General features: G+C 38.0%; 5 protein-coding genes and 1 long non-coding RNA gene across 17 annotated transcripts; 1 reads left to right on the top strand and 5 right to left on the bottom strand.

The window, feature by feature from the left end:
- Positions 1–3,408: 3,408 nt before the first annotated feature.
- Positions 3,409–9,019, bottom strand: LOC123875382 (holotricin-3-like). Of its 5 annotated transcripts, none has more exons than XM_045921177.1 (3): positions 8,942–9,019; positions 7,850–8,120; positions 7,557–7,801 (listed from the first exon to the last, which is right to left on the bottom strand). In XM_045921177.1, exons 1-3 carry the CDS (start codon positions 8,948–8,950, stop codon positions 7,725–7,727), a joined length of 357 nt encoding a protein of 118 aa, XP_045777133.1. In that variant the 5' UTR covers positions 8,951–9,019; the 3' UTR covers positions 7,557–7,724. The 5 variants fall into 5 exon arrangements, with proteins under 5 accessions (XP_045777131.1, XP_045777130.1, XP_045777133.1 ...); XM_045921176.1 differs by having other exon boundaries at positions 7,557–7,885; positions 7,919–8,120; XM_045921175.1 differs by lacking the exons at positions 7,557–7,801; positions 7,850–8,120 and adding an exon at positions 3,409–3,862 and having other exon boundaries at positions 8,942–8,953.
- A 3,578-nt stretch (positions 9,020–12,597) lies between these two features.
- LOC123875377 (glycine-rich cell wall structural protein-like) lies at positions 12,598–30,009 on the bottom strand. Of its 6 annotated transcripts, XM_045921163.1 has the most exons (3): positions 29,213–29,257; positions 28,976–29,130; positions 27,767–28,640 (listed from the first exon to the last, which is right to left on the bottom strand). In XM_045921163.1, the coding sequence occupies exon 3, from the start codon at positions 28,638–28,640 to the stop codon at positions 27,792–27,794; it is 849 nt and encodes a 282-aa protein (XP_045777119.1). In that variant the 5' UTR covers positions 28,976–29,130; positions 29,213–29,257; the 3' UTR covers positions 27,767–27,791. The 6 variants fall into 6 exon arrangements, with proteins under 6 accessions (XP_045777122.1, XP_045777123.1, XP_045777119.1 ...); XM_045921166.1 differs by lacking the exons at positions 27,767–28,640; positions 28,976–29,130 and adding an exon at positions 12,598–13,249; XM_045921167.1 differs by lacking the exons at positions 27,767–28,640; positions 28,976–29,130; positions 29,213–29,257 and adding exons at positions 12,598–13,249; positions 14,865–14,953.
- A 1,996-nt stretch (positions 30,010–32,005) lies between these two features.
- On the bottom strand, positions 32,006–39,831 carry LOC123875383. Its single transcript, XM_045921178.1, has 2 exons — positions 39,745–39,831; positions 32,006–32,329 (listed from the first exon to the last, which is right to left on the bottom strand). The coding sequence occupies exons 1-2, from the start codon at positions 39,777–39,779 to the stop codon at positions 32,056–32,058; spliced, it is 309 nt and encodes a 102-aa protein (XP_045777134.1). The 5' UTR covers positions 39,780–39,831; the 3' UTR covers positions 32,006–32,055.
- Positions 39,832–41,768: 1,937 nt separating this feature from the next.
- On the top strand, positions 41,769–43,176 carry LOC123875847. The gene is made up of 3 exons (XM_045921896.1): positions 41,769–41,786; positions 42,100–42,445; positions 42,899–43,176. Exons 1-3 carry the CDS (start codon positions 41,769–41,771, stop codon positions 43,174–43,176), a joined length of 642 nt encoding a protein of 213 aa, XP_045777852.1.
- A 5,587-nt stretch (positions 43,177–48,763) lies between these two features.
- On the bottom strand, positions 48,764–64,901 carry LOC123875429 (sericin-1-like). Of its 3 annotated transcripts, none has more exons than XM_045921244.1 (3): positions 64,819–64,901; positions 61,868–62,629; positions 48,764–48,857 (listed from the first exon to the last, which is right to left on the bottom strand). In XM_045921244.1, the coding sequence occupies exons 1-3, from the start codon at positions 64,831–64,833 to the stop codon at positions 48,828–48,830; spliced, it is 807 nt and encodes a 268-aa protein (XP_045777200.1). In that variant the 5' UTR covers positions 64,834–64,901; the 3' UTR covers positions 48,764–48,827. The 3 variants fall into 3 exon arrangements, with proteins under 3 accessions (XP_045777200.1, XP_045777201.1, XP_045777199.1); XM_045921245.1 differs by lacking the exon at positions 48,764–48,857 and having other exon boundaries at positions 61,719–61,926; positions 62,098–62,629; XM_045921243.1 differs by lacking the exon at positions 48,764–48,857 and having other exon boundaries at positions 61,719–62,629.
- LOC123875430 lies at positions 49,013–51,367 on the bottom strand. The gene is made up of 3 exons (XR_006798138.1): positions 51,325–51,367; positions 49,177–49,203; positions 49,013–49,026 (listed from the first exon to the last, which is right to left on the bottom strand). It is a non-coding gene; the product is annotated as an uncharacterized LOC123875430 (long non-coding RNA).
- Positions 64,902–66,958: the final 2,057 nt, after the last annotated feature.

Here is a 66,958-nt window from a genome sequence, read left to right as displayed (position 1 = left end):
TGAGATGATGGTGAGGTGACGCTCTTACGAACGCGCAATATCGACGCTCTAGATATGACACCCCGTAACTGCATAAATTGGTCATTTTTATGTTTTGTTGCAAACATTTCCATATCTTTGTAATTTCTCATCTTATTGGTGATATCTTATCGGTACAGGAGACTAAATGCACAGAAAACTGATTGTTAGACGTGACTTTGACGTGGCTATGGAGTCCATAGCCTATGTCCATAGTATGGATATAAGTACGATTCATGATCAAAACTTAGATACAATGATAAAGAGACATGTTTTATTTTCAAGTTCGTAAACTTTCATAGTTTAATGATTAATGGGTGAGAAGGTAGAATTTAGTACTATGCGCTTATAATAGATGAACATTTTTGTTTGATCAAGGTATACAATACCTTATTTATCTTTAACCCCACAGGCCCGCAAGATCTCCCCAATTACGAGTAGCTTCGTCGATGATAGTAATTGATCTTTCATGTATTTTGTGTCCTGGGATTTGCGTGAAAATTACAAAATATGTGAACTGCAGAAGAATGTACTGCACCTGAGAAAGCAAAATGATTGTTACATAGATAGTATAGATAGTTGTTGCGTTCAGTTCTGTAGGTTCGTTAGTACGGGTTACCTAGGAGAGATCACTTTAGTGATAAGGTCGCCCTTTATTTAATTAAGTGTATCATAATATGTATATTCTGTCTTAGTAATTTTGTAACAATAAAGTTGTTTAAATAAATAAATTAAATAAATAGATACTTATTTTTCTTTTATTACGTTACAAGTGGTAGTAGCCAGTAGGTACCTAAGTGATGATTTTAAGGGTTTCGTAACTCAAAGGGAAAAAAGGAACTCTTATGGGATCACTTTTTTGTCTGTCTGGCTTTCGGTCTATCTGCCTGTCCGTCTGGTCGTTTCTATCAAGAAAAACTATAGGGTACTTCACATTGACCAAGGATCATAAAAAGCAGGTAGGTAGGTATCATAGTTAATTCGTAATTACAGTACAAAAAAAATTAAAATGTATTTTCGATAAAAATTATTTACTAATTACTACATGGCGCAGTCCATCATTAAATTGCAGTGTTCTACATAAAAATATTAGGTATACCTTGTACGATGGTACGGAATCCTTCGTGTGTGAGTACGGCTCGCACTTGACCGGTTTTTTGTGAATAGATATTAAAGTTGTTCATATAAAAAATTCAACTTACTCTCTTCATAGCGACGAGCTAAAGTGAAAAATGAAGGATATATTTATAATCGAAGTCATTTATACTGGTGTGGAGATAAAATACCGCGAGAGAGATGAGTGTATTTGATTGATTAACGATGACACTAGGCGATGCATCAGTCCTGATGGTTCTTTTTAATCCTGCTGTCCTGATGGGACAACGTAAGGGTAGGGCGTGCAGGTTTTTTTTATTTAGATATAAGTTGGCCCTTGACTGCAATCTTACCTGGTGGTAAGTGATGATGCATTCTAAGATGGAAGCGGGCTAACCTGGAAGGGATATGGCATTTTTTTTTTAAACCCATACCCCTTTGGTTTATTCACGGCATCGTACCGGAACACTAGATCGCTTAGCGACACGGCTTTGCCGGTAGTGTGGTAACTAGCCACAGCCGAAGCCTAAAACCAGACTAGGCCAGAGACTTAGAAATTATAAAATTCCGAACCTCTGCCGGGATCGAACCCGAGACCGCCCTCTAATAAGACCACAGCGCTTACCACAGCGTCAAGGAGATCGTCAAATCAGGTCATAAAGGCACTTAACAGCAATCCTAGTTGAAGCAGCTCATCATTCTTATTTTACCTTAGGTACTAGCTTACGCCCGCGGCTTCGTCCACGTGGGCTACACTTTCGAACCCCTATTTTGAATTTTCAATAATCCTTTCGTAGCGAATGTTTAATCTGCACGCCTAGCCCTGTCCGTCCAGCAGTTAGTTGTGCCACAGGGGATGCGTTGATACATCAGTCAGTCAGTTACTTACCTTTTTCTTTTTAACCGACTTCCAAAAAAGGAGGAGGTTCTCAATTCGTCGGGATCTTTTTTTTTATTTTTTTTTATTTTTTATGTATGTTCCCCGATTACTCAAAGACCCCAGGACCGATTTGGAAATTTTTTTTTTGTTTGAAAGGGTATACTGTGCAGGTGGTCCCATATAAATTTGGTGAAGATCTGATGAATATCTTCGGAGATGGAGAACAGAACTCCTCAATGGATAAGAGCAAATTGCTCGCGATCAGTGTAATAGCTTAGTAAACAGTAGGGTTTTAACTGGGCATAGCATATTATAGTACAGTGGGGCCACTAAAAATTGTGAAATAAAAAATTTTCAAAAGAAAAATAAAACCGACTTCAAAAACCAAAAACACTAAAAAGTAGAAAATAATTTTTGTTTAGCTACACATGTAATGTACCTAGGTATGAAGTCGGGCGAGCTTCACTCTTGGATTTCTTATTTTGTTTTAATATGCTCGCTCGACTTCATACCTAGGTACATTACATGTGTAGCTAAACAAAAATTATTTTCTACTTTTTAGTGTTTTTGGTTTTTGAAGTCGGTTTTATTTTTCTTTTGAAAATTTTATATATTTAGATTAGCTGCAAGTAAATAGGTTAGGCTACCTACTTAAATATTGCCTTACCCTGGCTTCTAGCCCTATGCACATCAATGCATAAGGCACGGGGCATACGGTATAGTTCCAAAAGCGCATACTTATCTAAGTCATGATCGCTAATAGTTAGCTAGGTCTCATAGGGAAGTTCAGAGTCACTCAGCGGCTGATGCAGAGAGCTCTGTTTGGAGTTTATCTACGTGAACAAATCACGTCCGAAGGAGAACCAGTATAACCGGCATAGCTCAACGGGTTGCGAAGCTGAATTGGCAATAGGCAGGGCACATAGTTCCAAAAACCAACAGACGTTGGGGTCCCATCATGCTAGAATGGTGACCTCGTATTGGAAAGCACGGCGTTGGAATAGTTTCCACTAGGTGGATGGATGACATCAAATTAGTCGCAGGGAGCCGTTGGATTCAGGCGGCGCGAGACCGTGGCGTTCCTACAAGAGATCTATGCCCATTTGTGGACGTCTATCGGTCTAAATACATCGGCTTCCTAGTCGGAGGGGTCAGGGGTTCGATCGTGGGCACACGCCTCTAATTGTATTTGCCTTCTACTAAGAGCGGGCTCCGTACGGACTCGTTTGACTCGCAACGCACTCCATAACTAGCACTTTCAGTGCCATTTGAGCCAGGAATACCAGGACTGTAAATTGGGCCATTATGGAGGCTATTTTACTACCAGGTACCTAGTGCATAAATTGCGATAATAATTGAGTGAAATTATTTAATTGATGAGTAGTTACTATCGTTGACAATAAAACAAATACAGGTATAATTAAACTAGAATTTTATTAAAAATATTAAAATCATCACAGAAAATTTGTTAAAGGACTATCTTGTAATTTGAATAAATCATCGTCCCCAGCCACCTCCAAAACCACCTCCAAATCCACCGCCGAAACCGCCACCGCCACCAAAACCGCCCCCGTGTCCACCGCCGAAACCACCACCAAAACCGCCCCCGTGACCACCGCCGAAACCACCACCAAAACCGCCTCCGTGACCTCTACCACCCCAGTGACCTCGTCCGCCGCCCCAACCTCGTCCGTGGCCCCAGCCATGACCACCACCCCAACCTCGGTGTCCCCATCGAGACTCGGCGGTATCTAAGCTTTCTGTGTCCGTCTTCGTCTTAGAGTCATCAGTGTCAATCTCCAGTGCTGGGTAAGGCAGAGCTGTAGCGTACGCTATGCATACGCATGCGATTAGGCCGAGATATATTATCTGCAAATGAATACGGGTCATTTAATTAAAGATATCTAGTTTATGCATTTATAGGTATAATTGCATATAGGGATTTTCTTTCCTTGAGCTTTTGATTGAATAGAATATTTTTATTCAAATAAACTTTTACAAGTGCTTTTGAGTCGTCAAAACAATTTACTACTGGTTCGGAATGCCGTTTCTACCGCGAAGAACCAGCAAGAAACTCGGCGGTTGCTCTTTATAAATTAATCACATTGCTTTATATTTTATGAGGGCCGTACGTTATATTCTTAGGGTACATACGAGTACCTACTACCTACTTGTTACACAAAATGTATAGCTCTCAGAATCTTACGGTATCGCTCAGAAATGCAAAATCTCACACTGCATCGAGTGTGTTCTTCAGGCTACATTATATGAAGGTATAGATGGGTTTTGCTACGTAGAGATGAATGATATATAAATGAATAAAACTGTAACTGGACGATTTCAGTACATTAAATATATTTTGAAAATTTTAATGGGAAGAAACATTATTATTAATATAGACCCCAAAAAAAATGTACGAGTAATTACTATTAGGTACAGTTAGTAAACAAAAGAACAGTAAAAATATATGTAGTAGTATAATTTATTTGTAATCCCTTTGTTAGGAAAGTCAACGGTATATCCATAACTGTATCACTGCGATCCGAACATTCATCATATCCGAACAACGGCTGAACATTCAGTTGCCCATTAGATGGTTTAGTTACTAATTGTAAGTTTACTGATTTGAGAAGAGCAACTGCTGAGTTTCTTGCCGGTTCTTCTCAGTAGAATTTACATTCCGAACAGGTGATAGAGTCACAGATGTAGCATAATAATTAAGATACACTAAATGCCCTACATGAAGATTCAAATATAATTTTGATATAAGTAGATATTTGATTTTTTATAAAGTCAAATTGAGTGAAAAAGTTGAAAAATTCAAATTCAAAAATATTTTTCACCTGTGTGTAACCGGCCAAGTGTGAGTAAGACTCGTGCACCGAGGGTTCCGTACTTGGGTATTTTTTCCTACATTTTGCTCAATAAATCAAAAACTATTATGCATAAAAATAAATAAAAACGGTTTTATAATATAATGGTAAAGTCCTTTCATTTGATACCCCACTTGGTATAGTTATCTTATTTTGAAAATTGAAACACATTTAATTTTTTTTTAAATTATGTAACCACTAATTCACGGTTTTCGGATTTATTCCTTTACTTGTGCTATAAGACCTACCTACCTGCCAAATTTCATGATTCTAGGTCAATGGGAAGTAGGTACCCTATAGGTTTTCTTGATAGACACGAGGGAAGGATGGACGGGCAGACAGACGGACAGACAGGCAGACAACAAAGTGATCCTATAAGGATTCCGTCGTTCCTTTTGAGGTACGGAATCCGAAAAATGAATAATGTCCCTTCTCTGAAAAACACTACTTATCACACACACAGAAGAAGAAAAAGATGATTGTTAAAAACTTGAATCCCATCCCGTCCCCACTTTGTGAGATCAGCTGTTTCACTGCAAATTTTGTTTTATTTAATTTTGATTAAATATTTTTGAAAAATTCAAAATTACTTACAATGTTCATGGTTGCAAACGGAATACTGTTGTGGTGGTTAATGGTTCCAGCCTATTTATACAGGTCTACGAACACAGCTCTTAACTTGAGAGTTGTGACTAAGCCGATGAAGGTAAATAACCTGGCGACAAGCTCATCTTAAGTTAATACGGAATACATATATTATTATAATACATGTTTATATGTAAAAAACCGTTTACTTAATCGCAATTATAGCACTGCAAAGTCCTTTGGCGTATATTTGCGGTTTTTATTATTTATCTAAAAGTCTGAGTAAGTTCCTAGTAAAAATAATAAAACACGTGGTCATAATAACATCTACGTCTATCTAAAATTTTATATATAACAAGTATTACAAAGAGGTTTTGTAAGTTTGAATTGGTAATCTCTGGAACTAATGATCCGATTATGAAAATTCTTTCATTGTTAAATAACATTATCCTCGAGTAATATACGACGTAACCCCAGAAACTCTTCGTAAGCTTCGCTACTTACTTGCCTACATTAAAAGCGATCAACTCATAATAATGACTACGGGAGGCGAGCTTGCGATTACCTTTTCCCTTCTTGACTGGTGGTCTTCTGGACTTGACTTCTAGACCAAATAAAAGAATATGACAGAAAAAAAACAAAAAAAAACTCTGTAGGAGTTTCTGTTGAAGGTGGGTATAGCAGAACATGTTTACCTATAGTATTAATTAATCATTTTATTAAATCAATCATTAATCAATCACTTAGGTTATAAATTATATAATGCTGATGAAGTCGACGGCAAAAAGCAGTATGAGATAAAACGTAAGTTAAGTAGGTATTATATGATAATTAACCTAATTACTGTACAAAATCATCCCCGCGTGGCTGTATAATTGGCTGAGTTTTCGCACAGAATAAGTACCAACCTAGCTAGCTAGGCGGATCCTTAGCGCCTAGTCTCTGAATGCCGGCTCAATGAACGCAGGATTTTCAGTGATAGCAAGCGTCCTTTTGAACATAGGTAATTATACTGAAAAAGCCTATCATGGTAAGACTGTCCATAAATTCCTATTTCCAAATGATTCTCCATTCCTGTGTGGATTCCTCCATACATTCTGTAACTACTCATTACATAATATTGCTCCCCTTCGATTAGAAGTTTAAACCAACTACCTACTTAACGACCATAACTTTAAACGGTAATAAGTAATAACAATAAAATTATTGATTTTTGATGACATTTTTTACCCCACTAATTACTATGCAAACTATCTACCGTATAGGTAAGTGTTTATTTATTATATGTTATGAATTCAAAAAATATCGTAGATCGTGGTCGTAAGAACAATAAATGTTTCAAATAAAACACTTTCGTGTTGCGCAGCCGTGTAAAAATTAAAACGTCGCGTCGCGTTCCTGTTCGAGTTCGGTTCCGCGCACGCACGTCTGTCTTACTTTTCGGAGCGAGGAAACCTGAGAATTTACCATTATTAGACCTTGCATCTTACTAAATTTCATGATTCTCATTTTGATTGACTTTGCACAGTTCGAAAAAACCGTAATGTAGACTTAAGTTTTTGATATAAATTTCCACTAGATATCTCCACATGTACTTGACAAAAAATATCTTGATAGACATACAGACAGACAAAGACACGGACAACGAAGTGATGGGTTCCTATTTTTCTTTCTGAGGTACGGAACCTTAAAAATGTTTGTGTTTGTTTATTGTTACCTATACCTACGTTCGGATATCGTTCACGATCTTCGGATTTTTTCTTTACTTGTGATATAAGACAATGCTACTTTCCATTCTTGGTCAACGGGAAGTACCTACCCTTATAGCTTTTGGTCCCCTTGACGGGTCTTGACAGAAAGACAGACTGAGAACAAAGTGATCCTATAAGGGTTCCTTGTTTTCTCTGGATATACGGAACCCTAAAAATGGTCAAGATGTTGACAAAAGATCAAAAAATCTAGCCAGTGCAGCAATTTTTTAAATTGCCCTAGTAGATTCAAAGATATCCACTGATAAAAATGTCTTGAAACAAAATGCTTACTATCGTTTCTATCTATATTTATATTGCTTATACAAGAAAATAAATAAAACAAAATGCTTATTTGTTAATAATTTCGCCTATGTTTGTATTTTATTTTATAAGTACACGCAAATAAATATTATCAGATAAAAAAGAAAACAATTTACATAATTGAACTACCTATGTTTTATTCCAAAATAAATCATCACAGAAAAATTCAGGGACTATCATCAATCTTGCAACTCGTTTAAATCATCGTCCGTAACCGCCTCCGTAACCACCTCCGAAACCACCTCCGTAACCACCGCCGAAACCACCTCCAAAACCACCTCCGTAACCACCTCCGTAACCACCTCCGAAGCCACCCCCGTAACCACCTCCGTGACCACCTCCGTAACCACCTCCGTGACCGCCTCCGTAACCACGTCCGTGACCACCTCCGTAACCACCCCCGTGACTATACCCAGGTACTACGATAATGTTGTATTGCTTTCGATAGCCGTGATGATGATTTTCAGCGGGAACTAGGATCTCTTCTTCTGTGTTGAGCTTTGCATCATTGCTATCAATTTCTTCTGGTGCTGGGTAGGGCAGTGCTGTAGCGGAGTATGCCATGCACATGCACGCGATTAAGCCGATGTACAATAACTGCAAATTAAAAAAAAAACATTAGACTATCTTCAACCTACAAGGATAAGATGAACGCCCGTATACGCATACCTCAAAAGAAAAAAAGGAACCGATATGGGATCGCATTGTGGTCTGTCTGTCCGTCTGCCGTGTCTGTCAAGAAAACCTATAAGTGCGAGTCGACTCGCGAACGAAGGGTTCCGTTCCGTACCATTGTACAAGATATACTTACCTGCCTAACACTTTTATGTAGAGCACTGCAACTTAATGTGATTTAGTAGGTAAATCAATTTATATCCTATAGGTTTTCTTGACTGATATAATAGATATACATGATAGATGGACAGATAGACAGACAACAAAGTGATCCTATAACGGTTCCTTTTTTCCTTTTGAGGTACGGAACCCTAATACGCAACAAATTGAGACCTCCTCCTTTTTGTTGTTGAAATGTTGTTTATAACAGGCATTAACGGTGAATAATTCTGATTTATTTTGAAATGTTCAAAATACCCAAGTAGGTATGTAATGTAAAATATAAATAATATGATATTGCACAAGTGTACATTAAAAATTTATAACACCCCCGACAGGTGAAGGTTACAGAAACTAGAAAAGAGCTGATAACTTTCAAACGGCTAAACAGATTTTTATGAATTATAGCTAAGAACACTCTCGATCAAGCCACCTTTCAACTTTCAACCAAAAAAAAAACTAAATTAAAATCGGTTCATTAGTTACGATGCCACAGACTGATACACAGATACACACGTCAAACTTATAACACCCCTCTTTTTGGGTCGGGGGTTAATAAAATGAAATGATATAAAACTACTCACAGTGTTCATGGTTGTAAATGGAATAATGTTGTGGTTGTTGGTGGTCCCAACCTATTTATATAAAGGTCAACGACGCACCTGTAGCTTGCGAGTTATACTAATTCCAAACGAGAAAATAATCTGGCGTAAGCTCATCTTAGGGTTAGTACAGATACAGCAAAATCCGCGCGTGTGCAAGCCGCACGGATTTTATTTACATGCTAGAATCCCGTGACTCTCTCTTGCGGTGGCCGCGCGGTTAAGAAAACGCGCGTGAGCGAAAATGTCACCTCTTCTCTTCGCTGCATAGGTATCGGTATTTTGTGGATGATAATCAACATCAAACAATATCATCAATCTATCACCACGAGTCCGCTCTAGAATGAGAAGGATTTAGGACACCGTTCACCACGCTGGCCTAGTGGGAATTGGCAGACATCCCACACCTTTGAGAACATTATAGAGAGCTCTCAGGCATGCAGGTTTCCCCACGATTTTTTCCTTCAACGTTGAAGATACCTATTTAATTGCTTAAACCTAGTAAAGTTAAAAGTACGTGCCAGGGATCCAACCTTAAACTACGTGAATAGAAGGCTAACAACTAGGCTATCACCGCTCTCGTTATTTATCTGGTACATGTTATCAATATAATATTATGAGTCTGTATCATCCTAACTAATATCATAAATGCGAAAGTGTGTCCGTCTGTCTGCTAGCTGCCCATCTGTTTAACCGTTTATGACAAAAGTTGGTACAGAGATAACCTTGCACCCCAGGGAAGAACATATGCTGATTTATTCCAGAAAATCAAAGTTCCCGCCGAATTCTTACAAAATCTAAATCTTCGTGGATGAAGCCGCAGGCATCATCTATTTGCTAGTAGCCATATTACTTATTATACCGGAAAATCAAAAAGTTCCCACGGGATTTTTAAGAAACTAAACTGACGCGGCTGAAGTCGCGTCATCTAGTAGTTAATAAAGTTGGCAAACTAATAAAATCAAAAAAAAATTAGGGTATTTACTTGAAGAAGAAATAAAATGATTGTAATTTAACAGAACTAATCTCATAGTGGAAAGGACCCGCATACTTACCGCGCTTGTCAAACAAGGCACATTTTTATCGCCGTTCAAACCGCACGGTTTGCATCCACTCGTTTTCATAGTCTGTACTGGGTTTTAGGTTAATGCCGTGCACACACACATGTAAAATAATTGCTTAATCGTAATTATAGCTTTTTTTGCGCATATTTGGGGTTTTTGTTTTTTTTTTGTGTTTACCATAAGGCTGGTCGCTTACCACTATTACTACTTTGGTCATCGATCGGTTCTTTTCAGCATTTTTTAGCAGTGGGTAGGTATCGAGATTCGATAGGTACCGAGGCCAGGTACAGTCTGTGTGAAATTCCGGGATGCCATAGCTTGCTTCTCCTCTCTAGCAGGTCTAGTAGGTCTGCGTTGCTTCTATTGCCTCTGTACTAAATTTCATATAAATCGGTTAAACGGATGGGCCTTTTAGAATCCCGTGGGAACTCTTTCATTTTCTAGGATAAAAAGTAGCATATGTCCGTCCCTGAGATGCAAACTAACTCTGAACCAAATTTCATCAAAATCGGTTAAACTGGTTGGGCTGTGAAAAACTTTCAGACAGACAGACAGATGGACACACTTTTGCATTTATATTAGTATGGATTTGAGAATTTCATAGCGGCTGTAAACAAATTTGAACTTATTTTGCTAGATACTTAGATAGACTAAGTGTTTAGGCAACAGTAGCCACTGTGGGCCCAGCCTAAAGTTTTAATTAAAGATGCCCTCTTGCTAGCCATTAATAACCGTTAACAATGGTTATTAATTTTTTCTGTTCAAATCTGTCAGATTCTTATTAAAAATTGATTAAGTTTTTTTAATAAATTAAATATGTATTAAATATTTTATTAACTTAAGTATTAGAACAAGTTTAATTCGTATAGATATGAACGGTTTTTCTTGGTTTTTGATCAGTTCAGTGTCGTCAGTTCAGCTTGTTTTTGAAATGACTGTGACACACAGACTGACGCACCACTGATCGAAACCAATTTTTTTGCTACAAGGCCTTAAAAACTTTCCTTACTATAGAACTTGTAAAGCACCGGTCTTTGCCTTCGCTTATAAATTATATTCATACTAGGTATAACAGCGTTGCTCTGAGAAAATTACTGCGATATGTTTATTTATTCTGATGCCTGCGACATCGTTCGCGTGGAAAATCCCGTGGGAGCTTTTTAATTTTCCGGGATAAAAAGTAGCCTATATGATAATCCAGGGTATAATCAATTCCATTAATCATGAGCTTATGAATGACTGATGAAGCACAAATTATCCAGATATTTTGTTCAGCAAACAACTGAGACAATAGATGAACAAGTTATGATGAAGATAGTGACTAGCGAGTTAGATGATAGGTGATCTCATGATCTGATGTTATATGATACTTAATTCGGAAGGAAATATTATATTCCGAACCAGTGCAGTGTTTGATGCTCATACGACTACCCAAAAGCGCTTCGCAAAAGCTTTTTTGATACAAAACTTCCTATTCTAATATCTTTGTATGAATAAATGCTTAAATGAAATGAATACTTTTTCAAGGTGCATGAAAAAATCTTCTCAAATGATTCACTAATCTTGTGTTTTTCTTTATGGTTTTTCCATTCAAAACATTAAAATGTTAAGGAATAAGATAAGTGCCTATTTTTTGTCTGTCTCTGTTGTGGTTTACATTTGAAAATGTTTTTAAGGAGTCGAATCCACATTGCATATTAATTACCTAATTATGGTTTAAATTTTACGATTCTTTGAAGTGCTTAGTGCACTGAATTTAGAATGTATTATAATATAATCTGGTGAGTACTAAATTTATAGGTCTGCGACTTAGTCTGCGTAGATTTAGGTTTTAGAAATCTCTTGGTAACTCTTTGGTTTTCTAGGATAAAAAGTAGCCTATGTTACTCTCCAGGTCTTTTACTATATCCAAGCAAAAATCATGCTGATCTGTTGCTTCGTTACGGCGTGGTTAAAGAATAAACCAATAAACCCAGAAACAAACACAGTTTCTCATTTATGATAATACGGCACTGGTATATTTTATAGGTTTTGATGTGATTCCTATACTCGCCTTTCTACATAACATACTTACCGTAAAGCAACTTCAATTCTGCATCCGTATCTCGTCGAAATTATAAGGACACCAGCGAAGAGATTTGAATCCTCGTTCCTGGCTTCAGATTTCCTCTTCACTTTCAATATAGGTACTCATATGTATTTTCAACTGCTCTCAAATGGTATTGAATTCGTTCGATTTAGGTGAGAATAAAATACTTATATTACCCGAATTTTGACTGTTTAAAATTCGGCAAACCTGATCTTATCCGATTTTCCTTTACCCTGCATTTTTTTGTTTTTTTATGCTTCCTTTTTTCTGTAGCAGATAACTAAACAAATTCCATATCAATTTATGGAATTTGTTTATTTATCCGATGGATGAAGAAATCAAAAACAAATCGGCTAGGTACTAGTCTAACTTGAATTATGAATGTTAACCTAGACTTGGTTTCATTAAATCATTAGTGACTATATATTTTATTTATTAGTACACTCAACAATGAAACTATTGGTTATTAAAGGAAACAATTTAGGTACTTAGACTATATTTTATTTCAAAATAAATCACCGCAGAAAAATTCCGTCATTTCACAGAATTACTAGCAAGAATATTGGGATTATTTCTCCAAGTTTTACTAAAACTAAGAAAACAGGGAAGGCAGTAGCTTCTCGCTAAAATGCGTAAGAGACACTATACGTGGCCCATACGACATTGTTTCGTGAACTGACAATGAAATTATGATACATATTGTGACAAACCCAGAAGATCTAAAGCGGCGGGTAAATCGCGTCACTTACGTGTTTCTCCGAGATGGTTTCTACGATTTGTAAAGCTTTAAGCAAACCAAGGAAAGCATTAGTAGTAATTCTGGGAAATGCTTGAAAAATTATTTATTATTAGCGAACCATTGGCAATTTTGCAAAATTTAAATCACCGTCCCCAGCCTCCGTGACCTCCACGACCTCCGTGACCTCCGTATCCACCTCCGCGACCATAACCGTGTCCACCTCCGCGCCCGCCGTATCCACCTCCACCGCCCCGCTTGTATCGGTTCTCAGCGGGAACTAGGCCCTCTGCTCCTGCCTCGAGATGTGCATTGTTGATATCAATTTCCTCTCCTGGATGAGGCAGTGCTGTGGCGTAATACGCCATGCACACGCACGCGAATAAGGCGATACACAATAACTGCAAATAAAAAAGAACTGTCAGAATCCTTTCATACTACCTAGATTCCTCCTAAATTGATGGCACTATATAACTAATTTTGAATTATAAACCTAGGGAAACGTACTAATAGGTATAACTAATTTTGAGTTAGATAGGTATAACAATCAATCAAAACGAGATCATTAATGTATTACGTTTTACGTTGAAAATTAATTAGAGGTTGCACAGCGCGTAAATGCAGCCAGTATTTGTGGCATCATTCTACGCGGGCATGGCAGTCAAGGACCAAAACCTTGGGCTATTTGGGTGAATCGATAAAAAATAATCGTTTCTATACACTTATTTTTAATTTTCAAGGGGCTCTCCAAACCATTTTTGTATGGAACTCATTTTCACTTAACACATATACCTATAAGCTTTCAGGAAAAATACGAAATGTTATGAATGTGGATAGTTTACTAGAATAGAATCGCGCACGGGTTTGCAACGCAAAATGTTCTTCCAAACACGACACACCGAAACGTAAATACGCTTCCCAGAGCAAAGATACGTTTGATAACGAATTAACGAGTGTACATTACCTACTTATATCGATATTATAATAACGATCATCTAAATATATATAAAAATTAAATTAAAAATTTAAAAAACCCCCGACACATAAACCTCTAAAAAGTAAAAAAATAATAGGTAAGTATGTATGGGCCCTTTAAGAATAGTATAAATAGTAAAGTTTTTATCCAAGCGCTCATTGCGCCAGGGGACCGCTACCTATCGTAAACTATGAAAGTCATCTGTTGTAGAAAGAAGTCTTTAGCGGTCCCTAACTAACTACTCGTCTTTAGCGGTCCTTTACTAACACTACTCAATTGTTCATATTTCCTGTGTCAGAAAATACGTAACCTCTGGTGGTCCTGGGATAAAAGTAATAAGAAAACCAGAAAAGAGCTGATAACTTCCAAACGGCTGAACCAATTTTTTTGGATTATAGCTAAGAACACTCTCGATCAAGCCACCTTTCAAACAAAAAAAACTAAATTAAAATCGGTTCATTCGTTTAGGCGCTACGAGGCCACAGACAGATACACAGATACACAGATACACAGATACACAGATACACAGATACACAGATACACAGATACACAGATACACACGTCAAACTTATAACACCCCTCTTTTTGGGTCGGGGGTTAAAAAACAAAACTAAGTGACGTACTGACTGACTGATCTGTCACACTACTCTGTCACACTGTCTGGCTGTTTGAGCACAGCTCAAAATACTAGACGAAATGTGGCATGCAGTTAACTATTATGACTTAAGTAGACATCCACTGAGAAAGGATTTTCGAAAATTCGACCTCTAATGACCGCTTATCCCCGCGACTTCATCCACGTGGACTACAAAAATTTCAAACCCCTATTTGATCCCCTTAGGAGTAAAATTATCAAAAACCCTTTCTTAGCGGATGTCTCTACACCATAATATCTATCTCTATGCCAAAAAGCCCGCTCCTTAGTTAGAGCTGGGCATTGATAGATCAGTCAGTCAGTCAGTCACCTTTGCCATTTATATATTTAGATTCAATATTTTTATATAATCATAATGTAATGATACTAAGTTATTAGTACTCACAGTTTTCATGGTTGCAAACAGTATGTTGTGGTTGTTGGTAGTTACAACCTATTTATACATGTTTACGACGCATATGAAGCTGCGAGTTGTACCTAATTAATCCTAAACAAGAAAATAATCTGGCATAAGCTTATCTTAAGGCTAGTTCAGACACGGCGAAAGCCGCACGGATCTTATTTAGGTACCTACATACGAAACTCGCACGGCTGCTTCTTAGAGCACCGTCGTCGCATAATATGTCGCACTCTCGTATTGTTTGTCATGGCCGCATGCGTTTGAAAGATATGACGTAGTACGGAACTCCACCTTTGATCTCACACGTCGACGCAGTCACTAAAAAACAATGCTATGTAGGTTTTTTAAGCGTTGGCTTCATTTCGCACATGGCTCGTGACACCAATACAAGCATGGGCATTTAAGTGGAAAATGCGTTGCTTTGCCTTTTCATTAGAGAGGCCCATTGCCTTTTCACTAACAATATTATCACACGATACGCGATATCGCGGTCCTGTATCGAGGAAATAAATATTACAATTCAATACAATAAAATACGGCAATACGGCATTCCGAACCAGTGGTAAATTATTTTGACGATTCAAAAGCACTTGTAAAAGTCTACTTGAATAAAAATCTATTCTATTCTATTCAATGTGTCCGGAATCAGCAAGTTCTTGAAATCCTGCGATACCAGAATCGCGATACAGTATTGATAGTGTAACACTCGCCTTACTGTGAGTGTGATTTGCGGAAAGGGTTTGCAATTGCTTTTGCGAAGATCGCGCATTTCAAATGTGAGATGGGGTGTATCGCTAGTCGCTAGCCCTCTCTCCTCTCCTGCATATTGCTTATTTTAGTCGTATTCCTTCATTGCTGAGGGTCGTGACTCGTTTCCATTAATCACATAATGGCAGGAGTTCTCTTGGGATAATAATGCGGTGGGTTCCCAGATCCTTCCGCTGGATATTGCTATCATCCTTCCGATGCATATTGCTATCATTGTATAAATACCTACAGCGCCTATCTGTCTGAACAAGGATTTGCCACCGTTCAATCGCGCGGTTTGCATCCATGCGTTTCTCGTATCTATTCATCATACCCACATGTAAATTATAGCTCTAAGTACAAAGAATTTTTTGCGCATACTTGGGGGTTTTTGTTTCTATTCTGTCTGTCTTAAGGCTGGTCGCTCATTTGCTAAATTCGTCTGAGTGATCGGATCCTTTCGACGCGCCTTATTTTTGTAGCTTATTCCATCGAGAAATTCAGCCAGCAAATGAAAATATTTGACAATTTCATGGCGGCTGCAGAGAACGGCTTTCGAACTCATTCTTTACCTACGTAATTTGTTATTAAGATAAAAAACTAGATTTCAGACGATAGAAGCCATTGTGTGTCCAGCCTAAAGTCTAAGTATTAATAAAGATATCCCCTCTCTGTATTAATTTATTATTATTAATTTTTCCTGTTCAAATCGTTCTTCACGAGTTCATAATTCCTTTGTAATAGGTGGATTCCGTTGAATCTAATGTATGGAACGGCTAGTCCGAACAAAGAGTGTTCTATGAATCTGTTAAAATTACTACGTTACAAGACATCAATTAAGTAGTCGTAACTAGGTAAGCAAAACGAATTGCAGGGTCGCAATTAGGTACTACACACTATAATAGATTCATTTGACTATGGCAAAGCACATAAAAGCAATGAAAACTATTCAAAACACGTAAAAGTAGTATAATGATAAGTTACTTATTCCGATAATCTGTTACCTACTCTTATTTTATTTTTAAATCTTGGTATTTAAGTTATTTGGTGAGGTAAACCCTAGGAGGAATTAACTCGGTGAGGAGATATTTACCTACTAGCCTGACATGAGCCGAAAATTGCTGTGTTTGAGAATTCCTTTAGCAGTGTTCAAATGTCGGACTGTCAAGATATGACGTTACAACAGCTGATGGAGGACTTCGTCTGTGTTGGTGTTAGCTGGCGGGCGTGCTCTGCCTTTTTGGAGTGTTTTTTTTTTGTTAAAATTGACTGGAAAGCGCTCTAAGGGGGTGCCGTGCGTATGTCGGCGAGCGCCGGCACAGACGGGGTCCATACTAAATTGTTACAAATAACTACAAACTTGACATTGGCTAATCTTTGTAAAGCTAGACGAAAGAGAGAAAAAAAAAGAACAGCTGATGGACGGAGATCTTTTAGGATCGTGATCCATCTTTTTCTACTTGAGATTGATTTACCTATTCTAATCTATGTTATAGTAATGAAATTATAAGCCAAAGTGCCCGCCTGGATAGGTGTTGACCGCGAAGAAAAAGATATCCGACCTATGGGAAAGCTGGAGGACACATAGTAAAACACTGGATGGAGAAATCGACTGGAGTAGGTCCGGACTCACAAAGGGGTTTAACTTGTAGCTTTGATGATAATGAGGGTGATAAAGGAATCGCTTGAAAATCGGAATAAAGAAGCTTGACAGAAGAAAAGTATTTGTTTTTTATCTAAAAAAGATAATATAAATACTTAAACGGTTTTAAGTCTTATTTTAATTTATCGTACTAAAACACTAAAGCTATGGTTTCCTCCAAAAGCGGTGCCGTTTTTAAGCGGACGCAATATGATGACTTCAAAAAGACGGCCGTAAACATGTGGAATGTTCGAAACTGCATTGACCGTTTTATTACGGTGAACAGACCGCAAAGTACGTGTCAATGGTTGAAAATGGACGAACTTGATTTAGCGTTACTCGTATATTTGGAAGATGAACAATCATCAGAAGACGAAAATAGTCTAGTCTTTATGTTTTACATTATATAGCACATCATAAACCCGCACAAAATCAATTAAAATTTCATCAGCCTCGCTGGTCCAGTTGATGAAACTCATTTTGAACAAAAAATATTTTAAAATGGCACGCAAATTAATATTACGCTTGAAAATACCTTCACCGCTATGAAAAAAACGTTGACAGACTCTTCGACACCGCCAAGACGGCCGTCATGCAAATGGCGGTACCGCTTTTTGACGTTACGGTGTCAATTACCGTTATCTAGGAAACCGCGCCATATTGTTTACATAGACAACGTTCTAGTTACGTCATTCACCGCTGTATTACGGTCGCTACATGATGGCTCCGCTTTTGGAGGAAACCAGAGCTTTAGAGGTTGTTGTACTGATTATAATATATTTAGACTCATTTTAATTCTAAGGCTACCTGACTGAATTAAATGAAATGACAGTCATAAGGATTTTAATAACCGTTACGGGTAAAATATAACCATAATAATTTAAAAATTACAAGGCATTGCGAGTAAACCCAGCAAAATTTATTATTAGATATAACATACTTATAGGAATTTAAATATTAATAATATATTCATTCACAGTTAAGTTTAGTATGAATGAGAATTTGCATATCAATACGGCTACTATTGGATACGTAGTACGTACTAGTAGGTAAGTATAGTAAAATTAATAATACATGTATGTAGGTGACCAAAATTGTGACGTAATTCTGTAACTTTATTACTACTTCTATTTGGATACCTGCTAGTTGGTAGGTATAGTAAAATTAATAATACATGTATGTTGATGACCAAAATTATATCGTAATTCTATGCTTTATGTCGTCATTTTATTACTAAGTATATTTCATTTCCGTAAAAATATATGCGTAAAAAAAAACTGTTTTAAAATGAACAGGTAGAGCCCTTCCATAATCTATACACCACTTGGTATAGTTTTCTTATTTTGAAAATTGAAACATATTTAATTTTTTTTTAAATGATGTGACCACAAATTCGCGGTTTTCAGATTTATTCCTGTACTTGTGCTACCTGCTAAATTTCATGATTCTAGGTCACCGGGAAGTACCCTATGGGTTTTCTTGACGGACGGACAGACAGACAGACAGACAGACAGACAACAGATAGCCAGACAAGAGATAGACAGATAACTCTTAGATCCTATAAAGGTCACGTTTTTCCTTTTGAGGTACGGAACCCTAAAAATACCAAAATAATTATGTAAAAGTTCTAGTTGCGGTTGCCAATTATTATTTCCAACTAGAACTTTTACTAGAAAAAAAATCTAATTTAATTTAATTTAATTTGATGACTATAACTTTTATAAGTACAATTTGGGTATACCCAAGTTTTAGTTGTTTTTGTACGATTTAATTTAACGATAATTACTTAATTAATTCTAAAAACATTTTAATGTGATAAACATCTAGGTACCTACAGTTAATATTAACATAATATTGTCTGTAATATTCCAAGAAAATAGTATGATGCTTCTTTGTTTGTGTTTAATTTATCAATCTTTGAATGTAAAAGGATTTGTTACGATTTAATTTGCCTGTACCCATGCCTCATCCGCCTCATCCGGGTAAAACTTGCTTTAGGTCCAAATAGGTAGTTACGATTCTTATAGAATCTAGATCATCTAGAACATATTCGCAAGCAGAAATTTGTACGTAGTCAACATTCATATTAAATTCTGTAGAATAGGCAAGTAATCCCTTGCGAAGCTTGAAGCTTGTTGTTTGATGCTTCAAACAAGGAGCCACCTATCAGGACTTATAATTTTTCATTTTATTTTTTTACGAGCTAAGTTGCTACTTAGCTCGTAAAAAAATAAAATGAAAAATTATAAGTCCTGATAGGTGGCTCCTTAAACTACAAAAATCAATAAGTACGTAATATGAAATAGACAGAAAAGTCCCTGGCTCACTCACCGATTGATTCAACGCCCAATCCAAACTCTTAGATCTAAAAAGCTGGCACAGATTACTTTTATAATGTAGAAAAGGAAAAATTGCGGTTTTTTCCAAATTATCACGAGATAGGGAATAAAGAAGAAATATTATGTGAAATGAAATGAATTTTTGTGCATTATAAATATCTAACACTAAGTGCCGATTTCACCAACGTCGAGTGACGTTTAACCAAGGAATAAATTAGGCGTAAGGTGATGCGGGGCTATTCCGTCGGCGGGGTTATTCCAACTTTTGCCTGTAACTTTTATACTTTAATGATTTATCACAAGTGGCATCTATGAACGGATAGCGAAAACTCTTTTTCTAAAATTGACATTTAGATGGCGCTGCTAAAGCGTTAACTGTTTGGCCGACAGTCATGTTTGTTTAGGACGCCATTTTTGACAAGTGTAGTGAAAATTAAGCTCCACGGATTTGGTATCAAAAGTGAGTAAAATTTATCATTTTCTATGGTTTCTATGGTTAAGGGACAATTTAAGAAACAGGAAATTATTTTGTGCTATTCAGTTTTATTTTGCGCTTTGTTTTTACGGAGATATTTGATGCGACATAATAACCCCTCAAATTCTAAGATGGGGGCTATTCCAACAAAAATGATATGACATAATAGCCCCACCATTTTAGTACGGTATTAAAAAAGTCAGTGATGTGCTAGTGTCGATAAAATAATGATGAATGTTTATATGGGGCTCATACAATCTGATTTACAGTTATTAAATATTGCATTTTCTAAAATTTATAAAATATTATTTTTTTTTACTTATTTGGGGAGCACTGTAATGTATTAGCGAAATAAAGTGAGTCAGATTAATTTTATTAGACTACCTACTCCTTTACATATTTTTTTACCCGACTAAAAGAAGGGTATTACCCGTATTAGAGTTAGACATTTTCGGTTTATTAGACCACGATTTTTTCTGCAACTACTGATTCGATTTTGATAAATGTGGTGTCATTAGCTTTGTCTTAGCGGCCCGATGGTCCATATCTATATGATGTCATGACGAATTCAATATGACGGATATGACATTCAAAAGTATGACAAGAAAAAAAAAGTGAGAGTCGTTAGCATTGTCTTAGCGCATCTTGAGTGTTTTTTTATCTATATGACGTTACGACGTGTTCAATATGGTGGATATGACATTCAAAAGTATGAGAGCAATAAATTACGTATTTAAAAAAACTAAAAAAATTATTCAAATTATTTTTCTAGTTTAACGAATCCGTTATTATGAAAAAAATTACAAAAATAAGAATAGTAAGTATTTAGTCGGGTTTTAGTTTTTGAACTTTATCTTGTTTACTTACTGCAATCTTAGATACCTACTTACTAACCTATGTTCTCTTATTAAGGTGAACTAAACACCTCTGCCCGACCTGACCCTTTTAGTTCGCCTTAAACTTAAAATTTAATTAGGTTTTTTATGTCTTAAGTTGGTAGAATTTAAGTAAGTACTTATGCTCAACAAATTAAATATACGAAAATCACTATGACATGGCTGTTAGTTACCTCAAATACTTTAAGATGTTTGTTCATTACTTCATGTCTCATAAAAGGTATAGTGTTATTTCGTTATTAAGAATATTAAAATAAAATAAAATAAATAAAATAAAATAGCCATTTATTCTACTACCATTAAATTCATTACATTTTTTAAATTAATTACATGCAACATTCTTATTCCTTTAAAGTTATTATCATTAGTCATAATAATTAAGTCGTCATTATTATAAGAAAAGTCCAACAATATCATAAGTATTACTATATATCATGTTTCAATGTTATCTAATGTCATTATTATATTTATTTATGATTGTTTGTCAGTGTATTTATAAAAGTGGTATAACAAATATTGTAGTGTACGTAGGTGAGATAGTATAATTGGTTTTTTATGGTAGAAGTCGCCCTTGGGCGTAGGCCTCCCCCAGTTCTCTCCAAGTCCGTCTCTCTTGTGCGCTCCGCATCCATAGCGGTCCCATGACTTGTGCAAACAAATCTGCCCAGCGTCTTCTGGGCCTTCCTCTTTTCCTTTTTCCATTCCGTGGTAGCCATTCTGTAAGTATTTTTGTCCATTTGCTATTGTTCGCTCGGCTAATGTGGCCAGCCCATTTCCATTTTAGTAACCTTATTTGCGTGATGACGTCGCTAACTCCCGTTTTCTTTCGGATCTTATGGTTGTTAATCTTATCTGATAGTTTGATACCTAACATGCTCCTCTCCATTTTCCTTTGACACACCGCAATTTTCTCCTCGTCTGATTTTCTGAGTGCCCATGTTTGGCAGCCATAAATTAGGCATGGCAGTATGGCGACATCATATAGTTTTGCTTTTATCCTAATGTTTATGTCTTTATTTTTCATTATTTCTTTTAGGCTCCAATATTTCTTCCAAGCTAGGGCGATACGTCTTTTCACTTCCTTCTCCGTTCGGTCATCAAATGATACTAATTGTCCAAGGTAAATATATTCGTTGACAATTTCTATTTCTTCCCCTTCTATGATAAAGTGCTGTTGCTTGTCACCGTTTGTCATTACTTTTGTTTTTGATTTGTTAAGTGATAACCCTACTTTCTTGCTTTCTCGAGCTAATTCTGATATCATAACATTTAGGGTTCTAGGACACTCTGAAAAAAGTACGATGTCATCCGCGAATCTTAAATGGCTCAGATATTCGCCGTTTATTTTTATTCCCCTGTTAGACCAGTCTATATTTCTGAATATCGTTTCCATTACTGCCGAGAATATTTTCGGGGATAACGGGTCCCCTTGCCTTACACCCTTTTTAATTGGAAATTCAGGTCCTATTTTTTCTAGTTTAATTTTTGCTGAGCTTTTTCTATATATGCTATGTAGTACTTTAATATATTCTTTTTCAATACCCTGCTGTTTAAGTGATTTCCATATTTCTGAGTGTTCTATTGTATCAAATGCTTTAGTAAAATCTATAAAGCAAATGTATAAAGTAATTCCGTATTCTTTTGTCTTCTCTATTATTTGGGATACAACTTGAATGTGGTCCGTAGTAGCCCAACCCTTACGAAATCCTGCTTGCTCACGAGGTTGGTTTTCTTCAAGGGTTCTCGTGATTCGGTGTAGTATGAGTTTTGCGAATACCTTATATAAGTTTGTCATTAAACTGATCGGTCTATAATTAGATAAATCACTTTTATCTCCTTTCTTGTGCAGAAGAATAGTTGTTGAATTCGACCACTGTTCTGGAGACTTTCCTGTTTTTAATATATTATCATATAATACTTTCAATGCTGGTTTTAAGGGTTCACAGAGAGATGTTAAGAGCTCGTTGGTTATATTGTCTTCACCCGGAGTCTTGTCTTTTTTTTGTGTGCTTATTGCATATTCTATTTCTGATAGTAAGATGTCATTAATGTCAATTTGATTATATCTCACGTAATCGTTATACTCTTCCCAAAGGGAGTTATCTTTTTCCGACGAATATAACGATACATAGAAATCTGTCGCTTCCCTTAAAATGTCTGGACGTCTACTTAGTTGTTTGCCTGTCTTGTTTTTTATGTTTGCTGCCCATTCTGTTGTACTTCGTAGTTCTTTGTAAGCCTTTTTAATAGCTCCTGACTTTTCAATAAATTTTTCGAATGTTTTTGTCCTGTGTAATTTTTTGTCTTTAGATATGCTTTTGTTTATTTTCTTGCTTATTACTGTTATTTCCTTTCTTATTTTACGTGTTCGTTTTAGTTGATATAAAGCTTTCCTCTCTATTAGAAGCTGATGTGTGTGCTCACTTATTTGTGATAGTTTTTCTGTCTTTTTATCAGAAAAATCTTTTACAACGTTATTTATTTCTCTCACTAAATTATTGTATTGTGTTTGGACTACATTTGTCTCATTTACTGCTTTTAGAAATAGTTCTTCCAAATGTTTTCCGTCTTCTTTCGTCAGTGTTATTAAGAATATTAAATTTAAATTCAGAATATTGTTTTAAAGACTACGTAATTTAAGAAAGAAACTATAAAATTAAGACTGTTTAGTAATTTAGTTACTATTTATGTTACCCTGTTTTAAGCGGTACAGCGATATAAGTTCTGAAGACTACTTGATTTGCCTCATTAGATATTTAATAATAAATATATTAATTTTTACGTAACCTATCTAATTTTGTTTTTTTTTTTACTATCCTACAAACAATTAACACCGCTTTTTTAATACACTGACTATTGCTACAAGAGTACTTGGTGTTAAAACTCCTACTATCAGCCGTTAAAGTAAGATAAAACTTTAATTCAATAATTTGAAACTGATTAAAATTTATCGAGTTATTCGGCACATCACTAGCATGTATGGAGGCGCGGCGTAATAGCCCCATAATTTACAAAAAAAGATTTTAAAGGAATTTGAAACCTCCTACCTTATTTTAAAACTTAGAATAGTATGTATTCCGCTGTGATTCTTATGTACCACTAAGTATTACCTAAATAGAATCATAGATGGCAGAGACACAATCAAAAGTCGGAAAAGCCCCGCAGCGGGGCTATTCCGCCGTTTTCCAGAATTCAAATAAAAATTCCTGGTTGTTACATATAGGCATTGATTTTCTACAAAAGTAATACAGTGTAATCATTAACAGATAAATGATTTTTATGATGCACTTACTCATTTGTTGTTATTGCTTTCTTTAGTGAAATAGCAAAGATTTGAATTATACACGTCACTTTTTTTAGGCGGAATAGCCCCGCATGACCTTAACATAGGCGTAATGACAGTTTTTGTATTGAAAAACTGCCAAAATATCATTTAGCTACTCTCGGATAAGACCTACTTTACGTTGGTGAAATCGGCTCTATAAAAATATGTAACCAGCTTATTCCCACGACTTCTTCCGCGTGGACTACAAAAATTTCAAACCCCTATTTTATCCTCTTGGGAGTAGAGTTTTCAGAAATCTTTTCTTAGCCGATGTCGACGTCATAATAGCTATCTGCGTGCCTTTCACGTTCTGTCCAGTAGTTTGAGCTGTGCGTCGATAAATCAGTCAGTCACCTTTTTCTTTTATACATACTCGTATATAATATTTAGATATCTTACGACTATACCTACTAAAGGCTTAATAGACCCCAAACGGGTTTGAAACTAATCGGCATACTACTAATCACGTGAGTCAAGCCGTAAGATATTAATGAATTAATTTGTTTCATGTAGATCTTGTATCAGATAAGTGACACAACATGTTTTGTGTCACTTATATGATACCAAATAATGCGCGCGACTTCGTCCGCGTGGATTTAGGTTTTTAAATAATTCCGTAAGAATTCTTTGGTCTTCCGGCATAAAAAGTTGCCTACGTCAGTTTCAGGGACGCAAGCTTACCTCTTCATATTATATAAATCGGTTTAAATTACCTTAAAGAATCCCGTAGGAACTCTTTGATTTTCCGGGATAAAAAGTAGCCTATGTGGCTACGTCCGTCCTTAGGATGTAAGCTAACTCTATACCCATCAAAATAGGTTAAATGGGCCGTGAAAAGCCAGCAGACAGACAGACACAGTTTCGCATCACACTTTAATATTATAAAGGCGAAAGTTTGTATGTGTGTGTGTGTGTGTGTGTGTATGTTTGTTACTCCTTCACGCAAAAACTACTGGACGGATTTGGCTGAAATTCAGAATGGAGATAGATAATATCCTGGATTAGCACATAGGCTACTTTTTATCCCGGAAAACCAAAGAGTTCCCACAGGATTTCGAAAACCCTAAATCCACGCGGACGAAGTCGCGGGCGTCAGCTAGTACCTACCTAAAGATTTATGATGAAGAACTGCAGGTACTGTATAGCTTGATTCGGTAAATATGTATAACATTTAAAAAATGGTAAGTGTAGATAGTTTTGATCAATAAATTTTTGACCATATTTGAACTTGAATTTTCTTTACAGACCCGAGTCTGAGCATCGATGAGCCTGGAAGCGACGCGACGGAGCTTTCGGCTAGTTTATAATATTAGTGTGGAAGTATGGATGTCACGACATGGTCAAGACTCTACCATCGCACCACTTTGGAATACAGATTGTAGTGAGAAGAGCCGATAAGAAACTCCGCAGTTCCTCTTTAAAAAAAAATGTTACAATCAAGAAACCCAAGATGTTATAAGACAAAGACTTTGATAGGGTAGGTATCTACTGTGTATGTGAGTAAGTACATAAAAGAGGAAAAAGCCGGATTCAATCGTTGTTTAATCTATAAGGAAGACTCATAAAACGTAGTTCGAGATATATCTAACTAATTTGCATTCTGGTTTCAAGGTAAACAGGGGTAGATTTTAGGTTGAACTATAATTGTTTGAATTGTTTGTTGTGGAATGCTGTACCCAGAAACGTATCAATTCTGTCACAATTAAAATTTATCAGGTATTGCACTACTGCCTTTATCGCGTCCTTACTTGTTTTGGCGGGAACGAATACAGTAAAATTAATATATACTACAATGGGGACGTAGAGGGCAGAGGACCATTAGTGGTTGCAATACTTATCGCACGCGGGGCAATAAAACGGATATAGGCGAACCTCCTTTGGTTTTCACTTTTCAGGGACGCAAGCTACCTCTGAACCATCGCTTAAACTGTTGGGCCGTGAAAAGCTAGCACCAGACAGACAGACATGCTTTCGCATTTATAATATTAGTATGGATGGATTATACCTACCTGCTTAAAAGATTATTCACCACGTGACGGTGATCATGATTTCATGATCCTCAAAAACAGGAGGGGAAACTCACTGTGTGTCTTGTCGTAATGAAAATTGTATGGCACGTATATTTACCCACCTAAGCTAGTAGTCAATACGTAAAACCACATTAGGTAGGCACAGGACCTCTGCTCGACTCAGTGTCGCTGTTTGCGTTGTAGAATTTTGGGAAAAACGTATGACAATTTATTATTTGTTTGCATCTCATAAAACAACCTACTCTTATTGATCTTAATACTGATAAAACAAAAAATGACCTTGAAAAAAACCCAGTCACTTCTGTTAAGATTCCTATCAAGCAGATCTTCATAATATTTAGTATAGGCAAGTAAACATAAGTGGGTTTGATTCATAGTTTTAGAGATCTACGCAGACCTAAACATTATGAAGCGAGATAAGGTTCAAAAGAACCAAAACAGTTTATTCTAAGCCAAATCCATATTAAAATATTATAAATACAAAAGTTTGTCTGTCTGTGTGTCTGCTAGTTTTCACGGTTCATCTGTTTCACTGATTTTGACGGTAGGAACAGAGACAGCTTGACAGGAATCAAAAGTTCCCATGGTATTTATCATGGTAAATTCACGCGGATGAAACCACATATTAGTATCAGTGAGTTACTGTACACGTGTTTATTATATTCTAGTTTGATAGACTTCGAGTCTGTGAGGGCCAGACCTTCGTTATTTTATAAAAGCTAAAAGTTTCTCTGCGTATTGTCCCCAACACAGGGAGGAACGATCAGCGACTATAAAGATTGGATCATGGTGGCTTCGGCAGGTAACAAAAACGTATAAAATCTTTCGTCAAAGTGTAAAGTCAATCTATTACATATAATAAAATTGTAGAAAAGTGGTGTCTGTACAATGGAAATGTATAAAAAAAAGTAGCAGGTGTTGTTATTATATCGATGCCGAACCCGAAATTGTAATTAATTTTTTTTTGTCTCTTTGTCTGTTTGTATGTGTGTTTGTGCACGCTAATATCAGAAACGGCTTATTCGATTTAGATACGGTTTTCACTAATATATTGTAGTAAGCTTCACTTAACATTTAGTGTTTATTTCATGTCAATCGGTTCATAAATAAAAAAGTTATGTCACATTTTTAACGTACAGAGTATGTACTACACGCCTCGCGCCTGAGCGTCCGTGGCTATATAAAGCGCGCTGAAAGTCACTATTCCACGCGAACGAAGTCGCGGGCACAGCTAGTTTTTTTAATATATCTTCGGACAATCACGTCATGCATTGCTGGGCAGTACAACCTGTCAGACACCTAAGACATATTAAAGTTTGGGAAGGTCTGGCCTTCTCGGGCTCTTAGTACATGGCTGATAGTGAATCAACTCCGATTAGGTATGTCTGATTTTGTTTAGTTTTAATTTAGTAAAATCTATTAAGTTAAGTAAGAAAACTGGACAAAATAAATTATTTACTATTGTTTGATGTAATAACAAAATATATGATCATTTTTTTCAACGCAATGTATATTAAATAATCTTTTTGTTGATTTAGATGCTGTAGTTCCCGTAGAAGTTGATGTAACAGAAGATTTCATGGTATTTGTTGAAGTAGATGTTTCATTGCTCTTCGTTGATAACGTAGTCGCTATCGAAAATTTTAGACTTGATTCAATGGAACTTGGGATTTTTATTGTGTTTGATGTGGATAAGGAAATTGAATTTTCTTTTTTTATAGACTCTTTTGTAGTAGATATGAATTTTTTCGTTGTATCAGTTTGATATATTTTGATTATTTGATGGAGAAGCTTATCAGCGGAATCTTCGTTATTGCCATCTCTAGCTAGTGGGCGTCTAGGATTATTAAAAGGTCCTTGCCAGTATCCACATTCTAGTCTATCACCCCGAATCCTACAGCCATTACCAAAATCGATTATTTTATTAGTTATGTTCCCGACATTTTTGTTATATCCACAAACGACTCTATCTTCTACAATTTTGCATAGAGTTTCATCAAATTCATAACCTAAGCAGGGTTGCTTAATATTTTCGAGCTTTCTTGAATTATTGAACATTCGAACATATATTATTGCTTTACTAACATGTTCACTAGTTGATTTACTGCGTGGATTCTCGGGAGTTTTTCTTGAACGAGTCACTTGTAAGTATTTGTGTTTACCATAATTTTCTCTACGTAACTCTTTATGTTGGTATATGACATTATTTGTAAGATTGGCTTCATAGAGGGGGTCAAATAATATAGATCCAAGCTTAGGTGTACATTTAATTACTACCACATAATTTGATAGAAATACACACAGCATCTGAAACAATACAAACAACTGAAACACTTACTGAAAACAATGTTGGGCTATTTATAGAGTTGCGGGGATAATTATACTATATCGATATAATATATTAGTATACCTACTTAATATCTTCTATTACTTCTAATAACTAATAAGAAGCCATTGTTCTTTATTATGTTGTACTTTATCTAACCTAAAAAATTGTCCGTATCTAAGCATTAAGTATAAAAATTAATGTTTGAGTGTCCATTCGTTCGTTATCCACGCGTTCGTGCATCGTTAATCCGATTAAGTTGAAACTTTGGTTTGTTTATTTATTATAATATAATTTTATTTGACTAGATACCCACCCATGAGACTCTAAGAGTGCATGTGCAAACCAATCCAGTGTCTCATAAATTTTTAATCCATTGAAGGTTAGCTACGAAGTGTTATTTTCATATCGCTCAGTGAAGCAGCAATGTAGAACCAAAAGTAGAGTTAGCAAATCACCCCGCTACTTTAGCTAGTAGGTAGTAAATATGTATTTAATTACAGTTTAATTTTATTGAAAATCACTGTTAAAATGAATGAAGGCAGGCACTCACCGATAGTGATATAATTGTTGACATTGCACCTACCTACCATGTACTTACCTACTTACATAAAAACTGACTTCTCAATCATTTGTTTGATTTTTTACAGTTTAGGTATCATTGCAAACAAAAACTCTTCATTTTTTAAATCTCTTCTCTTCAAATTTAGCGGGTCTAACTTAACAGAATTTTGGAATGTTAGTCAGGCAAATTGTTTTATTTTTCTGCTTATCCCAGATAACTGGTTTATTACAGGTGCTTGTATACTTTTTGGTTACAGTTTGACATTAAATGCTTTACGTTAACTATTGTCACCAAATTACCTCTGACAGAGGTACCTTACTAGTCACCTCTGTCTGGTTCACACAAAAAAATTGGTTAAAAAACAGGCCAAGTGCGAGTCAGACTCGCGCACCAAGGCTGCAAGGGATCTGTACTCGTGTATTTTTTCCGATATTTCGCACGATTAATCAAAAACTATTATGCATAAAAATAAATTGAATCTGTTTTAGAATGTACAGCAGGTAAAGCCCTTTCATAATATGATACCCCACTTGGTATAGTTTGAAACTTGATACTTTGAAAATTTAAACACATTTTAATTTTTTTTTTAATGATGCAACCACAAATTCACGGTTTTCAAATTTATTCCTTTACTTATGCTATAAGACCTACCTACCTGCCAAATGTCATAATTTTAGGTCAACAGGAAGTACCCTATAGGTCCATTTTCTAAAACAATCTAAATTGAAACAACTGAAGTCTGACCTCCGAGAAACTTGCAAAAATGGAGATTTATTTAGCACTTACTGTACGGTACATGGTTGAAAATTAATTGGATAATTTTACAATCGTTCATTTGTGAGAACTGATAAGAGATGCTTACAAGTTACGGAGTATTGACAGTGGTGGGTTAATTTTTTAATACTTATTAAATATTATAGTATGAAGGAGTATAACCAATGTAATAAAAAACGTAAACTTAGTATTAAAGTTAATTTTTTATTTTTATTATTCTTAGTCGAAAATTTAACTTAGTGGAAGCGCTCTGGTTTTATTCTTAAAAAAACCTACAGCATTAAGGCTGAGCTGGGGCCTATTCGTCTTGTGCCATATTGTGGGTGCAAGAACTCTTTTTTAACCCCGAACCCAAAAAGAAGGGTGTTATAAGTTTGACGTGTGTATCTGTGTATCTGTCTGTGGCATCGTAGCTCCTAAACTAATGAACCGATTTTAATTTCGTTTTATTGGTTTGAAAGGTGGTAGGATCGAGAGTGTTCTTAGCTATAATCCAAAAAAATCAATTTTGAAAGTTATCAGCTCTTTTCCAGTTACTGTAACTTCACTTGTCGGGGGTGTTACAAATTTTTAATTTACAGTACTTACTTTATGGATAAGATGAATGCTTAAATTAATTTTTTTTCTTTGTTTCAAAATTATCTGTCGAAATAACAATTAAAAATATATTCAATTTCAGATTTTTATAACAACAGTGATATCTTTAGTAAAAGCAAGTCTATGCACTTGTCCAGGAGTTCATGGTGAAATTCAAACAACTCGATTTCAAGAACAAAAATTAAACGAAGTGATAGAACAAGTTACAGAAAGACACCGCAAGCGATGTTGCCCTTATAATTTTGATGGCACAATTTGTCGTAATGTAGGGAACCGAATTTTATGTGGCTATAATAGAAATATAGGCAGCCCAGATGTCAACGATGAAGGAGTGAATTTAAATAATGGGTGCAGACTAAAAAATGGAAGATTAGAATGTGGTTACGATCAACCGCCCTATATCAACTTCCGCAGACCTCCAGGCTGGGACAGTGATGAACAACCTAAACAATCAAAAGTTTATGAATCAGCTACAGGAGAAGCCCTTTTAAAACTTTATACTAAGCTAAATACTGTTGTACCAAAAGTTACTACACGATGTCTCGAGGTTAGGGAACGTATTGTGTGTAAAAATATATGAATTTCTAGTGAATATAAGTAATGTTTTATTCGTATATACATTTGAAAAAAGTACCTAGGTAGATATCTAATCAAAAAAGGGTCTGAAGGGGGAAATTGAAAAAGTACCTAGTGAACCACAAGCAACATGAGCAATGTGCATTAGAAAGGCGCACTTTTACTCTTTATTTATTTAAACATACAATTTTAATTTATTTTAGTAATACTACAATTTCATTATAAGTAAAATAATCATACAATAATTATTATCAAATAAATAATTTAACAGAATAGCAACATTCATACTATAGAAAATTGCTTAGGTTTTCGACTAGGCGCTTAATTTTGTAGGATTTAATCTAAGAAAACTTTTTCACAAAATCATTAAGAAACTACTGAACACGTAATTAGTTTACAAATTTTATGTAAAAAAAAAGTATGTAAAAATTACAAATAAGTATGTAAAAAAGACATAGCTTTTCGTTTTAAAATTGAATTTTATTAGAATCACCAATAGAATAACACCTATCTATACAGAAATTCCATTCAGAGGTAGATATATAAAACAATTATGTAGTTTTACACTTCGTGTGCCAGTCGGAAAATCGAATGGCCAGTAGTTAGTGAAATTACTGGATGGCGTGTGCACAGAGGGTGGGCACGATACGATGGTTCTAGATGGGTAGGTTTAGGCAGAAATGAACAGCTACTTAGTCCATTTTTAATTGAAAGTCTCACTTAATTATTCGTAACTTAAGTAGGTATAATTTAAATAGAATTTCCTACTGTAATCTGTACAAAAACAATTAAATACTACAGTCTATGGAAGAGACGCAAAGTTTTCGCTTTACACTTTCCCTATTTAGATTAAAAAGGTAAGAACTATGGGACATAGTCATATGTCATTTGAATAAATAATCTAGCGCATCTAATGAGCCCTCAAATCCGGGATGTGTGTCGTCCGCGAAAAAGCCGAATATCTCCTTCATAATCCTGGACTCCTGGTCATCCTTAGGGAATAAATAGTCCAAGTAATTTGTGATAGCGTCTGATAAACTGCGTTGTCCTGTGGCGGGGTAAAATCCTTTGAAGAATTCTTGTAGCACACTACAGCTGCAAATTGTGGCCAGTATCATAAACGTTACTGTTCTTAGGAGTGTTCTTCCAGACATGGCTCTGTAACAAAAGAATTTGAGTGTTAGTAACGTCTTGGCGTCTCAGTAACTAAATGATGACCTCATGGATGGCGCAGTGGTGAGCGCTGTGGATAAGTGGGAGGTCACAGTTTCGATTTCTGACCTAGGCAACTTAGGATTTAAAATTTCTAAAATTGTGTCTAGTCTAGTTTGGTGGACGGCTTCGGTCGTGGCTAGTTACTGCCGTGCCGCCAAGCGATTTAGCGTTCCGGTAAAATGCCGTCTACCGACAAGGATAACTCGTAAAACTGCCATACTTCCAAATTAGCCTGCTGCTATCTTAGACTGCATTATCACTTACCACCAGATGAGACCAGTCAAGGGCTAAACTATTGTAATTGTAAGGTTATTTTTAAAAATTGATTTGAGTTGTCAAAAATAATATAAAATTATTAATTTACCTAATGCAGGTAGTTTGATAAAATCGATATTTGGCTCATTCGATGTCATACAATCTGTTGCTAGGAGGCCGACAAGATTGAACTTGCATAAATACGGGTGTTTCGAAGGTTTTAGTTCAGTCTCCTTCTGAGATTCGGAGCGATATCGCATATTTTCGGTATTTGGATTGTGAACTGAATAATTAGATGTTGTGATAGCAATCACGCTCTAATTAAATTATTTATTTTGGCATTAGTTTGTTTAGATTAAAACTCTCGGATAACCTTACACATTAAACTTGTGTTTTTTTTGTGTTGGTTTTGGAGAGGACATTCCAATAATTCGATAAAAATATTTAAATAATACCTGCTTTTCTGAGTGACGCTAATATAATGGATAAACAAGTAAAAGCTTGGCAGCTATTCTTACGCGCTACTGTGTACCTACTGAGCGCGCCTACCCAGAAGGTGTCTGGTTCACTCTTACTTTGAAGATACCAATATAACAACTAGATAGCGGGAAAAACAGAAACCCCGTAGGGCATTCCATATTGATAGTTTTTTTTTAAAAGAATATTAGGCATGTTAAATCACTAATATTCCCCTTTCCTCTCCAACTAAGCGTCAGGCTTGTGCTAGGAGTAGGTACGACAATAGTGCAACGGGCGGTGTTTGAACCGTCGACCTTTCGGTTTTCAGTCCACTCCTTTACCGGTTGAGTTATTGAGGCTTATGGATTGAGATTGATTGATTGATGATAAATTCGCGATTGGATTCGGCTAGGATTTCTTTTGATTGTTATTGATATTGTGACTTGGTCCTCGCTAATATGGAAGAAAAATAAGTTTACCTACTCTGGACCGAATTTCGGTTACGGCGGCCATCTCCACAGAAATCCACCATTTGCACGGGAGATATAGCGCTCAAAAACGTGCGCAAACGCATGTCCACTATCTATTCCTTCACTCTCATTTGGAAGAAAACAAAGCATTACGCAAAACAATACACGGTTACATAATATGCTTATACGGCATACCTATTTGAGTTTCCGGTAAGATTCGCACGATGCGTGACGAAAATGACTAATTGTCTCGCATCGTCTAACATTTGTATTGCTGTGTGAAGGTTTTCACACTGCAAAGCATGCACAGCTGCGTTGCAGCAGACGCACCGCACATCACACTAATATTATAAAGGCGAAAGTTTGTATGTGTGTGTGTGTGTGTGTGTGTGTTTGTTACTCCATCACGCAAAAACTACTGGACGGATTTGGCTGAAATTTGGAATGAAGATAGATAATATCCTGGATTAGCATATAGGCTACTTTTTATCCCGGAAAATGAAAGAGTTCCCACGGGATTTCGAAAAACCTAAATCCACGCGGGCGAAGTCGGGGGCATCGGCTAGTGCTTCATATAACTTATCAAATCGTACACGCGTATGCGCGCGTTCAACGACGTCCTGACTCTGGCAACTGATGACAGCATCAGTTGCCGCCAACTGTTTACCGCGCAAATGAATAAGCAGGGCTAATACATTAAAATCAGATCATAATCATTATTATATCTAGTACTTTTACTTCTTGTAGAGAGAGAGAGAGAGAGAGAGAGAGAGCTCTTAAATTAATGTAGAAAATAGTTTTTCCCAGAAAGGATATTGTACCTATGATTTTATATAACGTATATGGCAAATGTATGAAGGTAAGTTTCTCGATACGTAGAATGTATGTACAAGTAGGTAATTCTTTTAAAACGGGTTTTCCATTTATAGATAACGTTTTAATTATACTTATAATAAGGCTAGCCGTCTATATAGCACTCATTATAATAATAATTAACATAAATACATACCCACACAAATTTTATTATAAATTATTATAATTCCGAACGCCTGTTTGTTTGTCTGTTACTTCGTTACTCCTAGACTTCAACTATTCAACCATTAGCTTGCATCCAAGAAACGGAAATAGGATATTTTTATCCCGGATCTGTCTGTCTGTGTGTCCGGATACGAGATCTAGGATAGGTACTTTTATCCTGGCGAAAAGGGTAATAGGTAGGTACCCACCATTGATGCCTAAAAAACCCATAATTGAAAATTAGAGTTCCTACGAGATTTTTAAAAACCTAGGTATCCACGCGAAAGAAGTCGCGGGCATTGGCTAGTGAAAACAAAAACCATTTTGCATGCCGCACTTACTTATAATAATACATTTTAGTAATTAATAGGTACGAATTGTGAATCAAAACATGATCAAAATTATTTTATCTTAAAATGATCAAAATCTACACATGGGCGTTATAAATAGGTCTATGATTCTACACTACCTACCTAGGTACCTACTTATTTTAGGGTTCCGTATCTCCAGAGACAAAAGGAACTTATTTGGATCCCTTCATTGTCTGTCAGTCTTTCTGTCGAGACTGTTAATCGAGTCAAATCTCAAGACCCGTCAAAGGAATCAAAACCTATAGATTATTTCCCGTTGACCTAGAAGTTAGAATCATGAAAGGCAAGTAGCAAAGCAATGTCTTACCGCACGAATGGAGGAAAAAATCCAAAAACAAAGTGTTTACGTCACAAAAAAATTTAAAAAAATGTTATTTCTTATACGATGGAATACGGAACCCTTCGTGTTCGAGTCCGACTCGAAATTGACCGGTTTTTTTTGTCATTTAAACTTGTCTAGCTAAAATGTTATGGAAAATTTGAATGTTTGTTTTATTAATTAGTAAGCTTGGTGTGGAAACTGGAAACCACCGAACTACGTAATAGGTACCTACCTACTAATAAGATCTTTGATAGGATGTGTCACGTTTGTAGCTCTGTATTATTATTTATTGTTTTGTCCAAAATATAACGAAGCAGCCATTTTAACATAATTCAATTTATTTACATATACCTACCTACTACTATGAATGACTGACTATAGTAGATTTTAAGAAATTGTAAAATAGTAATAAGTATAAGTATATTTATTTAATAATATTTAACGTTACAGATTAGGCTTAGAATAAAAGTAGTGAGCGCTAACTCGCCAACAACACGGCATCGTACCAGAACGCTAAATCGCTTGGCGGCACGGCTTTGTAGAGTGGTAATTAGCTACGACCGAAGCGCCCCACCAGACCAGACCAGAAATTATAAAATTCCAAATCCCTGCCGGGAATCGAACCCGGGACCTCCCACTAATAAGACTACAGCGCTTACCACTGCCCCAGGGAGGCCGTCAAAGTGGCACAAGTTGTCCTTTACTACATGAAATAATAAATTTACAAGTGTAAATTAAAAATTTATAACACCCCCGGACAAGTAAAGGTTACAGTAACTAGAAAAAAGCTGATAACTTTCAAACGGCTGAACCGATTTTCTTGGATGATAGCTAAGAACACTCTCGATCAAGCCACCTTTCAAACAAACAAAAAAACTAAATTAAAAACAGTTACACACGTCAAACTTATAACACCCCTCTTTTTGGGTCGGGCGTTAAAAAGTGAAATATGTTATTATAATACGACATTAAAACAATGTAATTTCACTTCACTTCTTATCTATTTACCCACCTACATAATATGTACCCATCTATTTGTTAGACTATTGGTTTAAATACTTAATAAGGATGCGTTCTTTGTCGAGAAATTTAAAGACATTGGAAAGTAGGTAGGTACCTCTATGTCCACAATTCTACGTAATTTATTTTCGGAGAAAATTACTTACGCCTTATTTGGTTAACGTTGTCGTGTCGATGATACAAATGGGCGCATCTTCCGAATTTGTTTTTTTGGTGTTGCAAAATAATTACAGTATTGTATACTGTACGACATATTGCGTGCTGTGCTACATAATTATAATGTTCCCCATACTTAATTTTAGCCATGGCAGCCAATTTCAAGTAATTTTTTTTAAAGTAAGAGATATTATATTTTACTAAGCAGAAAGAACTTGTATTTATTTGTTTATAAATGCATTTTCTTTCATTTTTAACCCTTGACGCAAAAAGAGGGGTGTTATAAGTTTGACGTGTGTATCTGTGTATCTGTCTGTGGCATCGTAGCTCCTAAACTAATGCACCGATTTTAATTTAATTTTTTTCGCATAATTTGCAGGACGCTGATTTTCAGCTGCGACCCGGGTAGTTTCTACTTATGTTACGTATATAAATATTTCTGAACAATGTACCCTATACACGCAAACTCAGGTGCACTCTCGATTCCCTAACTTCAGTTCTCATGGGACGGCAATTTGATACGACCGGAGAGAAAACAAGCGCAGAACGAACGCGGAGTCTGTCAGCTGCAACAATGGATACAACCGTCCTATTTGTCAAGCGCAAAACTCAAGTGTCGAACAAATAGATAGGTATACTAAGAATATGTTTTCTAATCTTCATTGTAATCCCGTGGGAACTCTTTGATTTTTCGGGATAAAAGTACGCTTTAGTTTTTCCACGGACATGCAAACTGTGGAATCAACTCCCATCGGCGATGTTCTCATTAGATTACACTATGGGGTTTTCAAGGAGCGGACCAACAAATTCCTGAAATGCCGGCAACACATCGCTGGTTCCTCTCGTGCTGCAAATGTCCATGGGCGGCGGTAATCACTTAACAACAGATTTGCTCGTTTGCTCGCTATATTTATAAAAAAAAGCTTTAACCGTCTCCGGGATGCAAGTTATCTTTGTAACAAATAGGTGATGACCGCGATTTAGGTTTTCAAAAATCCCGTAGGAACAATTTTCCGGGACAAAAGTAACCTTTGTCCATTCCCAGGATGCAAGCTCATCTTTGTACTAAAAATCTGCAAAATGGATGGGCCGTAAAATGTAGCAGACCGATTAACAGACACTTCGCATTTGTAATACCACATAATATGGATCTTGGAGAACCTCTCTGTATTACTCGTATCTACATACCAAGGTACCTAGTAAAGTGTTATTAAGAGCTAACCTATTCAAACTAATGGAGGTAGATTAAAAAACCGGACAAGAGCAAGTCGAACTCGCGTCGAGAGGGTTCCGTGCAATCAATATATAAGTTTGCAAAACTTGCATATAGATCGTACGGAATGTCAATAGGCTGCGTCCGAACGTTGTATGCATTCTGTTGTGAGAGTGATTCACGAGTGATCCTATGAGGGTTCCGTTTTTACATTCGGAGTTCGGACGTACGGAACCCTAAGAAAACAATAGAAACTGAGAATTTTGTCACACGTTATGTATTCAGCGAGTGCAATAAGTGCGTGGGATCTGATTTAACTGAGTCAGTTAATTATTTATTAGCCTTCACAGTTCACGGGAAATCCTATAAAAATTAACCCAGAATCTAGTCAGTTTTTACTTTGAAACCATGACATCTCATTCTGCGTTGTGTTCCTCATTGTTGAAGGCCGTGATTCCTGTTATCGTGTTTTGTTATAGAGTTTGCGAGTTGTTTAAAAGTTGCAGATAGAGAGTTCAATTTTATCACGTAGGTACTAGCTGATGGCCGCGACTTCGTCCGCGTGCTTAGGTTAGGTTTCCGAAATCCCGTGGGATCTCTTTGATTTTCCGGGATAAAAAGTAGCATATGTGCTAATCCAGGATATCATGTATCTCCATTCCAAATTTCAGCCAAATCCGTGTAGTAGTTTTTGCGTGAAGGAGTTACAAGTATATGTGTGTGTGTATGTGTGTAGGTATATACCTAAACACATACAAAAACACACACTTATGCCTTTATACCTAATATTAGTGTGAAGTGTGATAGTTAAAGTATTATTATAATTATGATAGCACAGAAAATATAATCCATCCATAAATAATACATGTTATAAATACGATGGTGTCTGTCTGTCTGTCTGCTAGCATTTCACGGTCCATCCGATTAGCCGATTTTTAAGACAGGAACGGAAATAGCTTGCATCCTGGGTTACTTTTTATCCCGGAAAATTAAAAATTTCCGTAGGATTTTTAACAACTAATAGATACATCCACGCGGATGAAGTCGAAGCCATCATCTAAGTTATTGAAAAATATCTTACCAATTTCACTACACAATTGAAGTCACTTCTTTAAAACCAATCACTTTAAAAGTCCAATTATTTGTACCTAAACAATGAAACAAAGGCGATAAACCATGATATATAAAACATAGCGTACAGAAGTGTTCCACAGTCGATGAAATACAAGACTGTCGTACGTACTATGTCTACCACTTTCTCGCGAACCGGGAGTGGTGGCAGAAAATTTGCATCAGTTATGAAATACATCGTAATATTACAACGATCTCTGCAACTCAGCGGTGTTACTGATGTCTTATCTGGGTTTAATGCCTGACAATTTTGATAAACCTTAATTACTATGGTAAATTGGTTGAGATCTGGTGTGATAGGACACAGGGGAAGCTTGGGTCACTTGCATCGCGGAGATGGATGCAAGCTATCTCTAGACATATACTTACTTTTCTATATTTTTAAACCCAAACTAAGTCGTGGGCATCATCTAATCTACTAATATTATAAATGCGAAAGTGTGTCTGTCTGTCTGTCTGCTAGCTTTTCACGGCCCAACAGTTTAACCGATATTGATGTTTGGTATAGGGTTAGCTTATATCTCTGAGACGGGATACTTTTAATCTCGGTAACTCAAAAAGTCCTCACAGGATTCCTAAAGATTTATCCGCTTAACCGATTTGTATGAAATTTGGTACCGAGGTAGCTTGCGTCCCTGAAACGGACATATGAGACAGCTTTTTATCCCGGTAGATCACAGAATTCCCACAGGTTTTTCAAAAACCTAAATCCACGCGGGCATCATGTTTTATCATAATATTATTATAAGTATATACACGTGTTTATAAATTGAAGTGGTGTTGCGTTCAGCGTTCGGCGCATAATAATTGTACCGGATAGGATAATGTGGAAACGATTAAACGTAATCAGGCGTAATCATAGCCGCCTAACCGTCAATTGTCACAAAAAATACCAAATTAAAATAGATACGTTTTAAACAAGTTTCACTGGCGTTGTTTCTTACATTATAATTCCGTGCATGCTTTCGAAACCAGTCATATTACTTTCCAACTATTTATTTACACTTCTTTTAGGTTCCACCTCACGTCCGCAGTCTGTTTATTGATTTATTCATTATTTCATTCATTTTAATCAACTTCGCGTGCTTAAAAGTATTGACTATGAAGGAGAGTATGCTGAGGCACTATTCGACCTAGTTCTCCTCTCCCCATTTTAGTATCGAACTGCGAGGCGTCGGAAAGTTCTGCACTCTGCACCTCTACGTAGTCGAAATTCCACGGTCTCGTACGCAGTGATTTGCTTCCTCGTTTCTAATACGTATGGAATTCCCTTTCGGCTTCCATTTTCCCCGCTAGCTACAATATTAGTAGCTTCAAAAGAAGAGAGTACCTATTGCATTTTCTAGGCATGTGCGCTCCACTTTAGGCTGCATCACCACCTATTGTTTGGTGTGATTGCAGTTAAGAACATTAGTATAGAATATTATAGTTTAAAAAAATGTATGAAAATATGGTTTATAAGAGAAGTAACTGACCCGCTTCGGCTTAATTCGGAGTGAAGTTCTGAAAACCCTTGTAATGGAGGTCTTTAAATGCTATATAGAAAGAAATTACATGCGAAAAATTTCACAAGTTTCTAGACACAGCGGTTCGAGCTGTGGGTTGTTATGTCAGTCAGTCGGTTAACCTGTTTTTAACCCCCGACCCAAAAGAGGTGTTTGACGTGTGTATCTGTGTATCTGTCTGTGGGATCGTAGCTCCTAAACGAATAACCGATTTTAATTTAGTTTTTTTTGTTTGAAAGGTGGCTTAATCGAGAGTGTTCTTAGCTATAATCGAAGAAAATCGGTTAAGCCGTTTGAAAGTTATCAGCTCTTTTCTAGTTTTCTTACAGAGGTTTTTGTGTTGGGGGTTTTTTAAATTTTGGGTTATTACATTACTACCATATTAAGGTCTGGCTTAATTAATCGCAGATTATTATCTAAATGAACCAGTGACTATGTAAATTTAAATACATCACTCTCTTTAATCTTTACCCATATTATAAAAAACTATGATGCCCACGACTTTTACAAGAATCCTGAAGGAACTCTTTGATTTTCCGGGACAAAAAAAATAGTCTATATCCTTCCTTGAGCTGCCAGCTATCTGAACGCAACAACTAATCACTGTTTTTATTTCATGGATTAGTTCAATACCTAAAAAGTGACGTAGGCTACTTTTTTGTTTGGAAAATCAAAGAGTTTCCACGGGATTTAAAAAATCTAAATCCTCACAAACGAAGTTGCGGGAATCAATTATTTTTAAATTATAATAAGAATGTAGGCATTTCTGTAATGTACCTAAACCTATTATACTTTTTAATTATGACACATACACATACAATATACATATTAAAGGTATTTATGGAATTAGAGTAATTGAGAGCATTGAATAATGGTTAATAATTCGATCGTTAGAATTAGCTTCGTTACATCATCAATATAAATAAAGTGGAAACAAGTGTAAATTAAAAATTTATAACACCCCCGACAAGTGAACGTTACAGAAACTAGAAAAGAGCTGATAACTTTCAAACGGCTGAACCGATTTTATTGGATTATAACTAAGAACACTCTCAATCAAGCCACCTTTCAAATAAAAAACAACTAAATTAAAATCGGTTCATTAGTTTAGGAGCTACGATGCTACAGACAGATACACAGATACACACGTCAAACTTATAACACCCCTCTTTTTGGGTCGGGGGTTAAACATAGAATGATAGACATTAAGTTATTTAGATATCTATTCTGGAAAAATCATTTTCCGTTACACAAATCTGTGTTGGAATGAGTTAGTTGATCTTAATCGACCACAATGATTTTCCTTGTCCCAGTTTTAAGCTTGAAGAAATGGTAGCGTGCTTGATAGTTAATGGTCTTTTTTGCCACTACAATAGTGACTACATTATGAAAATGTTTATTTAAAGGATCACGAACAATTTTCCATTCATAATTCCCTTGATTCTATTAGTGAGTGATCAAATATGAAATGCTTTATTCAGGTATTTATCGTTCTGTAAAATTGTATAGTTTTATTTTTAACCCCTGACCCAAAAAGAGGGGTGTTATAAGTTTGACGTGTGTATCTGTGTGTTTGTGTATCTACCTGTGGCATCGTAGCTCCTAAACGAATGAACCGATTTTAATTTAGTTTTTTTTTTGTTTGAAAGGTGGCTCGATCGAGAGTGTTCTTCCAATATATAATCCAAGAAAATGGGTTCAGCCGTTTGAAAGTTATTAAAGGTTTTGTGTCGGGGGTTTTTCAATTTTTCAATTGAAAATCTGTTATTATAATATTATTTGATTTTGTTTTAGATACCAATTGTTATCATCGCAGTTCACTGGTGTTGTGAAGTGAAATGCAAACCTTTTGTAAGGAAAAAACACATTCACAAGACCTTTCATCTCGGATTCGGCCCCTTACCACCGAAACACTTTTCTTTGGTATTCGAGAAGTTCGCTCCATTTGGACCGTATGAAATTAAACATGAAATCAAAAAAAGGCAAATTGCACCTCCAGTTACCAATGAAGTACTGGCCGTAAAAGATGATCCTTTGAAAATACCTATGACACATTTATTAGAAAAAACAGAAGTGAAGGAAGTGGAAAAATTACCGGCTGAAGTGTTAATAACATCGGTTGTAGAGCCATTAGAACCTGGTAAACAGATTTCATTTTTATTGCCAGTTGATTCCGAAGTAGTTATAACGCCTGCGGTAAAAGATGTTGTAGCCCCTGCTCCACTCGCTGTTGCAGTTCCTGAGGGCCCAGAGCCTGAACTTAAGCCAGAAGTAGTCGCTTCTCCTATCGTAGAAATAACTCCAAAGCCTATAGAAATTTTACCACCAGTAGAAGTTAAACCTATCGAGCCAAAAGTGGTCTTAACTACTTCAATAGAAAGTACAGTACCACCGGTACCACCACCACCGGTGCTGCCAGTGGAAAAACCGGTACCACCACCACCTGCGGATTTAAAAACTCCAGTCATAAGTCCAGTAATAAATAGTATTCCAATTGCACCATTTTTATATACTAGCATCAAAGGAATCCCGTTTTACACTCCGGCTGCTAACATCATACCATTTATAACTCCAGCTGCAGTTCCCATTGCAGAAGCTGTTGTACCGCCTGGTCCGCCGCCCGTAATTAAAGAAGTTGCTCCCGTTGTTAAAGAAGAAAAACCTGTTGTAGTTAAAGAAGAAATCCCTCCTGTAGTTAAGGAAGAGATTCCTCCCGTTGTCAAAGAAGAGCCGCCACCGAATTTTTTTGTGAAAAGCTCCCGTTTTGTTTTATATTTTGGCTCCATGATGCTCCAAATGCTATCAAGATTTGTGAATGGTGAAATTAATCTTAATAGTCCTTTACCACCTCCATTACCCGGTATTCAATAAAATTCTTTGATGTAGTTTTGTAAAAAATGGTTTAATTTTATTAAAAAAGTAGGTGACCCTCCAAGACCACCAACTTTACTTACCTACTAACTTAGTCGGTAAAATTAATTTAACAGTCAATATTAACAGGTAATTTTGACAGTCACTCTTAGTTAAGAATACGATTTGAGTCCATTTAGTTTTCTTTTGGTTTAGTAACGGTGACCATAGCCTCCAAAGCCACCAAAGCCACCTCGTGGAAAGCCGCCTCCATATCCGCCATGGCCAAAGCCTGGACCAAAACCACCTCCGTGTCCAAATCCGCCCCCGTAGCCACCTCCATAGCCACCGCCATATCCACCTCCGAAGCCTCCACCGCCAAATCCTCTGCCGTAACCACCATATGGGTTCGCAGATACTACGCACATCATTATAGTGAATAATGCTATCAGAAAGGTCACCTGAAAAAAAGTTTACATTAAATTAATACTCTATCTATTCTTCTCTAGAATTATGTTATAAACAGGCATTTACCTACAGTAGAAAATTTTAAGCCTCAATAGCTCAACAGTTATAGGAGCGGACTGAAATCCGAAAGGTTGGCGGTTCAAACCCCACCCGTTGCACTATTATCGTACCCACACCTAGCACAATCTTTACGCTTAGTTGGAGGGGAAAGGGGAATGTTAGTCATGATTAAAATGACTAATATTCTTAAATAAAAAAAACTATCCAAGTAAGCTGCTTAAATAATAATAACCTTGCTTTAATTTTTTGATGCAACTACATTTTTATTATAATTTTTATTTCATTTTATTAATAGTCCAAAAGATTATTATCATAGATGATTAAGAATTCACTAGAATCTTCTGATGACTTAACTATGCAAATGTCGAATCGAGAAAGAAAAATATATACATAATGTTCATTTTGGTCAAAGATCCAAGTTCCACCAGACGTTACTTATTTGCTGGGAAACAAAATGTGTGGGATAGAGTAGTGTTAGCACACATATTTGATAGCTTGTGCGACGGCCAATCAAAAAATATCAGCAATGGTACGTCAAAATATTACTCACTTTTCTTAGTTCTGAGTCTTGATTTTTATGCAAGTATATTTCCTGATTATCATAATATAGAAAATACGAATCAGACTATAAGTAAGATTAAATATGCTATCTTTTAGCGTCTGGAAGAAATTGCCGCCGATAGGAAGTCTCTGGCAATATTGTATACTAAATATCTACAATATTCTGTAAAACATACCTACATAAATATCAGCACTCAGACTAAAAAACGTGAGTAATGCCGAAAAGCCATGCTGCCAAGCGATTTAGCGTTCCGGTACGATGAAGTGTAGAAACCAAAGAATATGGGTTTATGTCAACTGCTATACTCCTTCCAGGTTAGCCCGCTTCGATTTTAGACTGCATCATCACTTACCACCAGGTGAGATTGCAGTCAAGGGCTGATTTGAATTAAAAAAACGTAGGTGTACCTTTAGCAGCTGATACCTACAAGTTGCCCGTCGGCACAAGCTAACAGATATGCGTACGTTAAATGTACACTAACACTACTCTATCCCACACATTTTGTTTCTCAGAAAATAATTAACTCTGGTAGTACTAGAATCTTGCTCTATAAATACATGTTATGTCAATTTCATGGCCAACCTGCAATCTTTTGTTTACATTCTGCTGCAAAATATGAGTCAAGCAATAGACATAACCAATTTGGAGACATTTTAGCAATTATAATTAGTTATTTTGTTAGGTTTCGTGGTAACTTTTGTAAAAACTAATAAATTATTTTTAAAAATTAATTTGTACTTAAAAGTTTAAGTTTTAAAAGTCTAAAAATCTATACTTAAGTGTAATAAAATATTAACTCGACGATTTCTTAACATTAAATACAATTATATTAAATAGAATTACATTGAAAAATTTAATCGGAGGAACCAGACCAGACCAGAGATTCAGAAATTATAAATTCCCTTGCCGGGAATCGAACCCGTCGAAGGGAGGTCGTTATGGTAAAAAAAGACATGCATTAGGTTTTCTCTTGATAAACAGAAAGAATTTTAAGATATTCTAATGTAAGTAGTCACAAGTGTAAATTAAAAATGTATAACACCCCAGACAAGTGAAGGCTACAATAACTAGAAAAGAGCTGATAACTTTCAAATGGCTGAACCGATATTCTTGGATTATAGCTAAGAACACTCTCGACCAAGCCACTTTTCAAACAAAAAAAACTAAATTAAAATCGGTTCATTAGTTTAGGAGCTACGATGCCACAGACAGATACACAGATACACACGTCAAACTTATAATACCCCTCTTTTTGAATCTGGGGTTAAAAACTAGCGTCAAACAAAGGAGTGTACTTTAAAAACCCATTGGATTATCGTCTTAAGAGTTAAGGTGAGAGATCACGACGCTTGCCAAGTGCAGACTGTCAGACTTCGCATATTTTTGAAAACATTGACGATAACTCTCAGGCATGCAGGTTTTCTCACGATGTTTTCGTTCACCGTTAAAGCAAGTTTTATCTAATTGCTTAAAACGCACATTTAACTCCAAAAAGTTAGATGCGTGCCCGCTATTGTACCCCGGACCTTCGGATAGGAGGCCGAAACCTTATCACCCCTTGGCCTTATCGCATACTAATTACTAAAATAAATAGGTACCTAAAACTGGAAAATTAGTACAAGTATTACTTACTTTATAAGCCATTTTGAGAGATTATTTTTATCACTGTCAATCCTAATATACTGAAAACTCTTGAAGAACTGATCGTTATAGTTATTAGGTTTCATTTAAATACACTACTATCAACAATTTTGGGATTCCTTCATGTTATGGACTTCCAGCTTGAATAAACAATTAATAAGGAGGTGTGATTCTCTATGTTTGTAAGACTTAACAATGATGTGTTAAGATGGTTTTTCTATTTTTAAAGGTATGACTTGAGATGGTCACGTGATATACAGGCTGTAACCAGAACACTAGCAAAAACGAACACATGTGATAGTACTGATGATTACTGATAAGATACCACAAAAAACGCAAAAAAAAATCCTGTGCTTTTAAAAGTTCACAATATGTAGCAAATAAAACATCTGATTGACGCTAGAGGTCAACGAACGTTGCGTAAGTAAGTCACTCGGAGTCAATGCCGGGTCGTAGATTGCATTGATTCGAATTTTGCACGCTATACATTGCGGGTTTGAAAAATACTAAATCAATAAAACTACAAAATAAGGCAATTTATTTATTAAAGTTATTGGCATTGGATTGTGTTTGGGTAGTACAATAATAATGCCACTTTTTGCTAGCGTTCAGGCTACATTCTGTATAACAGCTATAAGACTAGTCACACATGACTGGTGCGGGCGGTCAAATACCTAGTGCTTTGATCCATCAAACGCAGGGTCGGGAAAATCCAGTTTTTCAGCATTTTTCTTTAAACTGATTTTTTTAATTTAAAAAATGTTTAAAGCTCTGATCAAACGCTTATGAGTGCGTAACTTCAAGCGACAGTTTGAACATACAATTTTGTATGATAAATCGAGGTGGCTATTTGACCTTTACCTATCCACGCGGATGAAGTCGCCGGGTATTATAGAAGTAGGTTTAATATCTCATACTAGCGACCACCCGCGGAGGAAATGAAGATCGGCCCTATTCCTGTTGGAAAGCGTAAGTACTATGTGTGCTTTAATTGCTATGGCCAACACTAATGTAATATTGTCTCTACTCTCTGACAATTCTCGCTCAGTTGCGCTTTCCAAACATGTTCGCTCGTTGCTAAAACAATTTATCTTTATAATTCTACTAGCTAAAGCCCGCGACTTCGTTCGCGTGGATGTAGGTTTTTTAAAATTCCCGTGGGAACTCTTTGATTTTTCAGGACAAAAAGTAGCCTTTGTGCTAATCCAGGGTATAATCTATCTCCGTTCTAAATTTCAGCCCAACCCGTCCAGTAGTTTTTGCGTGAAGGAGTAACAAACATACACACACCCACGCACACACACACACACACACACACACACATACACACACACACATACAAACAAACTTTCTCCTTTATAATATTAGTGTGATATTTAATATAATGTGAGACTTATGAAGTGCAGTGTTTCATTTCAACAACCCATGCAACGTCTCAGATCACTTCCACCATACTCTGCTCGTCAGCTATCTACATAAATAACAAGTGTAAATTAAAAATTTATAACACCCCCGACAAGTGAAGGTTACAGAAACTAGAAAAGAGCTGATAACTTTCAAACGGTTAAACCGATTTTCTTGGATTATAGCTAAGAACACTCTCGATCAAGCCACCTTTCAAACAAAAAAAACTAAATTAAAATCGGTTAATTAGTTCAGGAGCTACGATGCCACAGACAGATACACAGATACACCGATACACAGATACACACGTCAAACTTATAACACCCCCTCTTTTTGGGTCGGGGGTTAAAAAGAAAACCTCTCTGCAAAACTTTGACTTTCTTAGGCCAAAAGTTCGGGCTGGGCGTTGATGAGCTAGCTGCAGTCAACAGAACTTTTCTTTTTAACCCCCGACCCAAAAAGAGGGGTGTTATAAGTTTGACGTGTGTATCTGTGTATCTGTGTGTCTGTGTACTATCTGTGTGTCTGTGTATCTGTGTATCTGTCTTTGGCATCGTAGCGCCTAAACGAATGAACCGACTTTAATTTAGTTTTTTTTTGTTTGAAAGGTGGCTTGATCGAGAGTGTTCTTAGCTATAATCCAAAAAAAATGGTTCAGCCGTTTAAAAGTTATCAGCTCTTTTCTAGTTTTCTTGTAGAAAAGAAGGTTAGATAACCCTTAGGTTCATAATATTCAAGTGTCAATTGACAAATGTTAAGCTGTTAAGATGTGTCAAGATGGACGTTGCCTAGATATACATAATTATTTATTTGAAAATGATGTTTTGGAAAACTCAGATACTTTGGATTGTAGGCGCGGAATAGTCCAAGAAATCGGTTCAGCCGTTTGAAAGTTATCAGCTCTTTTCTAGTTACTGTAACCTTCACTGGTCGGGGGTGTAGAAATTTTTTAATTTACACTTGTTCTTTCTTTATTTGCATTCATGTATTAGGTACATCGTAAAAAAACATTACAATAATTTTTTTTTAATTATTTTATTATATATTTATTAGATAGAAATAAATGATTTGACTAAAACATTGAAGTTTTTTACTGGAATGTTATTTATTAATAAAACCACAGGTAACACATACTTAGAAAAATAAGTAAAATCACATATAATTTATTGTTTCCATATTACTGCCAAAATTAGGTTGAGCCTCTGATGCCTTTAAGATAAGTTGTACACTCGTGTCATAGTGTTATAGCATCAGTGCTCTCCCCTTACAGACTAAAATAATAAAAACAATGTTATGACAAAAAAAGCATGAAACAAATTATAGGTACATAAATAACTAGTAATATAAATATAATTAGTAAACAAATTATTGGTATATAATTAGTTTCTAAACCATAGTTTATAAAGCACCTAAAGTTGGTAGTTTTATTTAACTTTGTACATTGATAAAAATATTATTTTATTAAAAGGCAATAACATAAAATTATATTTTAAGAGACGTTTATTAATAATTGTCAGTGTTTTTCAACAGATATGGGTTAACTGCTTAGACCTAAGGATCCACTTAGACCGTCAAAGCTAACGCTTAGAACTCTACTACTTCCAGATCCGCGACTTCCGCCAGAACTTCTTAGATTCCAAACCTAATTGAACCCCTTTGACCACTACCGAATCGATGGCTACCACTAGTACCTCCTAGTCCAATTCCAATTGAACCTCCAAGACTTCCACCAAAACCTCCCAAGCTTCCACTTGAACTACCATAGCTACTTCCAGATCCGCGACTTCCACCGGAAGCACCTAGACTTGAAGACCATTTTGAACCTCCTTGACCACTACCCAATCCATAGCTGCCACTGACACCTCCTAGTCCAGTTCCAATTGAACCTCCTAGACTTCCAGACCCCTTTGAACCTCCTTGACCACTACCAGACCCTTGGCTGCCTTTAGTGCCTCCTAATCCATTTCCAATTGAACCTCCTAGACTTCCCTTTGCACCTCCTTGACCACTACCCGATACATAGCTGCCACTGACACCTCCTAGTCCAGTTCCAATTGAACCTCCTAGACTTCCACCAAAACCTCCCAGACTTCCACTTGAACTACCAAAGCTACTTCCAGATACTTGACTTTCACCAAAACCGCCTAGACTTACTGACCCCTTTGATCCTCCTTGACCACTACCCAATACATAGCTTCCACTGACACCTCCTAGTCCAGTTCCAATTGAACCTGCTAGACTTCCAGATTCCTTTGCACCTCCTTGATCACTATCCGATCCTTGGCTGCCACTAGTGCCTCCTAGTCCAGTTCCAATTGAACTTGCTAGACTTCCAGACCCCTTTGCACCTCCTTGACCACTACCCGATACATAGCTGCCACTGACACCTCCTAGTCCAGTTCCAATTGAACCTCCTAGACTTCCAGATTCCTTTGCACCTCCTTGACCACTATCCGATCCTTGGTTGCCACTAGTGCCTCCTAGTCCAGTTCCAATTGAACCTCCTAGACTTCCAGACCCCTTTGCACCTCCTTGACCTAGTGGTCCCCATACATTGCTGCCACTGACACCTCCTAGTCCAGTTCCAATTGAACCTCCTAAACTTCCACCGGAAACTCCAAGGCTTCCACTTGAACTACCATAGTTACTTCCAGATCCGTGACTTGCAACAGAAGCACCTAGACTTGAAGACCACTTTGAACCTCCTTGACCACTGCCCGATACAAAGCTGCCACTGACACCTCCTAGTCCAGTTCCAATTGAACCTCCTAGACTTCCAGATTCCTTTGCACCTCCTTGACTTATATCCGATCCTTGGCTGCTACTAGTGCCTCCTAGTCCAGTTCCAATTGAACCTCCTAGACTTTCAGACCCCTTTGCACCTCCTTGACCACTACCCGCTACATAGCTGCCACTGACACCTCCTGGTCCAGTTCCAAATGAACCTCCTAGACTTCCAGATTCCTTTGCACCTCCTTGACCAATATCCGATCCTTGGCTGCCACTAGTGCCTCCTAGTCCAGTTCCAATTGAACCTCCTAGACTTCCAGACCCCTTTGCACCTCCTTGACCACTACCCGATACAAAGCTGCCACTGACACCTCCTAGTCCAGTTCCAATTGAACCTCCTAAACTTCCACCGGAAACTCCCAGGCTTCCACTTGAACTACCATAGCTACTTCCAGATCCTTGACTAGCACCAGAAGCACCTAGACTTGAAGACCATTTTGAACCTCCTTGACCACTACCCCATACATTGCTGCCACTGACACCTCCTAGTCCAGTTCCAATTGAACCTCCTAGATTTGCGGACCCCTTTGAACCTCCTTGACCACTGCCTAGTCCTTGGCTGCCACTAGTGCCTCCTAGTCCAGTTCCAATTGAACCTCCTAGACTTCCAGACCCCTTTGAACCTCCTTGACTACTACCCGATCCTAGGGTGCCACTAGTGCCTAGTAGTCCAGTTCCAATTGAACCTTCTAGACTTCCAGACCCCTTTGCACCTTCTTGACCACTACCCGATACAAAGCTGCCACTGACACCTCCTAGTCCAGTTCCAATTGAACCTCCTAGACTTGCGGACCCCTTTGAACCCCCTTGACCACTGCCTAATCCTTGGCTGCCACTAGTACCTCCTAACCCAGCTCCAATTGAACCTCCTAGACTTGCGGACCCCTTTGAACCTTCCTGACCACTACCTGATCCTTGGCTGCCACTAGTGCCTCCTAGTCCAGTTCCGATTGAACCTCCTAGACTTGCGGACCCCTTTGAACCTCCTTGACTACTACCTGATCCTTGGCTGCCACTAGTGCCTCCGAGTCCAGTTCCAATTGAAACTCCTAGACTTTCAGACCCCTTTGAACCTCCTTGACCACTACCCGATACATAGCTGCCACTGACACCTCCTAGTCCAGTTCCAATTGAACCTCCTAAACTTCCACCGGAAACTCCCAGGCTTCCACTTGAACTACCATAGCTACTTCCAGATCCTTGACTTGCACCAGAAGCACCTAGACTTGAAGACCATTTTGAACCTCCTTGACCACTACCCCATACATAGCTGCCACTTGAACTACCAAAGCTACTTCCAGATCCTTGACTAGCACCAGAAGCACCCAGACTTGAAGACCATTTTGAACCTCCTTGACCACTACCCCATACATTGCTGCCACCGACACCTCCTAGTCCAGTTCCAATTGAACCTCCTAGACTTGCAGACCCCTTTGAACCTCCTTGACCACTACCAGATCCTTGGCTGCCACTAGTGCCTCCTAGTCCAGTTCCAATTGAACCTCCTAGACTTCCAGACCCCTTTGAACCTCCTTGACTACTACCCGATCCTAGGGTGCCACTAGTGCCTAGTAGTCCAGTTCCAATTGAACCTTCTAGACTTCCAGACCCCTTTGCACCTTCTTGACCACTACCCGATACAAAGCTGCCACTGACACCTCCTAGTCCAGTTCCAATTGAACCTCCTAGACTTGCGGACCCCTTTGAACCCCCTTGACCACTGCCTAATCCTTGGCTGCCACTAGTACCTCCTAACCCAGCTCCAATTGAACCTCCTAGACTTGCGGACCCCTTTGAACCTTCCTGACCACTACCTGATCCTTGGCTGCCACTAGTGCCTCCTAGTCCAGTTCCGATTGAACCTCCTAGACTTGCGGACCCCTTTGAACCTCCTTGACTACTACCTGATCCTTGGCTGCCACTAGTGCCTCCGAGTCCAGTTCCAATTGAAACTCCTAGACTTTCAGACCCCTTTGAACCTCCTTGACCACTACCCGATACATAGCTGCCACTGACACCTCCTAGTCCAGTTCCAATTGAACCTCCTAAACTTCCACCGGAAACTCCCAGGCTTCCACTTGAACTACCATAGCTACTTCCAGATCCTTGACTTGCACCAGAAGCACCTAGACTTGAAGACCATTTTGAACCTCCTTGACCACTACCCCATACATAGCTGCCACTTGAACTACCAAAGCTACTTCCAGATCCTTGACTAGCACCAGAAGCACCCAGACTTGAAGACCATTTTGAACCTCCTTGACCACTACCCCATACATTGCTGCCACCGACACCTCCTAGTCCAGTTCCAATTGAACCTCCTAGACTTGCAGACCCCTTTGAACCTCCTTGACCACTACCAGATCCTTGGCTGCCACTAGTGCCTCCTAGTCCAGTTCCAATTGAACCTCCTAGACTTCCAGACCCCTTTGAACCTCCTTGACTACTACCCGATCCTAGGGTGCCACTAGTGCCTAGTAGTCCAGTTCCAATTGAACCTTCTAGACTTCCAGACCCCTTTGCACCTTCTTGACCACTACCCGATACAAAGCTGCCACTGACACCTCCTAGTCCAGTTCCAATTGAACCTCCTAGACTTGCGGACCCCTTTGAACCCCCTTGACCACTGCCTAATCCTTGGCTGCCACTAGTACCTCCTAACCCAGCTCCAATTGAACCTCCTAGACTTGCGGACCCCTTTGAACCTTCCTGACCACTACCTGATCCTTGGCTGCCACTAGTGCCTCCTAGTCCAGTTCCGATCGAACCTCCTAGACTTGCGGACCCCTTTGAACCTCCTTGACTACTACCTGATCCTTGGCTGCCACTAGTGCCTCCGAGTCCAGTTCCAATTGAAACTCCTAGACTTTCAGACCCCTTTGAACCTCCTTGACCACTACCCGATACATAGCTGCCACTGACACCTCCTAGTCCAGTTCCAACTGAACCTCCTAAACTTCCACCGGAAACTCCCAGGCTTCCACTTGAACTACCATAGCTACTTCCAGATCCTTGACTTGCACCAGAAGCACCTAGACTTGAAGACCATTTTGAACCTCCTTGACCACTACCCCATACATAGCTGCCACTTGAACTACCAAAGCTACTTCCAGATCCTTGACTAGCACCAGAAGCACCCAGACTTGAAGACCATTTTGAACCTCCTTGACCACTACCCCATACATTGCTGCCACTGACACCTCCTAGTCCAGTTCCAATTGAACCTCCTAGACTTGCAGACCCCTTTGAACCTCCTTGACCACTACCAGATCCTTGGCTGCCACTAGTGCCTCCTAGTCCAGTTCCAATTGAACCTCCTAGACTTCCAGACCCCTTTGAACCTCCTTGACTACTACCCGATCCTAGGGTGCCACTAGTGCCTAGTAGTCCAGTTCCAATTGAACCTTCTAGACTTCCAGACCCCTTTGCACCTTCTTGACCACTACCCGATACAAAGCTGCCACTGACACCTCCTAGTCCAGTTCCAATTGAACCTCCTAGACTTGCGGACCCCTTTGAACCCCCTTGACCACTGCCTAATCCTTGGCTGCCACTAGTACCTCCTAACCCAGCTCCAATTGAACCTCCTAGACTTGCGGACCCCTTTGAACCTTCCTGACCACTACCTGATCCTTGGCTGCCACTAGTGCCTCCTAGTCCAGTTCCGATTGAACCTCCTAGACTTGCGGACCCCTTTGAACCTCCTTGACTACTACCTGATCCTTGGCTGCCACTAGTGCCTCCGAGTCCAGTTCCAATTGAAACTCCTAGACTTTCAGACCCCTTTGAACCTCCTTGACCACTACCCGATACATAGCTGCCACTGACACCTCCTAGTCCAGTTCCAATTGAACCTCCTAAACTTCCGCCGGAAACTCCCAGGCTTCCACTTGAACTACCATAGCTACTTCCAGATCCTTGACTTGCACCAGAAGCACCTAGACTTGAAGACCATTTTGAACCTCCTCGACCACTACCCCATACATAGCTGCCACTTGAACTACCATAGCTACTTCCGGATCCTTGACTAGCACCAGAAGCACCTAGACTTGAAGACCATTTTGAACCTCCTTGACCACTACCCCATACATTGCTGCCACTGACACCTCCTAGTCCAGTTCCAATTGAACCTCCTAGACTTGCGGACCCCTTTGAACCTCCTTGACCACTGCCTAGTCCTTGGCTGCCACTAGTGCCTCCTAGTCCAGTTCCAATTGAACCTCCTAGACTTCCAGACCCCTTTGAACCTCCTTGACTACTACCCGATCCTAGGGTGCCACTAGTGCCTAGTAGTCCAGTTCCAATTGAACCTTCTAGACTTCCAGACCCCTTTGCACCTTCTTGACCACTACCCGATACAAAGCTGCCACTGACACCTCCTAGTCCAGTTCCAATTGAACCTCCTAGACTTGCGGACCCCTTTGAACCCCCTTGACCACTGCCTAATCCTTGGCTGCCACTAGTACCTCCTAACCCAGCTCCAATTGAACCTCCTAGACTTGCGGACCCCTTTGAACCTTCCTGACCACTACCTGATCCTTGGCTGCCACTAGTGCCTCCTAGTCCAGTTCCGATCGAACCTCCTAGACTTGCGGACCCCTTTGAACCTCCTTGACTACTACCTGATCCTTGGCTGCCACTAGTGCCTCCGAGTCCAGTTCCAATTGAAACTCCTAGACTTTCAGACCCCTTTGAACCTCCTTGACCACTACCCGATACATAGCTGCCACTGACACCTCCTAGTCCAGTTCCAACTGAACCTCCTAAACTTCCACCGGAAACTCCCAGGCTTCCACTTGAACTACCATAGCTACTTCCAGATCCTTGACTTGCACCAGAAGCACCTAGACTTGAAGACCATTTTGAACCTCCTTGACCACTACCCCATACATAGCTGCCACTTGAACTACCAAAGCTACTTCCAGATCCTTGACTAGCACCAGAAGCACCCAGACTTGAAGACCATTTTGAACCTCCTTGACCACTACCCCATACATTGCTGCCACTGACACCTCCTAGTCCAGTTCCAATTGAACCTTCTAGACTTGCGGACCCCTTTGAACCTCCTTGACCACTACCAGATCCTTGGCTGCCACTAGTGCCTCCTAGTCCAGTTCCAATTGAACCTCCTAGACTTCCAGACCCCTTTGAACCTCCTTGACTACTACCCGATCCTAGGGTGCCACTAGTGCCTAGTAGTCCAGTTCCAATTGAACCTTCTAGACTTCCAGACCCCTTTGCACCTTCTTGACCACTACCCGATACAAAGCTGCCACTGACACCTCCTAGTCCAGTTCCAATTGAACCTCCTAGACTTGCGGACCCCTTTGAACCCCCTTGACCACTGCCTAATCCTTGGCTGCCACTAGTACCTCCTAACCCAGCTCCAATTGAACCTCCTAGACTTGCGGACCCCTTTGAACCTTCCTGACCACTACCTGATCCTTGGCTGCCACTAGTGCCTCCTAGTCCAGTTCCGATTGAACCTCCTAGACTTGCGGACCCCTTTGAACCTCCTTGACTACTACCTGATCCTTGGCTGCCACTAGTGCCTCCGAGTCCAGTTCCAATTGAAACTCCTAGACTTTCAGACCCCTTTGAACCTCCTTGACCACTACCCGATACATAGCTGCCACTGACACCTCCTAGTCCAGTTCCAATTGAACCTCCTAAACTTCCGCCGGAAACTCCCAGGCTTCCACTTGAACTACCATAGCTACTTCCAGATCCTTGACTTGCACCAGAAGCACCTAGACTTGAAGACCATTTTGAACCTCCTCGACCACTACCCCATACATAGCTGCCACTTGAACTACCATAGCTACTTCCGGATCCTTGACTAGCACCAGAAGCACCTAGACTTGAAGACCATTTTGAACCTCCTTGACCACTACCCCATACATTGCTGCCACTGACACCTCCTAGTCCAGTTCCAATTGAACCTCCTAGACTTGCGGACCCCTTTGAACCTCCTTGACCACTGCCTAGTCCTTGGCTGCCACTAGTGCCTCCTAGTCCAGTTCCAATTGAACCTCCTAGACTTCCAGACCCCTTTGAACCTCCTTGACTACTACCCGATCCTAGGGTGCCACTAGTGCCTAGTAGTCCAGTTCCAATTGAACCTTCTAGACTTCCAGACCCCTTTGCACCTTCTTGACCACTACCCGATACAAAGTTGCCACTGACACCTCCTAGTCCAGTTCCAATTGAACCTCCTAGACTTGCGGACCCCTTTGAACCTTCCTGACCACTACCTGATCCTTGGCTGCCACTAGTGCCTCCTAGTCCAGTTCCGATTGAACCTCCTAGACTTGCGGACCCCTTTGAACCCCCTTGACCACTGCCTAATCCTTGGCTGCCACTAGTGCCTCCGAGTCCAGTTCCAATTGAAACTCCTAGACTTCCAGACCCCTTTGAACCTCCTTGACCACTACCCGATACATAGCTGCCACTGACACCTCCTAGTCCAGTTCCAATTGAACCTCCTAAACTTCCGCCGGAAACTCCCAGGCTTCCACTTGAACTACCATAGCTACTTCCAGATCCTTGACTTGCACCAGAAGCACCTAGACTTGAAGACCATTTTGAACCTCCTTGACCACTACCCCATACATTGCTGCCACTGACACCTCCTACTCCAGTTCCAATTGAACCTCCTAGACTTGCGGACCCCTTTGAACCACCTTGACCACTACCTGATCCTTGGCTGCCACTAGTGCCTCCTAGTCCAGTTCCAATTGAACCTCCTAGACTTCCAGACCCCTTTGAACCTCCTTGACCACTACCCGATCCTTGGGTGCCACTAGTGCTTAGTAATCCAGTTCCAATTGAACCTCCTAGACTTCCAGACTCCTTTACACCTACTTGACCACTACCCGATACATAGCTGCCACTGTCACCTCCTAGTCCAGTTCCAATTGAACCTCCTAAATTTCCACCGGTAACTCCCAGGCCTCCACTTGTACTTCCATAGCTACTTCCAAATCCTTGACTTCCCCCAGTAGCACCTAGAGTTTCAGACCCACTTGATACGCCTTGACCACTACCCGAGCTGCCACTAGCACCTTCTAGTCCAATTCCAAATGAACCTTCTTGACTTCCTCCAGAACCCGCCAGACCTTCACTTGAACTACCAGAGCTACTTCCTGATCCGTGACTTCCCCCAGAAGTACCTAGAGTTCCAGACCACTTTGAACTTCCTCTATTAATACCTGGTCCAAGACTGCCACTAGCACCTCCTAGTCCAACTCCGAATGAACCTTCTTGACTTCCTCCAGAACCCGCCAGACCTTCACTTGAACTACCAGAGCTACTTCCTGATCCGTGACTTCCCCCAGAAGTACCTAGAGTTCCAGACCACTTTGAACTTCCTCTATTAATACCTGGTCCAAGACTGCCACTAGCACCTCCTAGTCCAACTCCGAATGAACCTTCTTGACTTCCACCAGAAACCCCCAGACCTTCACTTGAACTCCCAGAGCTACTTCCAGATCCATGACTTCCGCCAGAAGCACCAAGAGTTCCAGACCACTTTGAACCTCCTCGACCACTAGTCAATCCATGGCTGCCACTGACACCTCCTAGTCCAGCTCCAAGTGAACCTCCTAGACTTCCAGCAAAACTTCCTGGGCGTCCACTTGAGCCACTGTAGATACCGCTTGAACCTTCACCAAAACCACTTGAACCTCTATTTGATCCCCATTTGTAGCTAGTACCAGATCCCTGGCTACTTGCAGATCCTCCTAAGCCAGCTAGTCCTCCAATAGATCCACTCAACCTTCCATAGCCACTGCTGTAGCCGCCTTTACCAGATCCACTTAGATGTCCTCGAGTACTTCCAAATCCATGGCTACCTCCTCCTATTGATCCAAATAGGCCGGTAGAACCCTGGACTCGTCCTTTATAGATTTCTCCTAGGCTTGAGGCGATGAGTGCAACTGCGACCCCCACAACAAGTGATGTCTGAAAATGGTTTTGGATTTTTTTATAAAAACTAAATGGCATCGATATAAATTATAATATTAGGTGTATTAATGTGAAGATGATGAGGCAGGCGACCTTAGGATACGACTTGCCGCGCTACTTGCAAAAAATCCGGGCTAGTGCGAATCAGACTCGCGCGCCGAGCGTTCCGTACTCGGGTATTTTTCGACATTTTGCACGATAAACCAAAAACTATTATGCATAAAAATAAAGTTTAGAATGCACACTATCATTATGTTACCCCACTTGGTTTAGTTATCTTGCTTTGAAAATTGAAAATACTTTTGTTCATGAATACATTTTTTGTGTTGTAGCCACAAATTCACGATTTTCCTTTACTTGTGCTATAAGACCTACCTACCTGCCTTTCATGATTCTAGGTCAACAGGAAGTACACTATAAATTTTCTTGACAGACTCGGCAGACGGACAGACAGACAGACAACAAAGCGATCCTCAACAACGAACAAGGGTTACGTTTTCCTTCCCATAGTAAAAAATGAGCATAAAGTAGTTGAAGTCTATAAAATGAACACCGCTACCAGTAAGTTAAAATTATCATTTTATTTTTAAAACATACATAATGCACACTCACAATAACACTTCAATGCCCATTCCGATAAATGTAAAACCTGAGGAGTGATTCGCTGACTCAGTGTCACTGAATGATAGCCACCGTGTGTTCTGCATCGCTGCTTCAAGGAGTGATTTCTAAATAATGTTTCGTAGTAAACCTTCAGTGGATTAAAAATAAATGTCAAACGAGCTCGGTAGCTATCGTTCAGTGTTAGATTTAGCAAATCAAGTTTATCGGTTTCGGTTTATCCGTGACACCCGTAACGATATTGGTTGTGTTCGCTCGAGATATAGTCTTTTCATAACCTACATTTAAACCCCCCTTAATACATAGTTTACAGTATCAATTTTGTTTTCAATCAAATTATTATTAATTAATAAATATAGTTCGCGACAGGTCCAGATGGCAATCGGGGTATGAGGCGCGGGGGGGGGGGGCGTACACCCGCACCACTCGCACGTCACCCACGCTATCCCGCTACGGGTTAGCGAGGAGGCTGTGCGGGTGTGCGGAGCGTCCCCACCCTAATAGCCATCTCGACCTGTCGCGCATACCTATAACGCAAGGGACATACTTGTTTGCATGTTATACCTATGAACTATGGAAAATAACAAGAAGTTTAATTTAATATTTACGAAAAATAAACTCCATCGAAGTATATTAATAAAGTCAAGAATTTTTCTTACCTTATATAGCGTCATCGTGCTGTGTATGCTCTTAAGATGATGATTTGTGAGACCTTTATATACGAAGAACTAACTCTAACAGGTTATCCAAAAAGAATATTACATTTTTTTTTTTCAACTCATATCTACTAAAAATGCGTCTTCGAAAGGATAAAAACAAGAAAAATTATTAGCAAGAGTTGATTAACAAATAATAATCAGATGCTTCGTAACCTTCGAAGCAAAAGGTCATAAGTTTCACGCATTTGATCGAGGAATCAATCGTTCTGATCCATCTTAAAACTCTGTGTCCAAAAGTAGCTATCTACTTAATCATTTTTATATAAGTAGGTATTTGTTTTTGAAAGTTTTCATTGAATTATCTGTTGTTATTTATATTATTTTTAAACCCCGACCCAAAAAGAGGGGTGTTATAAGTTTGACGTGTGTATCTGTGTATGTGAGTATCTGTGTATCTGTCTGTGGCATCGTAGCTCCTAAACTAATGAACCGATTTTAATTTAGTTTTTTTTGTTTGAAAAGTGGCTTGATCGAGAGTGTTCTTAGCTATAATTCAAGAAAATCGGTTCAGCCGTTTGAAAGTTATCAGCTCTTTTCTAGTTACTGTAACCTTCACTTGTCGGGGGTGTTATAAATTTTTAATTTACACTTGTTATGTCAGTGTATACCTATTTTAGTCGATCGAATTCCGGGCGGCCAGCTAGTTGAATCTGACTGGCGTTTGCCTGCGACTTCGTTTGCGTGAATTTAGTATTTTATGAATTATTTATTCCCAGGATGAAAAGTTATCTAGATTACTTCTAGTATTTATAACTAGTCGTCTACTGGCCTGCGAAAAGAGAAAGACCCATCAAAGTTGATTCATCCGTTTAGAAGGTTAGCTGGACAGATAGACAGCCAGGTTGGTTGTCAGGTATCTGTTTTATGTTAGTTTTAATAAGCTTAGACAGCTTAAGTTTTTTAATCTACTCAATTAAATTAGCTAATTTCTAAATTTTATGACTACACAGTACACGCACCTATATATACGTATCACACTTCACACTAATATTATAAAGGCGAAAGTTTGTATATGTGTGTGTGTGTGTGTGTGTGTGTGTGTGTATGTTTGTTACTCCTTCACGCAAAAACTACTGGACGGATTTGGCTGAAATTTGGAATGAAGATAGATAATATTCTGGATTAGCACATTAGCTACTTTTTATCCCGGAAAATCAAAGAGTTCCCACGGGATTTCGAAAAACCTTAATACACGCGGGCGAAGTCGCGGGCATCGGCTAGTATTTTATAATTATACACTAGTAGAGATTTATTAGCCACTTACACTAACGAGGACGACCGATATTTGGGTACAGCGCTAGCTTTTGTTTATATAATATTATATATATAGTATAATAACGTGTCTATAAGATTGATTTGTTGACTTCGCACGGGTTAGCTTTAAGTACGTATTCCGTACATAATTAATATTCATATAAAATACCTTTTTGAACTGTTCTGATTGATAAAATAAAACCTGTATTGAATTGCATTGAGATGTTTAGTTAACATTTATTTTATAGAATATAATAGCATTGAATAGATAGGAATGAAAAAATTTATTTTTTTAATATGTATTATTGATTTGCTGTTGAATAGTTCCATTCTCTAACTCCAAAATTATAGATCATCTTCTCTTAATTTACATGAAATTAATAGTACAGGTATCATCTTTGTAAGAATAAGGATTTGACACGGTTATAGTGTAAGTAGCAGGAGATAAAAATTTTCCCATCCCTAACGAATCTTATCATTTTTGGGATAGTAAAATCTAGTCGAGTGCGAGTCGAACTCGCTCATAAACCGTACCATCCTTCAAGAAATAACACTTTTTATTTGCCTGATGGCCATTTTGATTTTTTTACTATTTGTTGTTATAGTGGCAATAGAAAAATAAAATTAAAATACTGATCAAGTAAATGTCAATAGCCATACTAATATTATAAATGCGAAAGTGTGTCTGTCTGTCTGTCTGTCTGCTACGCTTTCACAGCTCAACCGCTGAACCGTTTTTAATGAAATTTGGTACCGACTTAGGTTATTTCTCGGGGAAGGACATAGGCTACTTTTTATCCCGGAAAAACAAACAGTTCCCGCGGGATAGCACGCTATCTTGCACGCATTTGTCGTTCAATAACGTCGCAACAGAGCTACGGATTGACGGAATTTTTTGCATAGACATAACTGAAGACCTAACAAGTGATATAGGCAACCAAATTTTGGACCAAGAGATTGGGCTGAGCGTTGATGAGTCAGTCAATGAGTGAGTCAGAACGTTTCTTTTTATATATTTAAGTAATTATTCAGTAAATTATGAAGTTCTTCACGGGGATGTTTATTAATAAAACCACAGGTAACACATAGTAAGTTGGTATATTTATTTTACTTTTTGCAGTGATAAAACTGTTATTAAAGGCAACAAAATAAAATCATAATTCAGTAGACGTTTATTAAATTTTCACTGTTTTCCAACAGATTTGGGATGACTGTTGTGACCCAAAGAACCACCGTAGCTACCGCTCAGACCTTGAGTATTTCCAGATCCGTGACTTCCGCCAGAACCTCCCAGACTTCCAGACCCACTTGAACCCCCTTGACCACTGCTGGATCCATGGCTACCAGTAGAACCTCCTAGTCCAGTTCCAACTGAATCTCCTAGACTTCCACCAGAACTTCCCAGACTTCCACTTGAACTACCATAGCTACTTCCAGATCCGTGACTGCCACTAGAACCTCCTAGACTTCCAGACCCACTTGAACCTCCTTGACCACTACTCGATCCATGGCTACCACTGGAACCTCCTAACCCAGTTCCAACTGAACCTCCTAGACTTCCACCAGAACTTCCCAGACTTCCACTTGAACTACCATAGCTACTTCCAGATCCGTGACTGCCACCAGAACCTCCTAGACTTCCAGACCCACTTGAACCTCCTTGACCACTACTCGATCCATGGCTACCACTAGAACCTCCTAGTCCAGCTCCAGTTGAACCTCCCAGACTTCCGCTTGAGCCACTGTAGCTACCGCTTGATCCTTGACCACTTTTAGATCCTCCTAAGCCAGCCAGGCCACCACTGGAGCCACCTTTATCAGATCCACTTAAATCTCCTTGACTACTTCCGGATCCATGGCTACTTCCTCCTAGGCCAGCTAGGCCTCCGCTTGATCCAGATAGGCTGGTAGAACCCTGGACTCCTCCTTTATAGTTTTCTCCGAGGGTTAAAGCGATGAATGCAACTGTTACACCCACAACAAGTGATGCCTGAAAAATCGTACAAACATTTAAATTAAATCCTCTCCTCTTGGCCTCTTAGGGCCAATTTTTCAATCGCCAAAAAACTTTTATCAGCGGAATAAAGATGTTTTGACAGATTTCCTATACAAAAACTATCAACGCCTCAATTTCTCAGATAAAAGTTATTCGACAATTGAAAAGTCGGAAAAATCGGAATGGCAACATATTATTAATTAATTACTAGGTAAAATATGCAAATTACTCTAATTTACCACATTATACAAGTACTAGCGGTGCGATATTCCTTTATTTCGGTACTAAAGTAAGTTTATAGTACCGGATTGCACCGGTAATAAATACATAATTACAATATATTATTGTATGTTAATGGACTAAGAGCCCGCGAGGGCCAGATCTAAGTTATTTTATAAAAGCTGGTGGCTGAAAGTTTCTTTGTATATTGTCTCTAACACAGGGAGCAACGATCGGCGACTATGGAGTTTGGATCATGGTCGCTTTGGTAGACAACAGGTAACAAACACGTATAAAATCTCATGTTAAAGTACACGCTTTTAGGGTTACGTACCTCAAAAGGAAAAGGGTCTGTCCGTCGTGTCTGTCAAGAAAACCTATAGGGTCTTCTACATTCTAAAACAGAATTTATTTATTTTTAAGCATAATAGTTTTTGGTTTATCGTGGAAAATGTCGGAAAAATACTTGAGTACGGAACCCTACGTGCGCGAGTCTGACTCGCACTTGGCCGGTTTTTGTTACTTGTTATCTCCAAAGCCATACAACTATAACGAAGGGCTGCCCTCGGGGCTCTCTCTCTATAAGGGGGTATCAGTGCGAATTTGAATTTCGAAACAGTTGCTCAGAAGTTGTAATAATTCTTGTTTAAATTTCTTCCATTGGATGTCCAGAGTAAGGCTTTATTTTAAAAAAAATCTATACTCCATACTAATATTATAAATGCGAAAGTGTGTCTGTCTGTCTGTCTGTCTGCTACCTTTTCACGGCCCAATAGTTTAACCGATTCTGACGAAAGTTACAGGGCTAGCTTATATCTTGGGAACGGACATAGGCTACTTTTTATCCCGGAAAATCAAAGAGTTTCCACGGGATTTCTAAAAACCCATCCGCTTAACCGATTTGTATGAAATTCGGTACCGAGGTAGCTTGCGTCCCTGTAATTGACATAGGCATTTTATCCCGAAAAATCACACAGTTCCCACGGGATCTTTAAAAACCTAATCCACGCGGACGAAGTCGCGGGCATCCTCTAGTAATAATAAATAATAAAATGATACAATTTTTAGGGTTCCGTGCCTCAAAGAAAAAAGAACCCTTATAAGATCACTTCGTTGTCTCTCTGTGTGTCTGTCGTGTCTGTCAAGAAACCTACAGGGTACTTCCCGTTGACCTAATATCATGAAATTGACAAATGGGGAAAATCCGGAAACCGTGAATTTATGGTTACATCACAAAAAAAAAATTAAAATGTGTTCATGAACAAATAATAAATATGTTCAACTTTCAAAGTAAGATTAATAAACCAAGTGGGGTATCATATGAAAGGGCTTTACATGTACATTCTAAACAAGATTCTTATTTATTTTTATGCATGACAGATTTTGATTAATCGTGCTTAATGTCGAAAAAATACGACTGACTCGCACTTGGCCAGTTTTTTTTTTTTCATTTTAAACAAACTTAAAATAACGCGCACTATTGTCGGAAATATCGATGTTTAAGTAACCAGCAAAAATATTTTTAACTCCGACCACTGACCACGAACAGTTGAAAATGGCACTTCAAAATTCAAGTTTTTACTGAAACTGTCTGTATATTATTATGATTTTTACAAAGCCCTTCTAGTCTAGTCAAGAGTTAGTAGATTTTATTAATGTTCATGTATTTTGTTTGGTTATGACTTTTATGGGCATAGAGGTTATGAGACTCATACTAGGCTCTTTAGTGCAGTATAAGATGTAAAAGTACCTAGTAGTTGAAGTCTACAAAATGAGCACCAGTAATAAAATATACTTTATGGTATCAAGATTTTTCTAAGAAAATCACTTACATTTCACTGTAACCAAGTAAGAAATTGAAAAAAATAATAAGTACAAAAATAACATCCACTTAAAATTTAAGAAAAATAAACTCCGTCGCAACTTGCAATTATATTATTAATAAAGTCTGGAATTTTCCTTACCTTATATAGCGTCATCGTGTTGTGAATTGTGATATGCTCTTATGATTATGGTTTGTGAGACCTTTATATAGGTACTAATACCTAATTTATTCAGTTATTTTCCTATAAAAACTCTAACAGGTTATATTTAAAGATCTGTGCATTTCATATTATAGTTATTTTTTTATAACTATGCACTTCAAAAGAATACAATTAAATATTTTGATTCGCAATTCTTAGATGCTTCTTTTTAACCTCCGAAGCAAAAGGTTTGATAAATTAAAATTTAAAAAACCCCCGACACAAAAACCTCTATAAGAAAACTAGAAAAGAGCTGATAACCTTCAAACGGCTGAACCGATTTTCTTCAATTATAGCTAAGAACACTCTCGATCAAGCCACCTTTTTCAAACAAACAAAAAAACTAAATTAAAATCGGTCCATTCGTTTAGGAGCTACGATGCCACAGACAGATACACAGATACACACGTCAAACTTATAACACCCCTCTTTTTGGGTCGGGGGTTAAGAAAAGGTGTTTTAAGTTTGACGCATAATTGTCATTAACTGTCTGTCTGAGGATATCCATGCCTCACTGATTTACGTAAAGTTCTGTTTTCTATATGTACTTACTTTGTACGTATTGGAAAGTAGTAGTTAATTAGGTTATTTATTTTACGTTTTCATTGAATTAGGTAGGTATGTGTTTTTATATAATATTTGATTGATTGAGGAACTGGATGCAGTATTTTTTATGGAACCACCGCTGAAACTTTAGCTGTTGATTAAAAAAATTTGCAAATCGGTCCAGAAACCTCGAAAAAAATCGATGTTCATACATTAAAAAAACCGGCCAAGAAAAACTATTATGCTTAAAAATAAATAAAAATCTGTTTTAGAATGTACAAATATAAAGCCCTTTCATGTGATATTCCAGTTGACATAGATAGTTATCTTACTTTGAAAATTGCAACACATTTTAATTTTTTTTCTGTGATGTAACTACAAATTCACGATTTTCGGATTAATTCCTGTACTTGTGCTATTATAAGACCTACACCCACCTACCAAATTTCATGTTCTAGGTCAACGGGAATTACCCTATAGGTTTCTTGACAGACACGACGGACAGACAGACAGACAGACAACAAAGTGATCCTATAAGGGTTCCGTTTTTCCTTTTGAGGTACGGAACCCTAGAAACTGACACATTCCTTCCTAGTTAGCCCACTGCCATTTTATACTGCATCATCACCACAGGTAAGATCGCAGTCAAGGACTCATTTGTATTATTATTTGTGAGGAATAAAAAAAAAATTGTAACCGTGAGAGTCAGAATTCGAATTAAAGTATAGATGCCTAGAAAAACAAAAGTTTGACTAATATATATTATATTTGATAATGATTTGATTACAATAATTATTATTATTAACTTTTTTTTCTTTTAGATGATAATACCTATAATTATGGTAATGTTCGCATTTTCCACATTGGTTTACCGAACAATACTTAAATTAAACGCCATTAAAACTGGGCTTGTCCTTAATTTCTTTCTTTATGAAGTAATTCACTTCTGGATACGCGAATGGCGGGCGGTAATATCCGGTCCACATATTATAATAAGGATATGTATAAATTCCTGGGTAATAATAATAAGGTGATTTTTCGTCTTGAAGAAAAAATTTATCGTCTTTGACCTTATGTTTTATTGGTTTTGTACGATCGCCGTTTTCGAAAATTGGTCTCCATTCCTCTCGTTCTTTGTTTTCTTTAATACGTTCACTTTCCGGTCTATTTTGTTCGTTTTCTAGTCGCTCATGTTCATTTTCGCAACGTTCTTGGTCAAAAAATCGATCTTGATCTTCATGCGGCTTACTACATACTACAACAACAAATAAACAAACAATTAAAATAAAATAGGAGTACATTTTTTGGTCTCAATTTTACACATAGATCCTTAAAACAGATTTAGATTACTACTGACTACGTTGGTAGCCTCAGTAACGCTATTTATACATTGTTCCAGAGCATTTATCTTTATCAGTATTTTACCTTACGTTTTAAAAGTTAAATTGTTGTCTTATCTGTGTCTTGGTTGTGAAAAAATAATTGTTTTAGGATATTGGAAGGGGTTTTCCAGATTGCTTTTGAAATAACTTCA

This window comes from Maniola jurtina, chromosome 20 (assembly GCF_905333055.1).
Source record: "Maniola jurtina chromosome 20, ilManJurt1.1, whole genome shotgun sequence".
Classification (NCBI taxonomy): domain Eukaryota; kingdom Metazoa; phylum Arthropoda; class Insecta; order Lepidoptera; family Nymphalidae; genus Maniola; species Maniola jurtina.
The sequence above is the reverse complement of the archived record's forward strand: the minus strand, read 5'-3'. Positions and strand labels throughout refer to the sequence as shown.

Bases quoted from the DNA above. Each gene is read 5' to 3' on its own strand.
- LOC123875377 (XM_045921162.1), bottom strand. From the start codon at position 29,236: ATGTCAACAATTATATCACTATCG. The intron at 28,641-29,212 runs GTGAGTGCCTGC...GTATTGTTTCAG, and splicing joins CAACAATTATATCACTATCG to ATGCTGTGTGTATTTCTATC.
- LOC123875383 (XM_045921178.1), bottom strand. From the start codon at position 39,779: ATGACTGGTTTCGAAAGCATGCACGGAATTATAAT. The intron at 32,330-39,744 runs GTAAGAAACAAC...CTTTTGTTACAG, and splicing joins AGCATGCACGGAATTATAAT to AGCCATGTCTGGAAGAACAC.
- LOC123875847 (XM_045921896.1), top strand. The intron at 42,446-42,898 runs GTAAACAGATTT...TTCCCATTGCAG, and splicing joins TGTAGAGCCATTAGAACCTG to AAGCTGTTGTACCGCCTGGT.